Source organism: Lolium perenne, chromosome 4, assembly GCF_019359855.2.
Source record: "Lolium perenne isolate Kyuss_39 chromosome 4, Kyuss_2.0, whole genome shotgun sequence".
Lineage (NCBI taxonomy): Eukaryota > Viridiplantae > Streptophyta > Magnoliopsida > Poales > Poaceae > Lolium > Lolium perenne.
In genome coordinates, this window is record NC_067247.2 from 315,905,268 (window position 1) to 315,977,356 (window position 72,089).

Below are 72,089 nucleotides of genomic sequence, written 5' to 3' on the forward strand. Positions count from 1 at the left end.
GACATGGCTTCATGTATCCCATCACCATGCCTCGGCTTTTCTTGTGAGCACCAGGACTCATGATAGTCGATTTTGCGGGTGCCATCTTTATCCTATTCTGCACTTCAACCAAGAGATACGGAAAGCTCTGCATCAAGCAGATATACTCACCTGATGTTCCAACTATCTTGAAATTGTTAGCATCGGCAGGAAAATCGAGGCACCTAGCTTTGAGTTTGGAGCAGGCGTGGTCTTCTGCCAGCTCCAACATTGAAACCACGCTATCTACCGTGATACCATTCACACTTAGCTTGTCCTCACAATTCTTCTTTAACCTCTCTATCCCGTACCTATCAGCAGCTATAAGTAGATGCTGGTATTCTGCCACAGGAAACATCAGTCAATTCTTGTTTGCCCGACATAATGGCCAGGTCATGACCTAAATCAGGGAGCTCATTCTCCATTGATGAATCTGGAGGTGCACAGGGAGGGATCAACCCGGACACTGAACGGCAGCCGATGTCCACGGAGCACAGCGCCACGAAGTAGTTGTCCACCAAACAGTTGGCCTTGACATGGTCTCTCCTTGCGGACAACACGAACCCACCGTTTGCGACGTTCGAGGATTTCCCTACCCCGATGGAAGGCGCCGGTGTGCCGGTCTTGTCGAGCAAAACCATGTGTGCGGACACCTTGGCAGCGGCGCAATTCGAGACACAGAGAGCGAGCGCGACAATGCCCGTGCGTGCAGGCCAGTAAAACGCATGGCATCTGCATCCAGCAATGACCGTGCTCGCGCTTAGACACCGGGCAGGGTCATCCTTGGGCGGCGAGAGCCTTACCCGGAGACGGAAGATGTTATTGTCTCCTGTAGGGACGATGGTGGCAATCGGATGACTCGCCACCAGCCATGGTTGAACGGAGGTTTTGAAGGGAGTTCCGCGGCGGAACGGAGGCGGCGGCCGGACGGATGTGGAAGAGACGGCGTGGGACTGGGGAGAAAGTTGGGAGCGGAGTGCGTGTAGGCTGGGACTCGGGGAGTAAAAACAGGCCTTGTCACTTGCAAGTGGGCCGTAAAAACAGGCCTTGTCACTTGCAGCGTCCTGATGTCTGGGCTGGAGTTCATTTCCAAGCGGGCCGGAAAAACAGGCCTTGTCACTTGCCGCAGGATTTATCACATGCAATTTCATTTTTCTCAAAACAAATGTAGGATGCAATTTCATCAGAAATTCATTTCCGTACCACCGAAAAAACAATTAAAAATATTAAAAAAATCAAACGAAAACTTCACGCTTACGCATCAACAGTCTATGTGTGCACATCATGTTTTGTGAAAGACATACATTTTTGTGACTTGTGCGAAAAAGAAAAAGCGCCAGGTGGACAACTTTTTTTACACCCAAATTTGTATTTTACACATGACACCAAAAATATCCGTTTTCTGTGGAACAGATTTGTGAGCGTATAAAATTTCGAGATGTACCCATTAAATTTTGTGTCAGAATTTTTTAATATTTTAAAAGTTTATTTAAAACGAAATTGAAAAATTGGGAGCATATGCTCCCAGGTGACAAAACATCACTCCCTAATTCGATAATAAATTATTTAAAAAGTCATCATTCAAACAAAATATCAGAGTAAAGTAAGAATAAGTAGGCACAAGCTGGGTTGTCAAAAAAGTAGACACTAGCTAGGATGTGATTGCACGTACCAATAACCTGACAACAAATTAGAGAAAAAAGGCATCAAATTTATTCACACGCAAAAAATGGACTGATAATAGGGAACGGTGGCCACAAATGTCATATCATGTATAGTTTTTTTTTTGCGGGGGCATATCATGTATAGTTATGTTACTATATTTTCCTTTTGAAATATATTGACCCATTCAACTGAAATAATCATTTGCGTAATACTTTCTCCATTTCTAGATATAAGGTATATAGTTTTTGGCACGAAAATTAAAGAAACACATATGGAGCAAAAATTGCACTAGATTTGGGTGGGATTACCCTCAACAATTGATGTGAGAAAATAGAGGAGTTTGCAAAATATAAGGGAACACAATAGAATATATAAAAAATGGCTAGATAAGTTGTGCGACGCAATTGACCTTATATTCTATTTTTTTCTCAAAAAACTATAATCCTTATATCTAGAAACGAAAGGAGTAGTTAATACCATTATTGGGAAAGTCCTCAGCCATTAGCCCTTTAAGAAGTGATGGCCGCAAAGCCTTTCAATTTTATTTTGCTTGATTCACCGGCTCTTGGTTTCACGTGTGCAAAATATAATTGTTGAAAAATAAGGAAGAAGACTGTACCATACAAAATCAATATTTCTTGATTAGTATGTTACATTTTAGTCTTGAATGACACTAGTTGGCCATGCATCATGAATCTGAAATAGCCAGGGGATAAATGATGGTATATCATTGTATACTACACATTTGAGTTAATGTTGATGGAAAATGTCACACTTCTACCATTCAATCCATGATTTTGATATGAACTTCACGTATGTGTTAGCTGGATGGGAAGGATCAACCCATGACGTAACCAATCTTGCTTACAGCTTGGTTACACCTGATGGCCTCAAAATCGTTGAAGGTAAGTTCTACCTAGCCAATGCTAGATATGCTCGCCGTCCTAATATTCTTTCACCTGTCGGGTCAACAAGGTACCATCTCAATGAGTTTTCTTTCACCTGTCGGGTCAACAAGGTACCTACCCATAGAGGAATACCAAATGACTTTTCAATCTCAGACACTCAAGCCTTAGAGTCACGATCGAGAGGGCATTTGATGCTCTGAAAAATATGTTTAATATCTTTGACCAAAAGGCATCCCATCCTTTCCCACCCAAGTTAGGATAACTTTTTCATGTTGCATTATGCACAACTGGATCTTAGAGTGGGGTATTGATGAGTTATTCCTGGATGAGAATTGAGTTATTCCTGGATGAGAATAACGTAATTTCAGACGAGGTTGATGTTGTCCATGGTGTCTCTTCGAATGACAGTTAGGTTTGGAAGAACAAAACACAACAATTCGTTGCTGAGATGTGGGCTAACACAGACCAGACCATGATCTGAAGATGAAGAAGTGAAGAAAGTGAAGAAGAAGAACATCGTCATGTCGTCCTGTTATAGGAACTACCCCTATTTTGTGTATCACTTCTACTTGTGTGTACCTAGGTAATGTCGTGGTGAACTTCAATTTGATAGTAGCTAGGTAACATGTTGACAAAATTCTATTTGGTAGTAGCTAAGGCTGAACGGCGTTAACTTACTATTGCATGTTGTTCAATATGTTACCCGTTAGTTAGATTTGTGTGTGATAAGGTCACAACTTGTGAGAATGGTTATCACAACACCAAAATCCTATAACCAAACAAGCTGAATTTGCATCCCCCGACCATAATACAACTTTGCTGAGAGTGAAACAAAGTGCACAAATGAGCGAAAAATAAAATGTTGGTAACCGAACTAGATGCAAAACATGACTTTTGACATGGCCTAGTAAAACATGGCTTCGTGGAGCAGAACTCCCCATATACGAACGCATACAATCAAACTTACCCTGTATATTGGATTCATGGGTTCAAATCTACCATACCACCCTTTGTTCAACAAGTTTGCACGTTGTTTGGTAGGGTTAGTTTGCACCAAACTCACAATCATGTCGACGTTCTTGTAGCTCTGGGTGATACCATGGAAGCATGCATCAGAACATCTATCTGGGGCGAGCACTACAAGAAAAGTTGCCATGACCGACGAAGTTGAAGTCGCGCCGTGGTTGCTGGTGTACCATGGCCGACGATTTTGGGTCCCTCCGTGGTGCATGTCAAAACTTTTCTTTTCTCGTTTTTGAGGCCACCTAGCCTGACGAAAGCGGCCAAAACGTCGCGTATGGTGGCCCGGGACGTGGTGCATCTCGAAATCTCGGGTTCGCCGGCCGAGTCAACGCAAATCCGCACCGCCGAGGGATGTAGGGCCCAGATGGCAGCCTCTCTGGCATTGTTTTTTTTCTCGATCGCGCCATCTCGTTCAACGTTCTCCGATCGAGCCGTTTACGATGCAGGATCATGGGTCCCGCATGTCATCCTCTATGAACCAAAATTCTTTCTATTCTTGGATTTTTTTTGACCCCCTGATTTCTGGCTACTTCCTTTTTCTTTTGATCCCTTGCCGCCTTGGAAACGTTGAGACCGCTGCTGCTAAATGGGACCCGCATGTCATCCTCTATGTGCAATCAACTTTCTTTTCTTGGAGTTTTTTTTGGCACCTCATATTTGGTCACTTGCCTTTTTTTTTCGATCCCCTGCCGCCTCTCAAACGGTGATACCGCTGCTGCTAAATGGGACCCGCATGTCATCCTCTATGTACTATAAAACTTTCTTTTCTTGGATTTTTTTGGCACCTCATATTTGGTCACTTGCCTTTTTTTTTCGATCCCCTGCCGCCTCTCAAACGGTGATACCGCTGCTGCTAAATGGGACCCGCATGTCATCCTCTATGTACTATAAAACTTTCTTTTCTTGGATTTTTTTTGGCACCTCATATTTGGTCACTTGCCTTTTTCTTTCGATCCCCTGCCGCCTCTCAAACGGTGATACCGCTGCTGCTAAATGGGACCCGCATGTCATCCTCTATGGACTATAAAACTTTCTTTTCTTGAATTATTTTTGGCTCCTGATATTTGGTCACTTGCCTTTTTCTTTCGATCCCCTGCCGCCTCTCAAACAGTGAGACCGCTGCAGCTAAATGGGACCCGCATGTCATCCTCTATGAGCAATTAACTTTCTTTTCTTGGAGTTTTTTTTGGCACCTCATATTTGGGCACTTGCCTTTTTCTTTCGATCTCATGCCACGTTTGAAACGTTGAGGAACCTGCAGCCTCATGGGACCCGCATGTCATCCTCTATGTACTATAAAAGTTCATTTTCTTGGTTGTTTTCACCCTCTGATTTTTGGCAATTTCTTTTTTCTTTTGAACCCTCGCCGCCTCTCAAACGGTGATACCGCCGTCGCTAAATGGGACCCGCATGTCATCCTCTATGTACTATAAAACTTTCTTTTCTTGAATTATTTTTGGCTCCTCATATTTGGTCACTTGCCTTTTTCTTTCGATCTCATGCCACGTTTGAAATGTTGAGGAACCTGCTGGCTCATGGGACCCGCATGTCATCCTCTATGTGCTATAAAAGTTTCCTTTGTTGGATTTTTTTTCACCCTCTGATTTTTGGCTTGCCTTTTTATTTTGATCCCCTGCCCCCTTTGAAACGTTGAGTAAGCTGTTGGCTCAAGGGACCCGCATGTCATCCTCTATGTCCATCAACTTTCTTTTCTTGGATTTTTTTTCACCCCCTAATTACTAGCTACTTTCTTTTTCTTTTGATCTCAAGCCGCATTACAAACATTGAGACCGATGCTGCAAAATGGGACCCACATGTCATCCTCTATGTACAATAAATCTTGGATTATTTTTGGCTCCTGATATTTTGGTCACTTGCCTTTTTCTTTCGATCTCATGCCACCTTTGAAACGTTGAGTAAGCTGCTGGCTCATGGGTCCCGCATGTCATCCTCTACGAACAATAAAAGTTTCCTTTCTTGGAGTTATTTTTGACCCCTAATTTCTGGCTATTTGCCTTTTTCTTTTGATCCCTTGCCCCCTTTGAAACGATAAGGACGCTGTTGGCAGGTCGGTCCCACCTGTCATCCTCTATGAACAATAAAAGTTTCCTTTGGTGGATTTATTTTTGACCCCTAATTAATTTCTGGCTATTTCCTTTTTTTCTTTTGATCCCCTGCCGCCTTGGAATTGTTGAGAATGCTGCTGCCTCATTTTTCTTTTGGTCATGTGCCGCCTTTGAAACTTTGAGACCACTGCTGCAAAATGGGACCCACATGTCATCCTCTATGTACAATAAAGTTTCGTTTCTTGGATTATTTTTTGCTCATGATATTATGTCACTTGGCTTTTTCTTTCGATCTCATGCCGACTTTGAAACGTTGAGGATGCTGCTGCCTCATGGGTCCCGCGTGTCATCCTCTCAGAACGATAAATGTTTTCTTTTCTTGTATTTTTTTACCAACTGATTTTTGGCTTTTTTTATTTTCGGTCCCTGCCGCCTTTGAAACGTTGACGACGCTGTGGCTCATGGGTCCCCGATGTCGGCCTCCCGTACAAGAAACATGTGATATTTTATTTTGCGGACAATAAACGTTGTATTTCGCTCCGAGCTATTGCAAACGGATAAATTAAATCTTTATATCTACATAAACAAACTTATATGTTGAATCTCCTTGTTTTTTGTTTTTGCGAAGCATAGGACTTTCCTGTTTTTTTTTTGAGAAAAATCCGACCTTTCCTGTTTTGGAGTGGGCTGAAATTCTACGAGTCAAAAGGCCCAGCGGGATAGTTCGAAGGCCCAGATGTCCAGATACAGCCCAATTGAAATCTTTCTTTTCTTGGATTTTTTTCACACCACGATTTACGGCTACTTCATTTTTCTTTCGGTCTGTGCCGCCTTGGAAGCGTTGAGACCTCTGCTTCAAAATGGGACCCGCATGTCATCCTCTATGTACAATAAAGTTTCTTTTCTTGGATTATTTTTGGCTCCTGATATTATGTCACTTGCCTTTTTGTTTCAATCTCATGCCGACTTTGAAACGTTGAGGAAAATTTCTGGCTCATGGGTCCCGCATGTCATCCTCTATGAACAATAAAAGTTTCCTTTGTTGGATTTATTTTTTTCCCTAATTTACGGCTATTTGCCTTTTTCTTTTGATCCCTGCCCCTTTGAAACGATGACGACGCAGCTGGCAAGTCGGTCCCACATGTCATCCTCTATGAACAATAAAAGTTTCCTTTGATGGATTTATTTTTGACCCTAATTAATTTCTGGCTATTTCCTTTTTTCTTTTGATCCCCTGCCGCCTTGAAATAGTTGAGGATGCTGCTGCCTCATGGGTCCCGCATGTCATCCTCTCAGAAAGGTAAATGTTTCTTTTCTTGAATTTGTTTACCAACTGATTTTTGGCTTATTTTTTCTTTCGATCTCCTGCCACCTTTAAAACGTTGACGACGCTGCTGGCTCATGGGTCCCCAATGTCAGCCTCCCCATACTGCAAATCCTCTTTATGCAAAGTTTGTATTTCTAGATAGATAAGGTGGATTCGAATCTGCCATGGTTCTGTGCAGCTCGGGTAAGCCTTCTTGCACTGATTAATGGAAGTAGTGTATAGCAAGGTCAAGATATGTGGCTCGGTGTAATGAATCTATTTGAATCATGTTGTGGGTTCAATCTGATAGTTCTCTAACAGGTCAGCCAAAATAGAAATTAAGTTTTTTTCTAAAACGGAAATGCAAATTAAGATGAACACAAACATTAGTTATCATAATAGCTGATCATACATACATACTTGCTAAGAGCAAAAGCTTGCCGGAGTTTTACCACCCATACAATTAATTAGCAGTTCAGATAAGATAACCTTATATAAGTATAACTACAAATGCATTTGCTAAGGGCTCATGGGGCAACGAGAACTAGACAACCGCGAACTTTATGACCAAAGCATGTCACAGCGGCATCGAAAGATCTTGACCTTCAACTTTGATCCAATGCGAAGTTTGGCACCGTCAATGAACTTTTTCCACCTGGAAGTAACAGCCAAGCGGCCATCTGTGGGACTGACGGAGTACCGTCCCTCCACGGTGAGACCTTCACTCTCCATGACGAGGGATATCTTGCCCCTTCGGCCAGCATTGAGATCCTTGGAGATACTTTTAGGCAATTTCTGATTCAAAGCAAGAGATACCACCAAAAATTAGTCAATGGCACCAATGCACTGAACCATGTGAGACTTTGAGCAGAGAAGACATCAAGATAAGAGCAGTTATGCTGTCATATACTCACGAACATAGCCTTTAGATGCGTCCTGGTCACCACACGGGTGGCCACAGCAATGAGCTGAGACCTCGGTGATCTGGGTGGGGCGGTGCGGGAGCACAGGCTGGTACACGAGCTGGTGCGATGCAGAGACTGCCGGGAAGGTGCGATAAACGGTGCCTCTAGAGGAACCGGTGCTGATGCAGAGAGACTGTTGGGCAGGTGTGCAGAACGGTGCAGCTAGAGGAACCGGTGCTAATGCGAGGAGCCTGTTTGGGCAGGTGTAGTATATGGGGCCCCTACAGGAACCAATGCTGATGTAGGGGACTGCTTGGGTAGATACGATAAACGGAGCTGGTACAGGAACCGGTGCTGATGCAGGAGAGTGGGAAGCCGGTGCCGGTGCTGGTGTGGTTGCCCTTTGTGACATCCGCTCATGTTCCATCAGGGGATCTGCAGCTTTGATCATGTTAAACCCAGCAAGCTAGAACAGAGGGAATGGTTTAGAACAAGCTGCTGGAAACAGTTATCAAAAGATATGAGTAGAAAAAGTTACATATTATATATTTGGAAGTGTCTCCAACTACGCAAGCGATTACGTATATCTGCCCGTTTGAGTTTCTGATCCTCAGCTCGTCGCCCTTCTTCAGACCGTAGTCAAAAGCAAACTTTCTCCAATCATGTCCATACAAATATGTGATGGCCTGCGTCTTGTAGACATACACCTCATAGACCGTGTAGGTGTTCATCAATTTGCCATTGCCATGCATAGTGAAAGACCCTTCATGCGGACACATCTGGTTAATCATTGGACGAAGGTCACAAGGTACGATCTGCATGTGAAAATTGATACAAATGTAAGAAGCAGGAAGACTAAAAACAAGACTTTACTATATGCCAATTCATGCTAAACCACTGAGAATACATACCTGTAACTCTGTGAAGGAGCTACTAGAAAGGTAGATAGAGCCATAGGAGGTGTTATATGCGGGGTATGTACATGGGCCCGCCATATTCCCGCAAGCTCGGCATCAGGATGGTGAAGGAAACATGGGAGGTACTACTGGTGCGTAGCGCTGAATGTAAGTGGAAGAATTAGGTTGTGTAAAGTGCATAGTTCAGAGCAATGCAAATGTTGACAAGCGAGTGCATAACACTATGTTACAAACTGAACAGTGAAAAATTAGTGTATGATGAATATAAGCATGCTAATTTGGTGTTTCCGAATTCCAAAAAGCATTAGACAGAGCCGGTGATAATATCAGACATAAATCATGGCATGTATATGTGGCTTAAGAAAATATACCGAACCCTTGGATGGTTACGGCCCGGCTGGTCCTTGGACTTGAGCTTATATAAGCATCCGAAGGTGGAAATTTGACAGTAACTTGGTGGCAGCCTCTGCAGATGCCTCATCGTGGCAGTTGCAATCCTTTTGACCAATGAAGGGTTAGCAGCTTGATCTGCATATGAAAATTGAAGAGCAACAGACATCAGCAGTGATATATAAAATGAATCTATGAGACACTGATGCATATAGTGCTGGATGTAAGTGTAAGAATAGGTGTGTGTGTTTCTGAACTATTGGTAAGCATTAGACAAAGCCGGCAATAAACAGACAAAAATCAAATCATGTGGAGGATTAAGAAAATATACCTGCTTACTGAAAAGGGTACCACCCAGCTGGCCCGTGGCCTTGTGCTTGAGGAGGTTTTCGAGAAGATGGTGGCGGCACCATCGTCTTCACGGCAGCCTTATCAGGATCATTTTTATCCATTTGAGTAGAGGCACAGAAGTTTCATCCTGCATATGAATAGCAACAGAACTCATCATTGATATTTAATAAATCTATGAGATAGACTGATGCAAATAGTGCGGGTGTAAGTGGAAGAATAGGGTTGTGCATAGAGACCAGTCGACAACAATGAAAATGATTACAAAAGAAGCCAATGGAAATCAACGGTTTATATACTTGGATGAGACAGTGAAAAGTGAAAAAATTAGTGTATGATGATTGTAAGCAAACGCAGTGTTTCTGAACTTTTGGTAAGCATTAGACAAAGCCAACAGTAATTAAATAGATAATAATGAAATCATGTATGTGGATTAAGAAAATATACCAGATTCATTAAAAGGTCACCACCCAGCTGGCCCATGGCCTCGTGCTTGTAGAGGTTTTCGGAAGATGGTGCTGGCACCATCGTCCTCACAACAGCCTCATTTTGCATCCACTTGAGTAAAGGCGCAGCAGTTTCAGCCTGCATAAGAATGGGAACAGATCTCAGCAGTGATATTGAATGACTACGAGACATGATGATGCATATAGTGCTGGATGTAAGTGGAAGGGTATGGCCGTGTATGGACAACAGTTCACAACAATGCAAGGGTGTGTTCGGTTCTGAAACAGCGTGGAATGGAATGGAATGGTTCCATTTCAGAGGAATGGAATGGTTAAATTTTTGTTCGGTTGGGATAAATGGAGAGCAGAAGAGATCGAGGTTAAACTAACCATTTGTCTCAAAATTGTAATTAACAATTGCAAATGACATTTTAATCTCAAAGTCGTAATTAACAGCGCCTAATGGTGCTCTTTTAATCTAAAAATCGTAATTAACATCATTTTTTGTTGGGTTAGGGGAACTGGAGTAGATGAACATTACTGTATGATGATTGTAAGCAAACAAATTTGGTGTTTCTAAACTTTTGGCTTCGAGATCTTATGGGTTTCAACTCTAGCCTACCCCAACTTGTTTGGGACTGAAAGGTTTGGTTGTTGTTGTTGTTGTTGTTGTAAACTTTTGGCAAGCATAGAAAAAACCGACAATAAACAGAGAAAAATCAAGGCATGTTTTGTGGATTAAGAAAACATACCATATTCATTAAAAGATCACCACCCAGCTGGCGCGTGGCCTTGTGCTTGTAGAGGCATTTAGAAGATGGGGCGGCATCAACATACTTGGCACTGATCAGCCGCAGTTTTGATCTTCCTTTTGAGTAAAGGCCCTAAAGTTTCGATCTGCATATGAATAGCAAAACAAAAGGCAGACCTCGTGATGATATTGAATTCTTTGTATGAGATAGACTGATGCATATAGTGGATGCTCTTAGCCTTTTGCAGCGTGAACACTAGCTATGGACAGACAAAAAACTAGTTAACTCAGCTTTGTCTAGATATGAATGTACTACCACCATTCAAAAGCTTAAGCCTTATTTATTTTTGAGAAATCAAAACAAGCAAAGTTTGACCAAAATTTTAGAACATTCTATCAACAAATATAATACTGTGTAGATACCGTAGGAAAATATATTTTATTATCTATTTAATGATATTAATTTTGTATTTTGCATGTTACTGATTTTTGGTAAAAGCTTAGTCAAACATGGTATAGTTTGACTTTCTAAAAATAATATAAGCCCAAAGCTTTGGGATGGAGGCGATAGTATCTAGAGCTAAAACACATCTAGATACATCCGTATCTACGGATAGTTGAGTCAATTAATTTGGATGCGAGGAGTATCAGATTCAGACTACATCATGGTAAGTTGGTTAAAAAAAATTACCCACAGGCGGTCCACGCCCGGCTCGGCGATGGCATTTCGCTTCTTGTCTTGCAGATCGGGCCATGCTCCTGCGATGGGTGGGGCGCTATTCTCGTTCCCCATAGCCTCGGCACGGAACCGGAGGTACCAACCTGATACGAGAGAATATAGAGCATGGTGTCACAGAGACTTTACGCACAAACACACGAAGACATGTGCTACTTTAAGCATATTCCGGAACGAGGAACAGATTGAGGATGCGAGAGAGACACTTAAAAGGTAAAGAGTGGATAAGCAAACGGAGTACACAGCTTCGCGGGGCTGGGGACGCAGCTCAGGCTCAGCCAACTGCCCACATGCGTGGTGGCCTTACGCTCCATTGCCCCCACCGCCGAGGTCTTACCTTTCTGTACAAGGCGACAAAAGATACGGTGAGGATCAGCGAAACTACAAAGGTTGCAAATGTCGACAAATAAAGGAAGAACACCCCAATCCAAGCAAAGGTAGCCCCCGCCCCCACCCCCATCAATCACTCCCAGCTCGAGGGTGACCAGAAAGACACCCCTTCGCCCAGAATAGGAAAGAGATGCGCAAGATATCGAGGAGAGGAAAAAAAAAACGATCTCGAGAAAGGAAAGAACATTACTAGTCCTACCTAATCCGCTTGGTCTAGATGCAGCTTGCCCCTCCAAGCTGGATGCCTGGACGGTGGAGGCGAAAGGAGGGGATCGAGCTAGCGGCTTGCATCCGTCGGCAATCGGCACTCGATCGGGAGAGAAGGGGTGCTACATAAAGGGGAGGGGTAACATATTTTATTACACAGTGAACTTACTGATGTGACTATAGTCATTACATGTCTCACTGAAACTAGGGCCCATAGCGTGGCACCCCAAATTCACTTGAAGCTGCCCGGCGGGACGCATTGGCGCGTCAAGAAACCCCCGAATTTCAAGAAACCCCCGAATTGTAGCGGGGAAATGAAACATTTCACAAAAATTCGAAATTCAAGCACACCACCACGCGCCAAGCACGCGGCTGTTCCTTCCTCTTCCTCGGTTCCTCCTCCCCTATCCGAAAAAACCCCAAATCCCAAGCTCAAACAAAAAAAAACAAATCCCCTGGCCGCCATGCATGTCCTCGTTAACCCGCTGGAGATCGTTCCGGACGATGCGGACCCCCGCCTGAGATCCGAGAATTCCGTCCACCTCGAGGCCTTTGCGTCGTCTCGCAGACGGCTTGAGGCGGCGAAGAGGAAGTTCCGCCGGAAAGTGCTCATGGCAACCGTGCAAGCTCACCGGCGTGCTGCATCCCGAGAGGAACTGGTCAAAGCTTTGCTATTCGCCACACACAAAAAATTGCGGGCCAAGATCTGGTCAAAGCTTCGTCGATGGCTTGCCGCGAGAGGCTTGGAGTCCAGAGTCAATAAACTAGCTGCTCGAGGATTTGGGCGGTTTACAGGATTCATATTAAGCGACTCAAGTTTGTTAGTCTAGTTAACAAATGCATCTAGATACATCCATATCTAGACAGAATTGAGTCAATTAATATGAATCGAGAGGAGTACTGAAAGTGTTTCATGCTACCAACTAATGCGGCGGCAGGAATCGGCTGTAGAAGTAATTGTGCTACTACTCATACGATGAACTGATTGTGTGGGTGTCGAATTTTGCAACGCGATCATCCACTGAATGCTTAATCTAGCGCCAAAGGCGTACAAATCATAACATACTACAGCACCAGAACATAAGAGTACGAATCATAAAGTAGCTCAACATTTTGCATCAGGGCTGGGTGGTCCTGAGACTACCGGGACGCCCCTGATGATCTCCGTGTGCATCCTCTTCAACGCAAAGCTGTGTACTCGGTCCACGGCCTCCTTACGTAGGTTTGGATAATCTCAGGTGTAGGACCTTCGTCTATGAGAGGCTCGTCATCGGTACCATCCCACAGGTGCATCGGGGCTAGGTGGTCTTGAGACTACCGGACGCCCCCGATGATCTCCGGGCGTGCATCCACTTCAACGCAAGGCTGTGTACTCGGTCCACGGCCTCCTTACGTAGGCTGGATAATCTCAAGTGCGGGACCTTCGTCTATGAAAGGCTCGTCATTAGTACCATCCACGGGTGCATCAAACTGAGATTCATCTTCAAATCTCCCATCAAGCGAGAGACCTCTTCAACTCTATGCTTCTGCAATTAGTACATCAACCGATTAGACAAACATCTAAGGGATGCAACCTGAACAAATGCCGTTTTACATATTTACCTTCTCATCTGGCACAGCACATGTCCCAGAGCTGAAACCCGTTTCCTGAAGCAAGCGCTTTTTCTCTCCTTCTTGTCCATCCATCTGCAACAAGTTCAATTTGAGTACAGAACCTTGCACAGCAATGCAAACTATTGATTGAAACAGCGGCAGCATCAATATAAATAATTAACTACATATGCCAGCACACATACAGTGTGAGCAAGATCTGCTTCTCCTGCTAAAGGATCATTATATGGTTCACCATGCTAAACCCGCCTAACATATGTGCGGTCCATCCCAAAAATGTGTAAATGATCTGCCACTACAGGGTGAGGCCTCTTCTCACCATTCATACATGTGCAGCGCGGGCAATACACGTCCAGGTTGTGACCTTCATGAGCTCTAATAAACCCCATAAAGGGTTGAACACCATTTATATATGAAGGGGGACATAAGTGTCCATGCAGTATCCAAGTTCTGTCCATCTGTTTAATTATGAGATACAGTGGTTGGTGATTAATTTAAGGCGAAGTAGGAAATGTATATCCATCGAGTACAAAACTATACTACATGATTATGCATTTCAGCAATCATGTCGAGTACAAAACAAAAAATGCCCATCGACATTTTAGCAAACAGATCGTGTACAAAACTCTGCCATGGCATTTCAGCAAATTAACGGATCGAGTGCGAGCGACTCTATATGCCCATGCAAATGAACAAATTGATCGATGACAAATCGAGCGGAAAACTATAAAGTGCCAATTAGTTCGAGCATACTGACGATTTTTTTAGCAGCATCAAGAAAATATAAATCGTTAGGCCGTCTTGCCCGATACATGATTGAGCTAGAGATAGCAGCCCTACCGTGGATCAACTTGACCGCCGGTGCGTCTCGAGAAGAACGACGGGGAGGGGAAGCTTCTTCTTCGCACGGATGGGACGGGGAGGGGAAGCTTCTTCTTCGCACGGACGGGACGGGGAGGGGAAGCTCTTCGCACGGACGGGTATAAGTTGTGTAGGGGTGGGTGGGGGGTCATGCGGCCGGGCCGCCGGGGTGATAATTAAGGTCGGTAGGTGGCGTTTAATGGAGTTGCGTGTGTAATTTGCCGTGCACAAGGTTGAGGAATAGGCGGTTCCCTTTGCCGCGCGCACAATTCAAACTATCCCGCCATGTAGTTTAAATTCGCCATATTTTCGTTAAATCGACATAAAGTCATGTGAGTGGGGGAAAATTAGCAAAGTTGCTTGAAAAATAGTAAAACTCTGGAATTATCCTTTAAATATGCTCTACTTCGTGTGGAAATCGGGGTGTGGAAGCATGTTGAGCTGTTTTATTTGTACTTTCTTCATTAAAACTCCCATTTTATGCACTTTGGATGGAAAGAAATCATTTGTACATAAATTTTGACAACGCCATTTGCAAACACTAATTGTTTTACATGCCAAGATGCACCCATCCACCAAATATATATGGGGCAAAAGTTTATCACAATCTAGCAGATATGCACAATTAGTGAGGGACCCCTTTTGATTTTGTGCAATTTCCACTAATTAGGTAGAGAGAAGGGGTTAATTAATTAGGCCATGTTAGGGGTTATGTGTTTTAGATTAGGTTGTGTGGATTCAAATACAACTTCTTTATTTGTGTGCTATGATTAATCAAAACTAGATTGATCGACTGCGCACACATTATTAGAGGCGCATGCCTTTGCGCACAAAGTGCATGTGTGTGTTGTTGGCCACCAATTAACGAGAGAGAGAGACACAGAGAGAGAGAGAGAGGTAGAGAGAGATCTACATATGAGAGAGCGATTGAAATCCCCAAATTAAACACATATATATATGCATGGCACATTTAATTTAATTAGAGGACCGCGAGCTAAGGCACCCCTGGCCTGCTTGATGCACAATTAAGTGGCATTGGCCTATATATAGGGATTAATTAGGGTTTAGGGTTTAGGGTTAGGAGGTTAGGGTTTAGGGTCTAGGGTCTAGGGTTTAATGTTTATGGTGTTTAGGGGTTTAGGGATTAGGGATTAGGGTTTATTTAATTAGGGTTTAAGGTTTATGGATCATCGATCGAGTGCGCACACACACATTATTAGAGGCACACGCGCCTTTGCGCATAAAGTGCATGTGTATATGTGTGTGTTTTTTTGGCCAACAACGATATATAGATGATCGAGAGAGAGAGAGATTGAAATCCCCAAGAATATGTTCGATCAAATATATATTAAAATATATGCACGAATGCATGCATGGTAGGCCATGCATGCACACTAATTATATATATATTATGAGGAAACTTAATCAAATGTGTTTTCATTCGAGAGAACTTGTCAAAATTCAAGTTAATTAATTTATCATCGATAATTATATAATTAATTAATGAATCTCAGGGAGATGTTATACAACATATGATCGATATAGGCCATGTCGTATATATTAATTGGTGTTAATCTACCGTTTAATTTGCTAGCTAGCTGCTATATATAGATCGAGCATGTTTTTATTAGATCGGGTTATAGCTAGCTAGTATAGTTTAGGGTTATGTGTTTTAATGAACTAGGGTTTGATTAGCTAGGGGTTAGTTATATATATGGTTTAGGGTTAATGCATGGCACATTTAATTTAACTAGAGGACCGCGAGCTAGGCACCCACGGCTTTGCTTGATGCACAATTAAGTGTCGTTGGCCTATATGTAGGGTTTAATTAGGGTTTAGGGTTAGCTAGGGTTTAGGGTTTAGTGTTTAGGGTGTTTAGCTAGGGTCTAGGGTTTAGTTTAGGGTGTTTAGGGTCTAGGGTTTAGGGTTTAATTAGTGTTTAGGGTGTTTAGGGTTTAGGGTTTAGGGTTTAGTGTTTACGGTGTTTAGGGTCTAGGGTTTAGGGTTTAGTGTTTAGGGTGTTTAGGGTCTAGGTTTAGTGTTTAGGGTGTTTAGGGTTTAGGGGAGTTTTAGGGTTGTTTAAGGTTTAGGGATCATCGATCGAGTGCGCACACTAATTATATATATATTATGAGGAAACTTAATCAAATGTGTTTTCATTCGAGAGAACTTGTCAAAATTCAAGTTAATTAATTTATCATCGATAATTATATAATTAATTAATGAATCTCAGGGAGATGTTATACAACATATGATCGATATAGGCCATGTCGTATATATTAATTGGTGTTAATCTACCGTTTAATTTGCTAGCTAGCTGCTATATATAGATCGAGCATGTTTTTATTAGATCGGGTTATAGCTAGCTAGTACAGTTTAGGGGTATGTGTTTTAATTAAATAGGGTTGATTAGCTAGGGTTAGTTATTACATATATATGGTTTAGGGTTAATGCACGGCACATTTAATTTAATTAGAGGACCGCGAGGCACCCCCTGGCCTGCTCGATGCACAATTAAGTGTCGTTGGCCTATACATAGGGTTTAATTAGGGTTTAGGGTTAGCTAGGGTTTAGGGTTAGGGTTAGGGTTAGGTTAGGGTTTAGGGTCTAGGGTGGTTTAGGGTCTAGGGTTTAGGGTTTAGGGTTAGCTAGGGTTTAGGGTTAGGGTTAGGGTTAGGGTTAGGGTTAGGGTTAGGGTTAGGGTTAGGGTTTAGGGTCTAGGGTTTAGGGTTTAGTGTTTAGGGTGTTTAGGGTTTAGGGATTAGGGATTTAAGGTTTTAGGGGTTGTTAAGTTTAAGGTTTAGGGATCATCGATCGAGTGCGCACACACATTATTAGAGGCACCCGCGCCTTTACGCATAAAGTGCATGCGTATATATGAGTGTTTTTTGGGCCACCAACGATATATAGATGATCGAGAGAGAGAGAGATCGAGACTGAAATCCCCAAGAATATATATGTTCAAATATACATTAAAATATATGCACGAATGCATTGTAGGCCATGCATGCACACTAATTATATATATATTATGAGGCAACTTAATCAAATGTGTTTTCATTCGAGAGAACTTGTCAAAATTCAAGTTAATTAATTTATCACGATAATTATATAATTAATTAATGAATCTCAGGGATATGTTATACAACATGATCGATATAGGCCATGTATATTTTAATTGGTGTTAATCTACGGTTTGCTAGCTAGCTGCTACATATAGAGCATGTTTTTATTAGATCGGGTTATAGCTAGCTAGTATAGTTTAGGGTTATGTGTTTTAATTAAGTAGGGTTGATTAGCTAGCTAGGGTTAGTTACATATATATGGTTTAGGGTTAATGCATGGCACATTTAATTTAATTAGAGGACCGCGAGGCACCCCTGGCCTGCTCGATGCACGTACAATTAAGTGTCGTTGGCCTATACATAGGGTTTAATTAGGGTTTTAGGGGTTAGCTAGGGTTTAGGGTTAATTAGGGTTAGGGTTTAGGGTCTAGGGTTTAGGGTCTAGGGTTTAGGGCTTAGGGTTAGGGTTAGGGTTAGGGTTTAGGGTTTAGGGTTTAGTGTTTAGGGTGTTTAGGGTTTAGGGATTAGGGATTATTAGGGATTAGGGATTTAAGGTTTTAGGGGTTGTTTAAGGTTTAGGGATCATCGATCGAGTGCGCACACACATTATTAGAGGCACCCACGCGCGCCTTTACGCATAAAGTGCATGCGTATATATGTGTGTTTTTTGGGCCACCAACGATATATAGATGATCGAGAGAGAGAGATCGAGATTCAAATCCCCAAGAATATATATGTTCAAATATACATTAAAATATATGCACGAATGCATTGTAGGCCATGCATGCACACTAATTATATATATATATATATATTATGAGGCAACTTAATCAAATGTGTTTTCATTCGAGAGAACTTGTCAAAATTCAAGTTAATTAATTTATCACGATAATTATATAATTAATTAATGAATGTCAGGGATATGTTATACAACATGATCGATATAGGCCATGTATATTTTAATTGGTGTTAATCTACGGTTTGCTAGCTAGCTAGCTGCTATATATAGAGAGCATGTTTTTATTAGATCGGGTTATATCTAGTATAGTTTAGGGTTATGTGTTTTAATTAAGTAGGGTTGATTAGCTAGGGTTAGTTACATATATATGGTTTAGGGTTAATGCATGGCGCATTTAATTAATTTAATTAATTAAGTGTCGTTGGCCTATACATAGGGTTTAATTAGGGTTTAGGGTTAGCTAGGGCAGATGGTTAGGGTTAGGATTAGGGTTAGGGTTTAGGGTCTAGGGTCTAGGGTTTAGTGTTTAGGGTGTTTAGGGTTTAGGGATTAGGGATTAGGGATTTAGGGTTTTAGGGTTGTTTAAGGTTTAGGGATCATCGATCGAGTGCACACACATTATTAGATCGAGGCACCCGCGCCTTTACGCATAAAGTGCATGCGTATATATGTGTGTTTTTTGGGCCACCAACGATATATAGATGATCGAGAGAGATTGAAATCCCCAAGAATATGTTCAAATATACATTAAAATATATGCACGAATGCATTGTAGGCCATGCATGCACACTAATTATATATATATATTATGAGGAAACTTAATCAAATGTGTTTTCATTCGAGAGAACTTGTCAAAATTCAAGTTAATTAATTTATCACGATAATTATATAAGTAATTAATGAATCTCAGGGATATGTTATACAACATGATCGATATAGGCCATGTATATTTTAATTGGTGTTAATCTACGGTTTGCTAGCTAGCTGCTACATATAGAGCATGTTTTTATTAGATCGGGTTATATCTAGTATAGTTTAGGGTTATGTGTTTTAATTAAGTAGGGTTGATTAGCTAGGGTTATTTACATATATATGGTTTAGGGTTAATGCATGGCGCATTTAATTAATTTAATTAGAGGACCGCGAGGCACCCCTGGGCTGCTCGATGCACAATTAAGTGTCGTTGGCCTATACATAGGGTTTAATTACGTTTTAGGGTTAGCTAGGGCAGATGGTTAGGGTTAGGGTTAGGGTTTAGGGTCTAGGGTCTAGGGTTTAGTGTTTAGGGTGTTTAGGGTTTAGGGATTAGGGATTAGGGATTTAGAGTTTTAGGGTTGTTTAAGGTTTAGGGATCATCGATCGAGTGTGCACACACATTATTAGATCGAGGCACCCGCGCCTTTACGCATAAAGTGCATGCGTATATATGTGTGTTTTTTGGGCCACCAACGATATATTGATGATCGAGAGAGAGATTGAAATCTCCAAGAATATGTTCAAATATACATTAAAATATATGCACGAATGCATTGTAGGCCATGCATGCACACTAATTATATATATATTATGAGGTAACTTAATCAAATGTGTTTTCATTCGAGAGAACTTGTCAAAATTCAAGTTAATTAATTTATCACGATAATTATATAATTAATTAATGAATCTCAGGGATATGTTATACAACATGATCGATATAGGCCATGTATATTTTAATTGGTGTTAATCTACGGTTTGCTAGCTAGCTGCTATATATAGAGCATGTTTTTATTAGATCGGGTTATAGCTAGCTAGTATAGTTTAGGGTTATGTGTTTTAATTAAGTAGGGTTGATTAGCTAGGGTTAGTGACATATATATGGTTTAGGGTTAATGCATGGCACATTTAATTTAATCAGAGGACCGCGAGGCACCCCTGGCCTGCTCGATGCACAATTAAAGTGTCGTTGGCCTATACATAGGGTTTAATTAGGGTTTAGGGTTAGCTAGGGTTTAGGGTTAGGGTTAGGGTTAGGGTTTAGGGTCTAGGGTTTAGGGTTTAGTGTTTAGGGTGTTTAGGTTTAGGGATTAGGGATTAGAGATTTAAGGTTTTAGGGTTGTTTAAGGTTTAGGGATCATCGATCGAGTGCGCACACACATTATTAGAGGCACCCGCGCCTTTACACATAAATTGCATGCATATATATGTGTGTTTTTTTGGCCACCAACGATATATAGATGATCGAGAGAGAGAGATTGAAATCCGCAAGAATATGTTCAAATATACATTAAAATATATGCACGAATGCATGGTAGGCCATGCATGCACACTAATTATATATATATTATGAGGCAACTTAATCAAATGTGTTTTCATTCGAGAGAACTTGTCAAAATTAGAGTTAATTAATTTATCACGATAATTATATAATTAATTAATGAATCTCAGGGATATGTTATACAACATGATCGATATAGGCCATGTATATATTAATTGGTGTTAATCTAAGGTTTGCTAGCTAACTGCTATATATAGAGCATGTTTTTATTAGATCGGGTTATAGCTAGTATACTTTAGGGTTATGTGTTTTCATTAAGTAGGGTTGATTAGCTATGGTTAGTTACATATATATGGTTTAGGGTTAATGCATGGCACATTTAATTTAATTAGAGGACCGCGAGGCACCCCTGGCCTGCTTGATGCACAATTAAGTGTCGTTGGCCTATATAATATATAGGGTTTAATTAGGGTTTAGGGTTAGGGTTAGGGTTTAGGGTATAGGGTTTAGTGTTTAGGGTGTTTAGGGTTTAGGGATTAGGGATTAGGGTTTCAGGGTTGTATAAGGTTTAGGGATCATCGATCGAGTGCGCACACACATTATTAGAGGCACCCGCGCCTATGCGCATAAAGTGCATGCGTATAGTTTAGGGTTATTTGTTTTAATTAACTTGGGTTTGATCAGCTAGGGTTAGTTACATATATATGGTTTAGGGTTAATGCATGGCACATTACATATAGTTTAAATCTCAAGAATGTTTATACATGATAGGCCATATGTGCAAAGGAATTTTTTTCCCTGTGAACTTGTCAAAATTCAAGTTTATCAGTGCCAATGGAAACTAGTCCAAAAAATTACATAGAGGACCAAAAGTACTAGACAATAACTAATAGAACCTGCAACTTTACAAAAAGGACCCCAAAACATATAGAAGAAAATCAATCGAGTCCTTCTCGACCGCACATCAGATCTCTGCTCCGCATCCTTTCCAGCAACTCCGTCGCCGGGGACGCACCACTTGGGACGGTGTTGCCGGTAGTCGCCGGGACGAAGGAGAAGAAGGGCCTCAGCAACGGCATATTGGCTCTGAGAAGGGCCGCTGAAAGGCCAAGATGTGCACGGGCAAGACGGATGACGCCGTCGTATGCCCCGAGCTTGTGAACTTTAGCAGCTTGACTTCCCCATTGACCAGATTCAAGCACCGACCAAAGCAAGCCTCACCGTTAGCGCCATCACATTGATGGCACCGGATCGGGGTTTGGCCGGCAAGATCCGCCAGATTCACCATAGGCCAGATCTGAAGCCGATGACGAGATCCCCGACTCCATTGCGCCATTCTCGCTCATGGGAAACACTCGGATCTAAGCTTACAACAACACTAACTCCCTCGGATCCAAATTAGCTGACTCAACTTTGCTTATCTAAATATGGATGTATCCACACATGTTTTTACTCTAGATACATACACGTCTAAGGAAAGTTGAATCAATTAATTTAGTTCGGAGGGTGTACAATATACAGAGAGAAGTCGGCCTCGTCTCCGGCCGGCGAGGCCGCCGGAGAGAAGGGGGAGAGGAGCCGGGGGAGTGGGAGAGACTCGAGAGAGAAAGAGAAGAGGAAGAAATGAGAGCTCCCTGGGGAAGAACATTATTTTTGTCGTTCTGCTCGTAGCTTGAAACTGAAAATTTCGGCCGCGCGCCAAATCATCCCGCCGCATCCATTCGAAAATCCCGTGACCAGTTTTACCCTTTTAACCCTGGTCCGGAAGCTACAACCCACCGACCATGGAGGGATCATTCGGTAACAATGAAATATCTTGCCTAGATCCCGAACCCTCCCCACAGGCCCACACCCACCCACCAACCATTCGCCCCATTAGCTCAAAAATACTCTCACACGCCAAAGCTCTGACTCTCTACAGTACTAGATCTGCTTCGCCGCCGGCATACTCCTCCACGGCGTAGCCTTGATCGTGTTGGCTGTCCACCCACCTGATCCGCTCCCCGCCGCCCTCGTCACCGACGGATCTGCTTCACCGCCGACCTCGCCACCGACGGATCTGCTTCACCGCCGACCTCGCCACCGACGGATCTGCTTCACCGCCGACCTCTCCACCGACTACCTCGGCGCAACGGCTGTATCAACTTCACCGAATCCCTTGCCAGCCAACCAGATCTGCTTCACTAACGCCCGCTTCTACTGAAACAGGGTCGATTCATCGTCTCCCGCGTTCGCCGCCGCTGGAATGCAAGTTGCCGCCCCCGTCCACCCCGCCGCAGCTTGGTTAGTACGCTGGCCCGTTAGATCGCGGTGTTTCTTTAGCCATGTTTTGTGTAGTTATTTGCAGATCTCATATGCCGTTAACTTTCTTGATGTGTTGCTTCGCATGAAGTTTGTTTAAATATTGTACAGTACAAAAGCATTATCCGGTCGCTACCATCCTGTTCATTCTATCGACACTGTGTGCATCCACATATTTATAGCCTTATACCCATTCATTTGCTGCCTCTTGTTTTGTATCTTGCATGCTATTGTCGCGATCGCTTTTATAGTCATGCTATGGGCATTTCCAATCTGCTTGTTCTTATACCACGTCATTAGCTCACCGCTAGCTGCTAGTTGTTTTCTCGTGTCTGCTATTCTCACACTGCTTTTATAATCATGCTATGTGCATTTCCAATCTGCTTGCTCTTATACCTCGTCTTTAGCTTATATAGTTATTGCTGCGTGCATGTCTGGTCTTTGTATTATCGTAGACTGACTTGTCAATGTTATTTTTCCTAGGGATTGATCATGCGAACCACTTATTAGAACATCCAACATTAACAGTGGGGACGCTAGGGAAGGTTGGAATCTGAGTTCTTGGTTGGTAATTTTGGCGATTTACTTCGTTATTATCTATAACCTATATGCATTGTTCCTTATGCAAGAGATTAACACTTGGAACCCTGCCATAGCAATGCCATTCATGCTTTACTATGTTTACGCCTATTTGATATGCTTGTCTTGGAGAAAGCTGCGAAGGTGATTTGAACCTGGCATTTGGTCATTCTTAATGCCAGTTTACTTTATGTGGAAAACCTTGGCATTACCCTACTCTAAATCTGAATGTCTGAAATTCGTATCTCATGCAAAGCAACATCTAGTTGGTTTTAATCTGATATCTGGTAAATATTGGCTTATTCATTTGGCAGCTCAAGTTTTTTGTTATTTGAAACCAGTTGACTTGGTCTTAAATGTGATATCTAAACACAGATTAAGGACAATGGAGCAGGAGGATTAGCATTTCACTTGATGGCTGAACCTAAAATGACAGGCATGTTGACCACGACTAGAGCACGCAAGAGAAGGACTGCGACGAGCCAGTATGTGCTTAGTACATGCATCTTATCTTATCTTGTGCTTATTTATGCTACATGCTGTTATCTGATCTCTACATTGCGTAATACATGTTTGAATAGTTAATTGTTGTAACTATGTTTGCAATGTTACCAGAATGCAGTTTTAATGAAGCAGTCATCATTAGAAGATAGTCGCCAAAAAAGGATCTGTAGCGACCCTGTGCAACATTATGATGTAAGTTTGTGCTTAGTACAAGTTCCATACATTGTCTTATTTATGCAACTTGTTATTATCTTATATCTACATTGCATAATAAATGTTTGCATAGTTCATCGTTTAACTCTTTTTGCATTATTATCAGAATGCAGTTGTGATGAAGCAATCTTCATTAGAAGTGAGGCCCACAAAAAGTTCTGATATTTCTTCTGATGCATCTTCTCATAGCCGTCAACCTAGACCATTGCTTTCATCAAACAGTAAATATCTCAAGGCTGTACTTTATAAAAGACATGGTATTGCTGCTTTAAGATCTGTAGCTGATATGTTGACAAAGAGTACACAAGATTCAATCAAGGCGATTGCCAAATGTCAACGTGTTATTGATGATGCTAATAGAAGTCCTCAATGATTCTATGTAATTTTTTTGTTTGGGCACATTAATTGCCTTGTAATTTTCCTACCTGTTTTATTTGTGTATGTAATTGTGTGTATCATTGATATCAGATTTTAGGCTCATGAAATGTAATGCAAGTTGACTAGTCAAACAAGTAGGGCACTACAACAGATTGGGCCGGCCCACGTACAGTAGTGTGGGACCCACTTTCATTTTGGGCCAGCCCACTTCTTTAGTAGGCCGGCCCGGTTACACGATAGTGGGACCCACTATCTTGTTGGGCCAGCCTATTTGCTATATGGTGGTCCCACATGGTAAATGGGCCGGCCCTTTAACAGGAAGGTGGGACCCACCTGTGTTTTTGGCCCGGCCCACTATCTTGTTGGGCCGGCCCACTTGCTATATGGTGGACCCCACATACTAAATAGGCTGGCCTTTTAACTGGAAAGTGGGACCCACCTGTGTTTTTGGCCCGGCCCACTATCTTGTTGGGCCGGCCCACTTGCTATATGGTGGACCCCACATACTAAATGGGCCGGCCTTTTAACAGGAAGGTGGGACCCACCTGTGCTTTTGGCCCGGCCCACTATCTTGTTGGGCCGGCCCACTTGCTATATGGTGGACCCCACATACTAAATGGGCCGGCCTTTTTACTGGAAAGTGGGACCCACCTGTGTTTTTGGCCCGGCCCACTATCTTGTTGGGCCGGCCCACTTGCTATATGGTGGACCCCACATACTAAATGGGCCGACCCTTTAACTGGAAAGTGGGACCCACCTGTGTTTTTGGCCCGGCCCACTTGCTATATGGTGGACCCCACACACTAAATGGGCCGGCCCTTTAACAGGAAAGTGGGACCCACCTGTGTTTTGGCCCGGCCCACTTGCTTCTTGGGCCGGCCCGATTCTTGTAAGGTGGACCCCACATGTTAAATGGGCGGCCCATTTAAGTTTTGACCGATCAACCTTAGAGGTTAGGCCCGGCCCACGTAACTAATGGACCAGCCCAGCTATATAGTTGACCGGTCAAACTATGTCACAGCCCGGCCCGCTTAAGACGTGGCAGGCCTCGTGTGGGCCTACCATCTACCACGGGGTTTCAGTAGGTTAACGCCGTGCTAATCGCGATTAACGGCGCACGCGTACGTGTCAGTTTGCATGACGTCAGCAGTCAACGGGCTCCCGGAAACACTTGGGCAACGGTCCGATTTTCCGTGGCGGAAGGGCGCCCAAGCGCGACGGACCGAAAAAATCGTCGTAGGACTTTGCCTGACGCAGTTTCCACAATAGAACCCATATCGTCGGGTTAGGCCCATAGGCGACGAAAAATACCCCTTAGCGGACGATTTTGAGACGTTGTCTATCAGAACTTTTCTTGTAGTGGAGTTTGGTAGCTCGTAGATTTTTGCTGCATCCAGGGAACTTGGCTCCATAAAAGTTGTAGGAGGTCATGCAACCTAAAATTCACGTTGGGCAAGTAGATTGGTTGCCAACAAGTCATTTTGAGCATCGTAACAGAAGCCCCGACCCCATCGTTTGGTTCGGCTCTTTTTCGTTTCACGTTTTCTGGCTGTGTTTTGTTACGCATCATTTCCCACATACGGTTGCCACATACGCTTTGTTGGGAGCTTACCAAAGCGTCAGTACTGCACAAAAGGTGTTCAACATAATAACACTTCAGGTAGGGCTAAATACATAGAACATAAACATAAATGGTAACACAAACATAGTTCTCGCAGTGGATTAGATTGTTGCATCACAGGTTCACGAACAACTGCTTGTGATGCAACACAAATTCATCAACCGAGGGGTTATATACACCTCCTCGTCATACCTAGCTACCACAAAAAATATCCAGAGTTGGAACTAGTGTTCATTAAACCTAGCTACTTCCAAAATATATATCATCTTCATGATATTCATTACCGTCATCAACACGAGAACGGGCACCACGACAAGAACCCAATACTCGGGCTCCTCAAAGGTAATACTTCTTCAAGAAGGCAGTAAACCAGAACATCCTACACTTGGGGCCCATCGCAAGGTACTTGGTGGCATGTGCCTTGTGCTCCATGAGGTGGTTAAGAGCACGGTGGATCGCAGGGGGAGAGATGGGTGCTTGTGGAACACACCCGGCGTAGATCATCTTCATGTGATCATAGTTCTCTATGGGCTGTTGAGGAGATCACCGTCCCTCGGGTGAGTCTACAAACAAGAAGATAATTAGTTAGTCATCTTTTCATACCTTACTATTGAGTTCACACAAGCAAAAATAGGTGCATTGATCAAACTATGATGTGTGCAAAGTAGGCATCATCGTCCATCATGGTTCTGTTGTCTCTTCCACCCAGCGCACATCCTCAAGCCTTGACCCTACTCACATGAACCCACCATGTTCTCAGTGCCTATGATGGTTATAGATCTACTCCAGGTCAACAACACGGCCACATTACTTGAGAACGGAATCTTCAACATCCTTGAGGTACTTCACTCTGAATTCAAGGTCCACTCGAACCCCTTTCTTGATGAGGTCACACACCCAGTTTAGAATGAACATGGACAGAGCAGGTGGCCATGTCATGATGTTCTTCTTCGTCACCGGGTAGTACTTATCAGGCACCGGCCTGTACCGAAGCGGCATCGCTGCCTCCACCTGCATCACTGAGTTTGCAGAGAGACCTGGTGAGTTTTCCTTGTCTTGCAGCACAGACGAAAGTACCATAGTACAAAAACAATTATAAGGAAGCAAACTAACAAGCACTTAACATAGCGCGCATCGAATACTTTGCAAGCAAGCATAACAAGCACTACAACATAGCACACATCAAACACCTTGCAGGTAAGAACAGTACAACACACTTAGAACATAGCACATATCAAACACCTTGTAAGCAAGCATACTAACAAGCACTTAAAATTTAGCACACATCGAACACCTTGTAGGAAAGAACAATAACAAGCACGTAGAACATAGCACGCACAAAACACCTTGCACGCGACATGTATAAGTCCAAAGCTGGTACAAGGAGAGAACATACTTGTTGTAGAAGCAATCCACGTACCAACTATTGGACTTATACATGGCCTACACACAAGTGAAGATCACACTTCGACGAAGCAAAAGTCATAGATCTATCTCTACGAGACGGTACATCAAGAAACTACAGATCTAGAATGAACTTACAACCTCCAGATCTAAGCAAACAAGCCTTGAAAAATGGATCTAAGATAGGGTTCTATGTTACTACATCGATCTGATAGACGGACGACGTGGATGAAGTCGACATGCCGGCGAGGACGAGGAAGATGACTTGCCGTGGTGGGGCTACACCGGTCGAAGAAGATTAAGTCGCTTACCTGCTTGTCATTGAGAAGCTGCCCTAGCCGGAGAACTCGAAAGGGGGGAGGATGGTGGCGGGGGATTTTCTGGTGAGGCGTGATGGTGTAAATAGGGGGCGAGTATTGACGAGAGGTGAGCGAATTTCTCCAGCCAGGTTTTCTCGGACGCGCGCAAGCTCCGCCATCTCTCGTGGCATAAGCTGAGCGCAAATTCCCCTCACGAGCGCGAGAAGAGCTTGGCTCGCCAGAAATGCTCGGATCAGACGTGCCTCCTCATACAAACTCTACGCTGCTTTAGGAATCATGCGAAGCAAGGAAGCGGAAACGCCTGGGCATCCAAACTACCATTTCTTGCATCAACGGATTTGGATAAAAACTATCCGAGCAACCAAACTCACCCCTGGCGCATCTGGATTCTAGAGCGAGCGTACAGAGGTGTAGTGCGACGTGAAACCACCTGATTGCTTGCCAAGTGGAGAGCGCGTTCATCACCATGGAAGTATGAGCTGATTGCTGGTGGGACGGACTATTCTTTAACAATTTTTTTTGTTATTACTTGACTTGGGATGAAGACGGTTCTTAGGGGCCACTGAAAGTTTCGAACAAATATGCGTCCCCTTAAGAATTTTGGCTCGACATCAACAGACAATAACAGTCCGGTCCAAAAGTGATGAAGCTCAGAGAGCCCATCGGGCAGTTAAATGTGCATGTACCCATTGTTGGAACTAATCTTGTTAGTTCCTAGTTCATTATGTTTATTTCTTTGAGTTGTTCATGTAATCGAGTTGTCCAGCCGGAAAGCTGCGTAGTAAGCTTAATGGTCGGGATTAGAAAGGAATAAGTCTAAGTAGAGCTAGCTAAATGTGCGCTGCCTTGGCCTGGTCGTGTGTAATCATTGAGGAAAGGCTGTGTGATGACCCACAAGTATAGGGGGTGTATCGTAGTATTTTCGATAAGTAAGAATGTCGATCCCAACGAGGAGCAGAAGGTGTTGACAAGCAGTTTCGATGAAGGATTCACTGTAAATGCTCACAGACAAGTATTCAGGGGGTTTTGATGTATGATGTCTACGGGAGCTTCTATTCTTGTAGACAGTGTTGGGCCTCCAAGAGCAGAGGGTCGTAGAACAGCAGCAAGTTTCCCTTAAGTGGATCACCCAAGGTTTATCGATCTCAGGGAGGAAGAGGTCAAAGATATCCCTCTCAAGCAACCCTGCAACCACAAAGCAAGAAGTCTCTTGTGTCCCCAACACACCTAATACACTTGTCAGATGTATAGGTGCACTATTTCGGCGAAGAGATAGTGAGATGCAAGTAATATGGATGAGTATGAGTGGTAATAGCAATCTGAATAAAATATGGCAGCGAGTAAACATGCAACAAAACAGTAAACAAACGGAGATTCGATGCTTGGAAGCAAGGCCCAGGGATCCTGCTTTCACTAGTGGACACTCTCAACAATGATCACATAATAGGACTACTCTACACCCTCTTGTTGGATGATGAACACCACTAATTGTGTAGGATTACACGAACCCTCAATGCCGGAGTTAACAAGCTCCACAATATTCAATGTTCATATTTAAATAACCTTAGAGTGCAAGATAGATCAACACAATTACACCGAGAACTAACATAGCATGCACACTGTCACCATCACACTATGAAGGAGGCATATATCACATCAATACTATCATAGCAATAGTTAACTTCATAATCTACAAGAGATCACAATCATAGCCTTACGCCAAGTACTACACGATGCACACACTGTCACCATTACACCGTGGAGGAGGAATAGACTACTTTAATAACATCACTAGAGTAGCACATAGATGATATTCAACTAGATCACATAAAGAGAGAGATGAACCACATAGCTACAGCGGAGCCCTCAGCCCCGGGGGTGAATTACTCCCTCCTCATCATGGAGACAACGATGGCGGTGAAGATGGCGGTGGAGACGGCGGTGGAGATGACTCCGGGGGCAATTCCCCGTCCCGGCGACGTGCCGGAACAGAGACTTCTGTCCCCCGAATTGGAGTTTCGCGATGGCGGCGGCTCTGGATGGTTTTCTCTGGTTTCGTCGAACTGAGTCGAGGTTTTAGGTCACGGACGACTAAATAGGCGAAGAGTCGGAGTCGGAGGGGCCACAGGGGGCCCACACACTAGGGGGGCGCGGCCCCCCCTTGGCCGCGCCGCCCTGTGGGGTGGGGCCCTCCTGGTTCCCCTCTGGCCTTTCTCCGGTGCTCTGGAAGCTTCCGGGAATTTTAAGATCTTCGGTGTTGATTTCGTCCGATTCCGAAAATATTTCCTTACTAGGATTTCTGAAACCAAAAACAGCAGAAAACAGCAACTGGCCTTTCGGCATCTCGTCAATAGGTTAGTTCCGGAAAACGCATAAAAATGATATAAAGTGTGCATAAAACATGTAGATATCATCAATAATGTGGCATGGAACATAAGAAATTATCGATACGTCGGAGACGTATCAGCATCCCCAAGCTTAGTTTCTGCTCGTCCCGAGCAGGTAAACGATAACAAAGATAATTTCTGGAGTGACATGCCATCATAATCTTGATCATACTATTGTAAACACATGTAATGAATGCAGCGATCAAAACAATGGTAAATGACATGAGTAAACAAATGAATCATATAGCAAAGACTTTTCATGAATAGTACTTTCAAGACAAGCATCAATAAGTCTTGCATAAGAGTTAACTCATAAAGCAATAATTCAATGTAAAGGCATTGAAGCAACACAACGGAAGATTAAGTTTCAGCGGTTGCTTTCAACTTGTAACATGTATATCTCATGGATAGTTGTCAATGCAAAGTAATATAATAAGTGCAATATGCAAGTATGTAGGAATCAATGCACAGTTCACACAAGTGTTTGCTTCTTGAGATGGAGAGAAATAGGTAAAATGACTCAACATAAAAGTAAAAGAATGGCCCTTCGCAGAGGGAAGCATTGATTGCTATATTTGTGCTAGAGCTTTGGTTTTGAAAACATATAGAGAGCATAAAAGTAAAATTTTGAGAGGTGTTTGTTGTTGTCAACGAATGGCAGTGGGCACACTAACCCCCTTGCCAAACCTTCAAAGAGCGGCTCCCATTTTATTTTTATTTTTGTGTGGCACTCCTTCCAACCTTTCTTTCACAAACCATGGCTAACCGAATCCTTCAGGTGCCTGCCAACAATCTCATACCATGAAGGAGTGCCTTTTTATTTTAGTTTTATTATGATGACACTCCTCCCCACCTTTGCTTTCTCAAGCCATGGCTAACCGAATCCTTCGGGTGCCGTCCAATAATCACATACCATGGAGGAGTGTCTATTTAGGTTAATTAATTTGGGACTGGGAATCCCATTGCCAGCTCTTTTTGCAAAGTTATTGGATAAGCGGATGAAGCCACTAGTCCATTGGTGAAAGTTGCCCAACAAGATTGAAAGATAAACACCACATACTTCCTCATGAGCTATAAAACATTGACACAAATCAGAGGTGATAAATTTTGAATTGTTTAAAGGTAGCACTCAAGCAATTTACTTTGGAATGGCGAAGAAATACCATGTAGTAGGTAGGTATGGTGGACACAAATGGCATAGTGGTTGGCTCAAGGATTTTGGATGCATGAGAAGTATTCCCTCTCGATACAAGGCTTAGGCTAGCAAGGTTATTTGAAACAAACACAAGGATGAACCGGTGCAGCAAAACTCACATAAAAGACATATTGTAAACATTATAAGACTCTAAACCGTCTTCCTTGTTGTTCAAACTCGATACTAGAAATTATCTAGACCTTAGAGAGACCAATTATGCAAACCAAATTTTAGCAAGCTCTATGTATTTCTTCATTAATGGGTGAAAAGTATATGATGCAAGAGCTTAAACATAAGCACAACAATTGCCAAGTATCACATTGTTCAAGACATTATACCAATTACCACATGTAGCATTTCCCGTTTCCAACCATACAACAATTAACGAAGCAGTTTCGACCTTCGCCATGAAAATTGAAAACTAAGAACACATGTGTTCATATGAACCAGCGGAGCGTGTCTCTCTCCCACACAAGAATTTATTCAAACAAAAACAAAAACAAAAACACACAGACGCTCCAAGTAAAGTACATAAGATGTGACCGAATAAAAATATAGTTTCAAGAGAAGGAACCTGATAATTTGTCGATGAAGAAGGGGATGCCTTGGGCATCCCCAAGCTTAGATGCTTGAGTCTTCTTGAAATATGCAGGGATGAACCACCGGGGCATCCCCAAGCTTAGAGCTTTCACTCTCCTTGATCACCTTGTATCATTCTCCTCTCTTGACGCTTGAAAACTTCCTCCACACCAAACTCGAAACAAACTCATTAGAGGGTTAGTGCATAATCAAAAACTCACATGTTCAGAGGTGACACAATCATTCTTAACACTTCTGGACATTGCTCAAAGCTACTGGAAGTTAATGGAACAAAGAAATCCATCCCACATAGCAAAAGAAGCAATGCGAAATAAAAGGCAGAATCTGTCAAAACAGAACAGTCCGTAAAGACGAATTTTAAAGAGGCGCCAGACTTGCTCAAATGAAAATGCTCAAATTGAATGAAAGTTGCGTACATATCTGAGGATCACTCACGTAAATTGGCATAATTTTCTGAGTTACCTACAGAGAATTAGGCCCAGATTCGTGACAGCAAGAAATCTGTTTCTGTGCAGTAATCCAAATCTAGTATGAACCTTACTATCAAAGACTTTACTTGGCACAACAATGCAATAAAGTAAGATAAGGAGAGGTTGCTACAGTAGTAACAACTTCCAAAACACAAATATAAAACAAAATTACTGTAGTAAAATAAACACATGGGTTATCTCCCAAGAAGTTCTTTCTTTATAGCCATTAAGATGGGCTCAGTAGTTTTAATGATGCACTCACAAGAAATAGCATTTGAAGCAAAAATAGAGCATCAAGAGGAAAATTCAAAACACATTTAAGTCTAACCCACTTCCTATGCAAAGGAATCTTGTACACAGATGAATTCATGAAGAACAAAGTGACAAGCATAAGAGGATAAAACACGAGTAACTTCAAGATTCTCAACATAAAGAGGGGAAACTTAATATTATTAAGATGCATATAACCATGTTTCCCCCTCTCATAATAACTTTCAGTAGCATCATTGATGAAATCCACAATATACCCATCACTTAAAACATTCTTATCATGGTTCATATGCATAGAAGTATCATTAATTTTGGCATAAGAAGAGTTCTTCTCATTAATAGTAATTGGAGCAAGATTATTATCAAGAATTTGAACATGGTAAACAAGTTGCATATTAAGGGAATTGTTTTTGGTAATCCAATTATGACTATGACAAGTTTCATAAGGATAGTTATAACCTATATCATAGCATTCTTTATAATAATCATCAAAGGTCGGAGGCACAGTGTCATCATAAGAAATAGAATAGTTATCTTTCACAGTCGGTTTATCTGTGACCATACCATCATTGTTATTAGAAGGAGATTTATCAAACACATAATGATCAGTAGCAAAAGGATTTTCAAACACCTCTTCCCCAAGGTTAGATATTTCTATATCATTATGGGAGGAAGCATGGATAGCACTGATACTATGGCAATTATTATCATCATCACTTTTAGAATTAGTTTCCCAGAGATTTGCAATATCAAAAGTAGTGTGCTCATTCAAATCATGATCACTAATGTATGTAAAGGGCATAGGAAGATCATTGTATTCAGATTCATTGTCATAATAATCATTAGGAGCAACATACTTACAGTTACCTAGCGTTATCTCATTCACGCGGGGATATGCCGTTACCTCTTTCTCTTTATTCTCCTTCTTCTTCTTCTTCTTCTTCTTCTTCTTCTTCTTCTTCTTCTTCTTCTTCTTCTTCTTCTTCTTCTTCTTCTTCTTCTTCTCTTCCCTCTCCTCATTCCCTTCTTTAGGAGGAAGAGGCTTGAAGGGTGGCTTGTCCGCATAACCTGATTTACTTTCAGAAACAATAGAAGAAACTTGGGAGGATTCCTCCTTTTCATTAATTAGTTCAAAACACACAGCGGTCCTATCATATTTTGGCAAGGTGTCATCTTCTAAAATATTTTGTATGTAAGTATTTGTATGGCTATTATCAATGCAATAAGAAAAACACCCACGCAGGACATCATCAATATCAAGATCACTCATATGTAACAAAGAGATTTTTCTTGAGAGCTCTTCACACCACAAAAATAAAGTAAGTTCATCATGCTGATTAGGAGTAATTTCATCATCACAATACCAATTTGTAGCACTCATGGGGTTCAAATTATCATTGGAGGAGCATTGAAAATTAAAATGACCCACTCCATGGCAAAGTTCACAAATAAAAGGATAGAGGGCACACACTTTTTTACCAAGATCATCTAGAGCCCTAAACCACTTTCTAGTTTTTTCATTAATATGATGGATACAATATTCATCTTTGATTTGATTAATTCCACAAGGTCTATGCATTCCACAAAAATTAACATGCTTATAGGAAATGGCATTCTTAGGAGTTTGAGCATGCTTATTGCAATCATTAACAACAATTTCATCCTTCATGCAAGCATCTTTAAAAGGTTCATGATACTTATCAAAAATTTTCTTAGGCAATTCAAAATGAGAAGCAAAGGCTTTATAAAGATTTGCAGCAACTTGAGAGTCAAGACCATAAGTAGCACTCATATTTCGAAATTTATCAGTATCCATAAAAGCTTCAATGCATTCATAATTGTAATTTATACCTGACTCTTTACCTTTGTTGTTCTCCCATCCTTCAGCGTTCTCCTCAATCCGATCAAGAAGATCCCACCTAGCTTCAACCTCCTTGCTTGTGAAAGATCCCTCCGAACAGGCATCCAGATAGTCCTTGTGTTGTCCTGAAAGCCTTGCATAAAAATTATTAATAATAACATTACGGGGGAGCTCATGAATGGGACATTTGAGCATTAGTGACTTCAATCTCCCCCACGCTTGAGAGATACTCTCTCCATCACGAGGATAAAAGTTATAAATGTAATTCCTATCAATATGCACTTCATGAGGAGGATAAAATTTAGAGTAAAAGAGAGATACAATTTCCTCCCAACCAAGAGAATGACTATTCTTCAACAATTTATACCAATGTGCCGCTTTACCAGACAGCGAAACAGAGAATAGCTTCTTCCTCACTTCATCCATAGAGATACCTGCACACTTGAATAACCCGCATAATTCATGCAAAAACAATAAATGATCTCCAGGATGGACAGTTCCATCCCCTTCATAGCGGTTATCCATAACACGTTCAATAATTTTCATGGGTATCTTGAAAGCAGTACTTGAAGTAGGTGGATTTAAAATATCACAAGCATCATTAGAGTTATCGCATATGGGAGATAAAGCATTATCATAGCAAAATATTTCTTCCAAAGCTGAAGAGCAAAAAAGATTATTTTTATATAAACTAGCTTCCCCAAGCTTAGACTTATCCATAGCATTAGCAGTGATTGCGTTCATACTAATAACATTGCTATTAGCATGCAATTGAGGCTCCATAGGTTCTTTAATTTTCGCATCACACAATTCATGTCTTAACTTAGGAAATAAATTAAAAAGCTCATAGTTGTATTCCATTATGCCTTACTAGTGTAAAACAAGAAACAAAAAGATGCAATTGCAGGATCTAAAGGAAATAGCTTCGAGCACACACACAATGGCGCCAGAAAAGTACTGTTACCTGGAACCGGAGTATGAGTGCCTTTTACCTTTCCTCCCCGGCAACGGCGCCAGAAAAGTGCTTGATGTCTACGGGAGCTTCTATTCTTGTAGACAGTGTTGGGCCTCCAAGAGCAGAGGGTCGTAGAATAGCAGCAAGTTTCCCTTAAGTGGATCACCCAAGGTTTATCGATCTCAGGGAGGAAGAGGTCAAAGATATCCCTCTCAAGCAACCCTGCAACCACAAAGCAAGAAGTCTCTTGTGTCCCCAACACACCTAATACACTTGTCAGATGTATAGGTGCACTAGTTCAGCGAAGAGATAGTGAGATGCAAGTAATATGGATGAGTATGAGTGGTAATAGCAATCTGAATAAAATATGGCAGCGAGTAAACATGCAACAAAACAGTAAACAAACGGAGATTCGATGCTTGGAAGCAAGGCCCAGGGATCCTGCTTTCACTAGTGGACACTCTCAACAATGATCACATAATAGGACTACTCTACACCCTCTTGTTGGATGATGAACACCACTAATTGTGTAGGATTACACGAACCCTCAATGCCGGAGTTAACAAGCTCCACAATATTCAATGTTCATATTTAAATAACCTTAGAGTGCAAGATAGATCAACACAATTACACCGAGAACTAACATAGCATGCACACTGTCACCATCACACTATGAAGGAGGCATAGATCACATCAATACTATCATAGCAATAGTTAACTTCATAATCTACCAGAGATCACAATCATAGCCTTACGCCAAGTACTACACGATGCACACACTGTCACCATTACACCGTGGAGGAGGAATAGACTACTTTAATAACATCACTAGAGTAGCACATAGATGATATTCAACTAGATCACATAAAGAGAGAGATGAACCACATAGCTACAACGGAGCCCTCAGCCCCGGGGGTGAATTACTCCCTCCTCATCATTGAGACAACGATGGCGGTGAAGATGGCGGTGGAGACGGCGGTGGAGATGACTCCGGGGGCAATTCCCCGTCCCGGCGGCGTGCCGGAACAGAGACTTCTGTCCCCCGAATTGGAGTTTCGCGATGGCGGCGGCTCTGGATGGTTTTCTCTGGTTTCGTCGAACTGAGTCGAGGTTTTAGGTCAGGGATGACTAAATAGGCGAAGAGTCGGAGTCGAAGGGGCCACAGGGGGCCCACACACTAGGGGGGCGCGGCCCCCCCTTGGCCGCGCCGCCCTGTGGGGTGGGGCCCTCCTGGCTCCCCTCTGGCCTTTCTCCGGTGCTCTGGAAGCTTCCGGGAATTTTAAGATCTTCGGTGTTGATTTCGTCCGATTCCGAAAATATTTCCTTACTAGGATTTCTGAAACCAAAAACAGCAGAAAACAGCAACTGGCCTTTCGGCATCTCGTCAATAGGTTAGTTCCGGAAAAAGCATAAAAATGATATAAAGTGTGCATAAAACATGTAGATATCATCAATAATGTGGCATGGAACATAAGAAATTATCGATACGTCGGAGACGTATCAATGTAGCAGATGAATAAAGTACGGGTAAGTAAAGTGCGAGAGAAATAATTGCAGCGAGTGGCCCAATCCTTTTTAGCACAAAGGACAAGCCGGTTTGTTTACTTATAATGACCAAACGTTCTTGAGGACACACGGGAATTTAGTCTAGTGCTTTCGCTTCATACAGCTAATTAATCTTCATTGTTTTGATAAGTGTTGTGTGGGTGAACCTATGCTAATGCACCGCCCTTCCTAGGACTAATACATACTTGTGATTATACCCCTTGCAAGCATCCGCAACTACAAGAAAGTAATTAAGATAAATCTAACCACATCCTTAAACTCTGAGATCCTGCTATCCCTCCTGCATCGATATACCAACTGGGGTTTAGGTTTCTGTCACTCCGGCAACCCCGCAATTGGCAAACGAGTACAAGATGTATTCCCCTAGGCCCATAAAGGTGAAGTATCATGTAGTCGACGTTCACATGACACCAGTAGAAGAATAGCACCACAACTTAAATATCATAACATTGAATATTACTCAACCATAATTCACTACTAACATTTAGACTTCACCCATGTCCTCAAGAACTAAACGAACTACTCACAAGACATCATATGGAACATGATCAGAGGTGATATGATGATGAATAACAATCTGAACATAAACCTTGGTTCAATGGTTTCACTCAATAGCATCAATAACAAGTAGAAATCAATACCAGGAGAGTTTCCCCTATCAAACAATCAAGATCCAACCCAAATTGTTACAGCGGTGACGAGGTGCAGCGGTGGAGACGGCGGTGATGATGATGGAGATGATGGTGATGATGATGGAGATGATGTCCAGCTCGATGACGGTGACGATGGCGTCGATTTCCCCCTCCGGGAGGGAATTTCCCCGGCAGATTTCAGCCTGCCGGAGAGCTCTTTTCTCTCTGGTGTTTTCCGCCCCGCAGCGGCTATGACTCTTCGCGACCATTCTCTGGAGCTTAGGTTTTTGGGACGAAGATGTACGCGAAGGAGAGGAGGCCAGAGGGGGTTGTGGGCCCCCTCCTCACATGGCGGCGCAGCCAGGCCTTGGCGCGCGCCGGCCTATGAGGTGGGCCCATGGCGGCCCTCCTCGGCTCCCCCTTCTGGCTCCCTTCGTCTTCTGGAAAAATAGGATTTTTCATATAATTTCCGTCAATTGTCGATCTTCCGAAATATTGCATTCTGACGGCGCTTTTTCCAGCAGAATCCTGACCCCGGTGCGCGATCCTCCAATAATCATGAAATATGCAAAATAGATGAAATAACATAAGTATCACCTCTAAATATAAAATATATCAATAAATAACAGCAAATTATGATACAAAATAGTGATGCAAAATGGACGTATCACTGTGCAGGTTGTTTAATTGTGCTTGTGCATGCAGGTAGCCAGTAGAATGATTAGTGGATCAAATAGATTAGGAGTTTGCATGGAGTCAGGGAAGTAGCTACGTACGTTCTGGACGTGAGCATATGAAGCGGATCAGAGCGTTGGCCCCTGACCATGTTAGCTGCTATATTTATACCTTCCATTGAGTAATGAAAGTGGCTTGTGGGCAGAGAAACAGTGTAGTCTTTGTGTGCGCCAAGGAAGAGAGCATCGGCAAATACTTCGTGTTCTTCCTTGGTACCTACGTGCGTGTGTTGGGTTTTGGTGTGTGTTCATGAGATATCGTGAGGGAGAAGAGGGGCTGCAAAGTGCAGCTCTTACATTTGGTATCAGAGCCTAGTGCGGCGAGGTCCGATCTCCATCATCGTCGAGCAGCGTCACGAGCGAAGGAGAAAGGTGTGTTGCCCGGTAAGTTGCGCCACCGGTGGCAAGGAGGTGATGGAAAAAGTGCGGAGGCCATTGCCATGAAGAGTTCATCGTCCATGTGCGAGTCGTCGACAAGGTGCGTCATCGGCGACAACATGGAGGAGAGTCACCGGCGAGGCGCGGCACCGATGTCGAACAAGAAGGCGAGTCGCCGGTGAGATGTGGCACCGGAGGCAAGCATAAGGCAGAGAGCGTGTCACGATGACACGCTCATGGTGAAGGCGTAGGAGGTGCGTATCTCGGCGAGGCCAGCGGCGACGGCGGCAATCGGCTTGACAAGATGGTATTGGCGACCGTCTGCAAGGTGCACCGACGACATCGACGTCCATGGGCTTCAAGAGAGAAATGAACAACAAGGTTAGAGAGGTGATTGTTGGAACTAATCTTGTTAGTTCCTAGTTCATTATGTTTACTTGTTTGAGTTGTTCATGTAATCGAGTTGTCTGGGCGGAAAGCTGCGTAGTATACACACATGGAGGTGTGATCAGTGTGTATGCAAGCTTAATGGTCTAGATTAGAAAGGAATAAGTCTAAGTAGAGCTAGCTAAATGTGCGCTGCCTTGGTCTGGTCGTGTGTAACTGTTGAGGAAAGGCTGCACAAGTTGTTTAATCGTGCGTGTGCATGCAGGTAGCCAGTAGAGTGATTAGTGGATCAAATAGATTAGAAGTTTGCATGGAGTTAGGGAAGTAGCTGCGCACGTTCTGGACATGAGCATACGAAGCGGATCAGAGCGTTGGCCCCTGACCATGTTAGCTGCTATATTTATACCTTCCATTGAGTAATGAAAGTGGCATGTGGGCAGAGAAAAATGTAGTCTTTGTGTGCGCCAAGGAAGAGAGCATCGACAAAGACTTTGTGTTCTTTCTTTGATAGGGCGAAGGTGACCGATCTTTCGATGAGACGATGATAAATCAATTTGTTGGTGGAGTTCATGCTTGACGATCCGACTACACATGTAAAGCTCGTGCGCCAATGCAATCGCTTGGACAATCTCCGGGAGTTACTGATCTTGCGGATGCACGATCAGCCTGACCAGCGAGGGTCTTAATTCCTACCTGAAATCGAGAACAAGTAAGAACTAATGATGCAATCAGAATATTGGCTTAATAGATGAAAGCTTTATTGAATAAGGTGGGGTTCCGAATAGTCGGTCTTGTTCTGGGCGTTGGCCTCAAAAGAAGTACACGAGAGTTGCAGCAATGGATAACTTTTAGTCTAATCAAAATCCGAGTCTAAACGTGACGGCTATGAGGGCATTTAAAGAAGGAAAAGGTGGGGTTTCAGCCAGCCATACATATGGTGGCCGAACCAAAACCTAGAAGGCCTTTCCCCCTTCAATACAAACTCTAAAAAGTGGCTGACTTAATTCCCGCGAAAATGACATGGGCCTGGCCCAAAACTAAAGGTGACGCAACACCATATTATGCTATGGACGAAATTATGAAGTGGAAAACTCTATATTTCGTCCATATCTTCATCTCTTCTTATGGTGGCTTCAAAGTTCTGAAATCTCCACTTGTGGCGTCATCTTCAATCCTCAAATGCTTGCTGGCATCTCCTCCATGTGTGATCATGCTCCAATGCTTGTGCTCCTCATTCATGCTAGGTCCACCATTCCTAAGAGTAACAAACATATCTGATTTAGGCATCATCATATTCTCATGTATGTGAGAAATAGTTCCAAGAAACAAAAGTACCTGCTTGTTAAGTTCTTTGGCACGAGTTCGAGTGATTGGTCCTTGTATTTGTGTAGCTGTAGGTACAACGGTTGTATCAATAGATGTGATGTCCTCATTATCCTTGGTACATGCGTGCATGTGTTGGGTTTTGGTGTGTGTTCATGAGAGATCGTGAGGGAGAAGAGAGTCTGCAAAAGTGCAGCTCTTACACCCATGTCTAGGGCATGCAGCACTTGGCACCGCCAGGAGGCACCAACCCCACATTTTAATGTAACCAACGCACCAGTATCACTATCACCTGAAGAGCCAGTAACGCAGCCTGGCTAGACTTCATGCCAAGGTTTGAGCAGGAAGAAGGATTGGGGACAGGGGACATAGGACCACCAGCAGAACTAGCTAGCATCAGCACGAAGAGCTCAACTAGCTTCACAGTGGCGGTGAAAGGTAGACGATGATTGCTTGGTGACTTTGTGAGGAGCCACCCACCCCACACAGCTAGCTCATGCACCAACACATACATCCACCACCGCCCATGCAGGCATGCAGTTTCCAGGCACCTAGCATGGTAGCGAGAAGGCAAGAGGAGGTGGGTATCGTACGCACATGCATGCACGGCTTCGTACAGGCGCACCGACGCTGGGCAGAGCCCCTAGAGGATACCACTAGCTATCCTAGATCAGGAGAGAGCGCGTGTGAGCAAGGAGACAAAATAGGACAGCGAGGCGATTAGGGGAGCAACGGGCCGGAGCGTCACGATGTTCCACTTCCACCCAGGACAGGGTACCATAGCCTGCTCAAAAAGATGCAATACCCTGCGTGTATCCTAATGAGATATGGTCGGTCGTGTACTACTGTCCCGCCACACTTGGAGCAAGTTTAGTAGTATAGCCAACTGCTGGCTATAAATCAAGTGTCGTGTCATCTATAGTCAATTTAGAGCCAACATATACAATAGTGGACTATAAAAATGTAGTATTTTATAATTGTATAACCCACCTTTCACTCTAGGAGCACGTGCTAGAGATGGCTCTTGCATAAGAGCCCACTCCTCTTCTCTCTCCTCCTCTCTCTCCAACTAAGCAATAATATACTATTTTAATCCTTATAGCCAGCTGACTAGAACTTATTGTACTTGCTCTTAGTACCTACAGCCTCTCCGGACCCAACCTGCCAGACTGGTATAGATTTCTGTTACCGATACCGCATAATGTGCTTGCATGATGCATCCTGCATGTACTCTTTTTTGAATCCTTTTGCATGTACTCTCTAGTCATAACACTTAATGTGCTTAAATTTTGTATTTGTTAGACTAATATATCACGGTATTATGACATTATAATCTACACCTACTAATAAAGGAAGTAAGATTGCAAACAGAGCTTGGCTCTGGTGGTTAGGTCCCTTGTGGTGGAACCAGCCCACCCAGGTTCAAGTCCTAGACTTGACATGGGTGTTTGCATTTACCTGGATTTATTCCAGGATTTAACCGGCGCTATGCTTTCAGTGGTAGGTGATGTGCCCGTCAACAGCGAGGCGCCAGTGGTGACTTCGTCAACCTCAAGATATGCCGGCTCAGTCCCTCGGAGGTGCTCATAGGGGTAGGGTGTGCGTGCGTTCATAGGGGTGTTTGTACGTGCGTGTTTGTGAGCGTCTGCGTTGTACTGTGTTCTCAAAAAAAACATAAAGGAAGTAAGATTTCTCTCCAAAGTTTCGTCCGTTTTTGATCGTTTAGTTACGAAAACGTATCACGGGAATGGTGTTTTGGCACCCGGGAGCATATGCTCCCGGTTGTTAAACTTCATTTTAAATACACTTTCAAAATGTTGAAAAATTCAAACACAAAATTTGGTGGGTACATTTCAAAATTCTACACGTTCACAAAGTGGTTTCACAGAAAACCGACATTTTAAGTGTCATTTGTAAAAAAGACAAATTTTGATGTAGGAAAAGGTTGTATACGAGACGTTTTGTTTCTCTTTTTCATACAAGTCACAAAAAATGTCGTTTTTTCGTAAAACTTGATGTGCGCACGTAAAATGTCGATACGTAAGCGAGAAATTTTTTGTACGAATTTTTTCGACATTTCAAAATTGTTTTTCGGGTGGCAGGAGCATATGCTCCCATGTGCCGAATTGAATTTCATCGTCCCGTCGTTCCGTGCGTGCTCGTTCCGTGCATACGTTCATGCGCGCACATTCCCGTGCTAACCTTGGTCCCTCCGGTTGCAGGCCCATTAGGCCCACGCACGCGAGGAATCCCGGTCCCTGGCCGCACGCTAGCATCACGGACTCGTAGGGCCTCCGGTCAGCGTATTTGACATGGAATTCCTTGGGTACCACTAGGCAGAGACCAACCTTCGCGAAGAAAAGTATCCTTCCGTGTTTTGTACGACAGCTCAACACGTGTCACAAGTTCGCGACGAGCGAAACTCGCGCGGCCCTCGAGCGAGTACGCCCCGCGACCGAGTACACCCGACCGATCGAGTACGCTCCGCCCCACGAGCGATAACGCGCCCCGCAACATGCACGCCCGCGCGGCCAAACAACCTAGCTAACGAGCGCATGCGGCAAATACCCGCGCACATGCAACAAGTACATCAGTCGCATGCCTAGATCAATTCACGCGCGCGTACTAAACTAGCTAGGCTCGCATGCAATGCAAAAGCGCGCGTGCAAGAATCAATTAGCTTCGTGTACAGTAGCAAAATACAGGTATAGTTAGGAATCACACGCGAGTACAGTTACATACAACACACGAGTACAGTTACGTGTACCACACGAGTACAGTCACGCACACGAATGAGTACAAGTACAGTCGCGCACACGAGTGAGTACATGTACAATCGTCCACATAACACAGGTACAGTCGCGCACACAAACGAGTACAGATACAGTTGCTCACACAAGTAAAGAGAAAAATGCACCATATACATTCAAAACAGAAGTACTTATCAGTTGATGCACGAATACAGTTAGATACACAAGACGAGTACAACCATAGTAGTATAGGAAGTACGAAAAAAAAGTATCTCCAAACCTATTAATATGAGATCTAGTTTTAAAGATCTCGACGAGAGGATCTCAAAAGTGAAAACGATTCATCACTTGGCGAGCAGGGAGACTACTTCCCAAGAATTTTCTAGCACCACAGCGCGCCACTTGTTGCATGCGAAGCGCGGGGTGAGCACGGGATGGGCCGTATGAGGCTAAGGTGGGCTGCTAGGGCAGCTTTGCGCATTAGCTATCGTGGTTCATGGCACATGAGACCGGCCCAGCCGAGGATGAGTTTTCGTAACCCAAACGTAGAAGTGTCGTTCCTCTTTTTTATCGGCCGCCGCCGCCCGTTGTTTCCCTTCCCCTCCACCCACCAATCCACCATCTTGTTCATCGTCCGTCTCCCAACTGACCCGCCCCGGCGATCGTCAAGATCCATCCGAGAAAATCCACTCCAATTAAATCTAATACAGACGAAGCTAGCTAGGATGGATCCGGCTCATGCTTCTAGTGCGGAAATTTCGCTACGTTCGATTGTTCCGTCCGGCGTCGACGCCACCGCCGACTCCCCCATGAGCGTCCTCCTCGCTGGCAAGCCCTTGGTCGCGAAATCTACCAACGCCACCACCGCCTTCTACCGCATCAAGGCCACGGATGACTCTCCCGAGATGTCCATTCAGGTCAGCTTGTTCGTCGCCCGCCCACCTCTCGTCTCTCACGTCGTCGTCTGGCCCAAGGGCGGCTATTTCACCGATGAGCCCTTCATCCACTCCACTCACGGCGGGCTCATCCTCCTTAGCATGGCCATGCGCACAAAGACATGCCCGTTCCCCGAATACTACATCTACCAGCCCGGCTGCGGCCACGGCGGCGCCGACGCTCCCTCGCTCGAACTGGTCCCACAATTCTTGGGCAGCAGCTTGGTCGACGAACCCCGTGTGGTCGGCCTCCTGTCACATGGCGACCGCGGAGGCTACTATGTCGCGGTCCTAAGCAAGCTGGGGAAAGGAGAGTTCGAGCTCTACCTCTTCTGCTCCAAGATGGCAACTTGGACCATCAAGAAGCCCCTCTTTTTACTGGAGGACGGACGAGAGTTATTGGAGGACGGAGACGTGGACTTTATGCCGAACAACAAGGTTATCACAGTTGGCGGCGGTGTCCTGGCATTCGTCGACTTGACCAAAGGCATCCTCATCGGCGATGTCCTCGAAGATAGCCCTGAGTTCTACTACATCCCGCTGCCATCTGAGTTCTGCCAACCGTGGACCAATTACCCCTCGCAAACTCGTGACGTTAGCATCAACGTGTCCCTTGACGGCACCATCCGCATCAAGTTCATTGAGCTATTTTGTCCTATCACCTTGGGGGCTTGGGCTGCTACCACGTGGATTACTGCCGCTGCAGCTACCAGTCCTTGGCAACGACTTTATGAGTGGGACGAGCACTGCAGGCTCGAGGCTAGAGAACTTATCTTGGGTGATGGTGTTAGCACTGCTGAGCTACTGCCTGAGGGTTTGGAGTTTAACGGTGAATTAAATTTTGGGTTTCTCTTCGTTGACATGCCAATGCTAAGCTTAGATGAAGACAACATTGTCTGCTTCTTGGCCAAGCACCATTACTTGGGTTGGCAAGTGTGGGTGATTGCTGTTGACATGGTGACTAAGAAGCTGCTAGGAGTCCATCATCTTCAGATGGGAAGATTTCCAATACTGTTCTACAGCACCATCTCCAGCCATCTCAATATGAGTGACACAGCTTCAGGTAATGGGCATGCATTGTTGGGTCTTAATAATTTCCTATCAGCTTAATCAATTTATCGAGCCTGCCAAGTCCCCTTGATTTGCTGTATTGTAACTAATCCCTCTGTTCACTAATATTAGATGCTTTGGCAAACTAACTTACTCCAGAGCAAAAATGCACAAACCAAGATAATTAAGTTAAATATTATCAAAGCCTATGGCTGTGATGCAAACTTGCAAATGTTAACATGGAGCGTTAATTGTGATCGATCTCTACCATTTTATGGAATGGAGATATTGATTCTTTTATTACTATTCTGTAAATGGAATTTTCTGATAGATTGGATACATATTTACTGGTGCAGGTGTGGAGGGAGACCTGGAACAGCTAAAAACGCACCCACAGTCAAATCCTTCAAATGAAGCATCAGCAGCAGCAGCATCTACTCATGCTGTTGTCCGCCGTCGGTGAACAGGGGCATTTTCTCATGATCGGGATGATAAGGAGCTGGAACATGTGTAAAGCTATGTCTGATTTAGTAAATTGATGAATGCCTATGTCGACTTGCATTGTGTTTGTCAAAGTTTGATAGTAAGAGTTTTATTATCATATTGGAGTGCATCAATCCAGGATTGTTGGTTGTATGGAAGATAAGCACTGACATTGTGTTTGTCAAAGTTTGATGTATGAAGAGTTTAGTACTTCATATTATTACTGTTGCTGTTTCTCTCGTTTTAAGATAAGATAACACATTGTTGTGATTGACTCTGCAAATGTGTAAAATCTTAAGTGTTATGGATATTGTTTCCTGATATAGCTTTACACATGATACCATTTTTCTGTACAGAATTGAAGTCTGCTACTGCTACCTGGTAGTAATGATTGTAATCACTATGGGAGCCCGCCAAGGGGCCGACGGCCGCCGTCGGCACAGAACCCCACGCCGTCAGCCCAGTGAAGTCGCCATCGGCACAGCCTCGCCGTCGGCACAAGACCATCAGGGCCGACGGCAGCCGTCGGCACCGCCTGGCCGTCGGCACATGCCCAGTCTGTGCCGACGGCTACACATAGGCAACTGGTAGGGCCACCGACAGCCACCGACAACGGCGTCAGCGAGGGCAAACGATGTCTATCTGTGCCGACGGCCAGGCCGTCGGCACAACTTCCCTCTATGTGGGCCGACGGCCAAGCCGTCGGCACAACTTCCCTGCAATCTTTTCCCTCCGGCCAATCCCGCCATTTTTCCCCGCTCCTTCCCTCCCGCCCTTTTTTCCCGCCATTCTTCTCGCGCCCATTCTCTCCCGCCAAGTATTCCCGCTGTTTCAGACGTCGTCGTCCTATATATAGCCATGTCTTCTCCACTAACATCACCAGCAACATTTCTCTCCTCATTAACTCTCTCATCCAAAAACACCACAGAATCCTCTGAGCTCAGCTGCCGTCGAGATGGCTCCTCGTCGCCGTAGCAACACGGGCTTCACCGGCGTTCTCCAGCGGGCTGCGGGCCATTTCACGGCTGAAATCACCGCCGGTGGTGTGCGTGTGTGGCTCGGCACCTTCTACACGAAGGAGGCTGCTACCCGCGCATACGACGTTGCGGCTTGGAGGTTTGGCCGGCCGCGCCACGAATTGAACTTCCCGGAGGTCAGTTCTCTGATGAAAGCCCAGAGTCTCTCTACTGAGCCGCTACTTCGCTCAGAGGGTGAAGCGCGATGGTTCAGAGATGGCCAGCGGCGGATTAATACCACTGAGGTGGATGAGAAGTTCATGGCACAGTGGCGCAGAGACCATCCCGGAGACGTCGCGGCCACGCGCACATTCTGGACGGATCACGCTGGAGGTGATGTTCGGGAAGCCGGATCACTTCCGCACCGAGAAGATCGAGTTCGAGGTGGTGGACCTCGTGAGTCCCTACCACGCGCTCCTGGGCAGGCCGGCCCTGACCAAGTTCATGGCGGTGCCCCACTACGGGTACCTGAAGATGAAGCTGCCTGGCCCCAAGGGGGTCATCACCATAGCCGGCGACTATCGCCGCTCCATGGACTGCGCCACGCAGAGCTCCAAGATGGCCCAGACGCTGGTCATCGCCACCGAGAAGCAGCTCATCCACGACGCCGTCGCCCTCGCCAAGGCCGCGCAGACAGACATGCCGGCTGCAGGCAACCCGGCTGGGACGACTCACTTCCAACCGGCCGACAACACCAAGAAGATCCTGCTGGACCCGGCGCAGCCGGACAAGTACGTCACCATCGGTGCCAGCTTGAGCAGGAAATAGGAAAGCGAGCTCACCAGCTTCCTCCGTGAGAATCGGGACATCTTCGCATGGACTCCAAGAGACATGCCGGGTGTGCCGAGGGAGTTGGCTGAGCATCACCTCCACGTCCGGCCTGAAGCCAAGCCGGTGATGCAGCCTCTCAGGCGCTTCGCCGAAGAAAGAAGGAAGGCCATCGGTGAAGAAATCGCCCGGCTGCTCGCAGCCGGCTTCATCATGGAACTGCTGCACCCGGACTGGTTGGCGAACCCGGTCCTGGTTTTGAAGAAGAACGGCTCCTGGCGCATGTGTATCGACTACACCAGCCTGAACAAGGCGTGCCCAAAGGACCCCTTCCCCCTGCCGCGCATAGATCAAGTCATAGACTCGACTGCCGGCTGTGAACTGTTGTCTTTTCTAGATGCCTATTCAGGCTACCACCAGATTCCTTTGAATCCGGATGATCAAATAAAGACTTCGTTCATTACCCCGTACGGGGCTTATTGCTACACGACTATGCCCTTCGGCTTGAAAAATGCAGGCGCCACCTACCAAAGGTGCATGCAAAAATGCTTGCAGGATCAAATCGGCAGAAACGTTCACGCATATGTGGATGATGTCGTTGTAAAGACCAAGGAGACGACTACCCTCCTTGATGACCTGAGAGAAACCTTCACCAATCTGAGAAGATTCCGGATGAAGCTCAACCCGGCCAAGTGCACATTCGGCGTGCCGTCTGGCCAGCTCCTTGGCTACCTCGTCTCTCAGCGAGGGATCGAAGCCAACCCGGAGAAGATCAGTGCCCTGGAGAAGATGGAACTGCCGCAGTGCCTCAAGGACGTCCAGAAGTTCGCTGGCTGCCTGGCCTCCTTGAGCCGCTTCGTCAGCCGGCTGGGGGAGAAGGCACTGCCCCCGTATCAATTGATGAAGAAGGCGGACAAGTTCGTCTGGTCACCGCAGGCGAATGAAGCCTTCCGTGACTTGAAGCACGTGCTCTCAACCGCGCCAATCCTTGCAACGCTGGCTTCAATGGAGCCGATGCTGTTATACATCGCGGCCACCAATCGAGTGGTTAGCGTTGTCCTGGTGGTGGAGCGCAAAGAAGCCGGCAGGGAGCAGCTGGTCCAGCGCCCAGTCTACTACCTCAGCGAAGTGCTCTCCCAGTCGAAGCAAAACTACCCCCACTACCAGAAGGTCACCTACGGCGTATACATGGCGGCCAAGAAGCTCAAGCATTACTTCCAAGAGCACCCCATCAAGGTGGTTGCCACAGCACCCTTGGCGAAAATCATTGGCAGCAAAGACGCCAACGGCCGGGTTGCCAAGTGGGCTCTGGAGCTAGCCGCCCACACCATCCTCTACGAGCCGTGCACAGCCATCAAGTCGCAGATCCTCGCGGACTTCTTCGTCGACTGGGCCGAGATGCAGTACCTGCCGCCTGTGCCGGATTCCACACATTGGAAGATGCACTTTGACGGCTCGAAGATGCGCAACGGCTTGGGAGCCGGCATCGTCATCACCTCTCCCAAGGGAGACCGGCTGGACTACGTCCTGCAGATCCACTTCGCCGCATCCAACAATGTGGTGGAGTATGAAGCGCTCATTCATGGGCTGAAGCTGGCCAAGGAGATTGGCGTGCGTCGCATACTCTGCTTCGGCGACTCCGACTTGGTCATACAGCAAGCATCGGGCGACTGGGAAGCGAAGGACGCCAACATGGCCTCGTACCGCTTCCACGTCCAGCAGCTATCCGGCTTCTTCGACGGCTGCGAATTCCACCATGTGCCACGAGCAAACAACGAGGCGGCTGACGCCTTGTCCAAGATTGGCTCAACCCGGCAAGCCATTCCGCCGGGTGTCGCCTTGGCGGTTCTCAAGAAGCCGTCCATCATACCGTCACCGGACTCGGATTCAATATTCGTGCCGGCTGACCCGGGGGCTGCTCAACCGAACCCGGGGGCTTCATCGCCCAAGTCGGGGGCTAACAAGCCGAACCCGCCGGCTACCATGCCGAACCCGGGGACTTCTCAGTCCAACCCGGGGGCTTCATCGCCAAACTCGGGGGCTAGCAAGCCGAACCCGCCGGCTAGCAAGCCGAACCCGGCGACCATGCAGTCGAATCCGGAAGCTCCCACGCAGGAGGCCCTGTTGGTTAGCGTATTCGAGATAAGATGCGTACCTTCATGGGCACAAGAATTCCTCTCCTACCTCACCGACGGTGTGCTGCCTGATGATAGAGTCCAGGCCAGGCAGATTGAGAGAAGGGCCAAGGCCTATACAATCATCAACCACCAGCTGTACAAACGCAGCGTAAGTGGGGTGTTCCAGCGGTGCGTCGAGCCGGCTGAAGGGATTGAACTCCTACGGGAAATCCATGAAGGAGAGTGCGGACATCACGCCTCATCCAGAGCCATAGTGGCCAAAGCTTTCCGGCACGGTTTTTACTGGCCGACTGCGCTCAGAGACGCAGAAGAACTAGTGAAGAAGTGCAACGGCTGTCAGCGCTTCGCAAAGAAGAGACACCAGCCGGCTTCCGCCTTGAAAACCATCCCCATCACATGGCCGTTTGCCATATGGGGCTTGGATATGGTGGGCCCGTTCAGAACAGCGCGAGGCGGCATGACACATCTCTTAGTAATGATTGACAAATTCACTAAGTGGATAGAAGCCAAGCCAATCAAGAAGCTGGACGGCTCCACAGCCGTCACATTCCTCAAGGAAATCATCGTGAGGTTCGGCTACCCCCAAAGCATCATCACCGACAACGGCAGCAACTTCTCCCAAGGCATCTTCTCTCGCTATTGCGGGGAAATGGGGATCCGGATGGCCCTAGCCTCTGTGGCGCACCCGGAATCCAACGGACAAGTGGAGAAGGCTAACGGCTTGGTCCTTGCCAGCATCCGGCCCCGGCTGGTGGAGCCGCTCGAGCGAGCAGCCGGCTGCTGGATTGAAGAGCTGCCCAATGTGCTGTGGAGCCTACGCACAACGACAAACCGCTCAGTCGGCTTCACACCCTTCTTCCTCGTATACGGAGCCGAAGCCGTCCTGCCCACTGATATCGAGCACGACGCGCCAAGGATCAAGCTCTACACAGAAGCCGAAGCCAAAGAAGCTCGCGAAGATGGAGTCGACTTGGTCGAAGAAGCCCGGCTGCTGGCTGCGTCCAGATCTACTATCTACCAGCAGAGCCTCCGACGCTATCACAGCCGGAAGGTCCAGCCCTTAGCATTCCGAGAAGGAGACCTAGTGCTTCGGCTGATCCAGCGGACAGCCGGACAGCATAAACTGTCATCCCCATGGGAGGGTCCCTTCATCGTGAGCAAGGCAGTAGGCAATGATTCCTACTATCTCGTAGATGCCCAAGAGGCTAGAGAAAACAAGCCGGACAAGGCTGACGAGGAGACTAAATGTCCCTGGAATGTCAACTTGCTCCGCCCATTTTACACGTGAGAGCAGGAATGTATGTATCCCTTGTATCCCTTTTGTAAGCTATGAAAAAGCATGCGCCAAGAGCGCCGTTTCCGATAAGTTTTTCGCGTACTTTACTTTGTTCCGCCAATTGGCTTAAACCCTCTCACGCGGCCGGCTCAGTAACGTGATCCGGTTTCCGACAGCCGGCTTCCGATCCAGCTACAGACCGCAACCCGGCTGTCCGCTAGCGGGAGTAAGGCCTAGGGAGCCGGCACGCGAAGGACGACTAAGGGAAAGAGTAAAAGCGAATTGACTTGCAACTTTTCACAAAAGTGCCGGATTGCCAAACTCGGCTCGTTCGACTGAAATACTGTCGGCCTCACCCAGCGGCCCGCTCTTGATCCGGCAACGGATCGCAAGTCGGACGTACGACCGGCAAGAGCAAAGCCAAAGAGTGGGGCGGATGGGAAAAAGCGAACAAATCGAAAGAAAGCAAGTCGGCACACAAATGATTAACAAACACATTAAAGTGTGACATAATAAAAGGACGATAATATTCATACATATGCACCCGGCATCCCGGGGATTTAAAAAATTGTCTTGGCAAAAGCAACAACTAAGAGACAGGTAAATTAAGCACCGGCTGGAGGAGGACCAGCCGGAGGAGCATCAGCGGAGCCGGCTGCCGGGTCGTCCCTAGGCGCATCTTCCGCCTCCTCGTCTTGCATCTCCTCATCCTCGTCGTCAGACGGCGGGTTCGGGTCCGCAACGAAGAGGCCCTTGTCGACGAAGTCGGCGATGGCGCTGGCTCGGGCAAGCCGGGCAGTCTTGTATTCGGCCGGAAGCTTGTCCTCCACGCCGGCTCGCCGGTACTCGAGCTGCCCAAGGTCCACCTCGTTGTACCAGGAGAGGACAAAGGACAGCGCCATGTCGGCTCCAGCGCGCGTGGCAGACTCCTTCCAGTCGAGGAAGCGATCCGGCGCCCGCTCCATCCAGGAGATGAGGTTGGAGATATCTTGCGGCACCGCCTCCGCGGGCCACAGCATCGGGAACCGCTCCTCAGCCGCCTTCCGGAGCTCCCAGCCAAGCTTGGTGATGGGCTCGACGCGGGCGGCCATGGATGCCATGTAATCCTCCATGGTGAAGTACTCCGAGCTGCCCTCGCCAGTTGCCCGCCTCCTAGTCTCGCGCGCAACGCCAACGGCTGCTAATGCCGCATCCTGCGTTTCCGGGAAGGCCGCTGCAAGAAGAAGCACGTCAGAAATCGTCAAAGCCGAAATAAGCTGAAAAATGCAAATTTTCGAAGTCCTAAAGTAGGCCAGGCGGCAGCCGGCAAGAGCTGACTGCCCCCAGTCCGAAGATGGAAATTCCGAAGGATAAAAGGAAAAGCCTGGCGGCAGCCGGCAAGAACCGACTGCCCCCAGCCCAAAGATGGAGATAGCGAAAAAATCAGAGTTTCTGCCGCCGGCTGCCAACCTAAGCCGGCAGCCGACAGCCGAAAGCCGGCAAAGGGAAAGGAACAAAGAAGAAATGCACTCACCCGACAAGCCACGGTCGAGCGCGCCAATATCGTCCACCTAGCGCTTGGCGGTGGCCGACAGCTCCGTGGTCTTGGAGGTGACCTCCTCCTGAAGCGCAAGCCGCTGCTTCTCCTCCTCGGTCAGACGCATGCTCAGGTCCTCCACCTTCTCCTTCTCAGCCGTCCTGAGGAGGGCAAGCTCCTTGAGGTGGTTCTCCTCAAGCCGGCACAGCCGCGTTAGCTCCAGCTCAGCCACCTTGAGCTTGGCGGCAGCAGATCGGGCCGCCTCCTCGCTCTCGGCGCACTGAGCGCAAGCAGCCCGAAGATCCGCCTCCAGCCGCGGGACCTTGGCGGATTCAGCTGCAAGGCAGCCGGAAAGAAGCGTCAGCCAACCGAGACTAAAGAAAGAAGACATCAAGTCGGAAGGAGAAAGATCTTACCCTTGACGGCCTCCAGCTCGCGAGCCAAGTCGGCCCGGTCGAGCTTGGCCTTGTGGTAGTGGGTCACGACGCGGTTGTACAAGATGGTGCGCCGCTCTGCCACAGCCTAAGGAGAAAGAAAATCAGTCAACTAGACGAAACCCGGACCAGCTCCGAGCAGCCGGCCCATGCCTCGGAGGGCTACCAGGATAATAACCAAATTGAAAAACAAATGAAGCGCTTACCTTGCTGGCTTCCTCCACCTTGGCGACGTTGGCCGGGGTCTCGGCAGCCCTGGCCTTGAGGTTGGCCTGCAAGCCGGAGAATAACATCTTCACCGACGCTAGGCCTGGGTTCCCCTCCCGGCTGGTTACCTCGTAGGAGTCAGCGCTGAGCCACGCTTGCTCCATAGTGCCAGCCGAGCCAAGGCTGGAGTCGGAGGCGGACGGCACGTGCAGCAGCCGGGCTCCCTTGGCCACGTGCAGGCTCCCCAACGGCGCCGACGGGGCTTCCGTCCTCACCAGCGCGCGTGAGTCGGCGTCCTCCATGCGCGCCGGCTCATCCCTTGCCGGCTCCCGCCTGGCCGGCTCCTTCCTTGTCGGCTCCGGCGGTGGCGGCGCTCCGGGCGAAGCAGTTGGCCCAGTCGGCGCAGCCATCTCCAGCGCCTGAGGCTCCCCCTCCGGGCTCACCACCAACACCACCACGCTTGGTCCGGCTCCGGCTTCGGTCGCGGGTGGCGCAGCCCTGCTAGCCCCGGCTCCGCTCGAAGGCGGCACGCCCCGGCCGGCCCCAGCGGCTGGGTCCAGAAGATGCGCACGGCGCGGGAACATGTCGTCCGGCGTCGGGCGGCGCGTCGGCTCGGCCGCGTGCCGCGGCCAGGCGCTGAGGCAAGTGGCACGGCGAAGGAAGGCGCCCCTGCGGGAGGCGGAGTACCCGCAGGCGGCAGCGGCGTAGGCGCGCACGACGGAAGCTGTGGCGTCGACTCCCTCCTCTGTCGCGGAAGCGGCGACACGACACGCGGGGCTTGCCGGGAGCCGCCGCCCTGCGCGAACTTGATGGGGGCCCTAGCCGAACAAATAAGAAAAAGATAAGCATAAAGAGTAAGGAAAGAAAAGGAATCAAACAAGAGAAAAAGAGAGCTCACCCGGCCTGCTCCGGAACCTTCTTCGGCTGCTGCCGGCGGAGCTTCTTCGCCTTCGCCTCCAAGGCGACGGTGGAGCGGGGGTCGCCGACCCGCTTCTTCCCCTTGGGCGCCGAAGTCGCCGTGGTGCTTGGCGGCCTCGCGCGCAGAGGCACGGCGGGGATTGGCCCCGTGGCGGACGTCGCCGGTTCTTCGTCCACCTGCTGCTCCGGTGAAGGGGGCGGATTGTGCTCCCCCTGGCCGCCTAGGTCAGGCGCCTGCAGCAGGTCGTCATCGCCGGCCTGGTCGCCGGCTTGGTCAGCCGGATCGGCGTGATCCGGCGTCCACCTCCTTGTCGCCAGGTCGCCGTCCTCGACGTTCTGGCGGTCGAAGAGCTAGAAAAACAGAAGACATGAGCAAACAGCAAGCCGGAAGTCGGTAGAAAGAAAGAGAAGTCGGCCTCGCAGCCGCAAGCCGGAAGTCGGCCTAAAACAGTAAAGCTTACCAGCTCGGGCGGCAGGTCCCTGTTGCGGGGCGCGAGCCCGTAGTTCCACTCGTCCGGCATGTTCGCCTTGGTGATGTTATTCACCCGGCGGGCCACCTGGGCCTTGGAGAGCGGCGCCTTGGACGTCCGGGTCGGGTCGAACCGGCCGGACATGTGCCCGATCTTGTGGGTGCGCATTTGGAGCGGCAGCACCCGACGCTCGGCGATGGTGCAGAGGAGGTCCTCGGCGGTCAGCCCGTTCTCGACGGCCGCCCCCAGGAAATCCCAGAGTTGGCTCACCTCCGCGTCCGGGTCCGTCGTGCGGGCGTTGTAGCCCCAGTTGGTCCAGCCGACTGGAGGAGCCGGGTTGAACTCCGGCAGATTGATCCGGTCGACGAGCTGGCCCTCGTTGCGCACGTAGAAGAATGACATCTGCCAATTCTTCACCGAGTCAACGGTTGGAATCTTGGGGAAGGGCGTACCCGGCCGAGTGTAGATCGAGGCGGCGCCGCAGGTCCGCAGGTGGCCGTCAGTGGTCTGCGCCTTGAGGTAGAAGAGCCGGCTCCAGAAATCTATGTCTGGCCACAAGCCGGCGTACGCCTCCATGAAGGCCACGTAGCAGCCGAGGAGGACGCAGGCGTTGGCTGGCAGGTGGTGCAGCTGCAAGCCGAAGTAGTCGAGGAATTGGCGGAAGAAGTTGGACGCCGGCAGGCCCAACCCACGGTCGAGGTGCGCGCCGAAGACGACGCGCTCGCCAGGCTCCGGCTTGGGCTCCACCTCCGCGCCGGGCGCCCTCGTGGCCACCGTCGACGGGATCCGGCTGGGGTGCACCAAGCGCTCGATATCGTCGGCCCTCATGTAGGATCCCCTCCAAGATCCGCTGGCGGAGGCCATGGACGAAGAAGACGAGGAAGAGGACCACGAAAGGCGAAATGGGGAAGAAGAACCTCGCGAGGCCGGCGGCGACGGCGGCGGCGAAGGACGCACGGTTGAAACTCGGGGCCCCGTGGCGCCGGCTCGACGGAGTGGCGGCGGTGGCTTGACGGAGATGCGCTCGCCGGAGTTCGCCAGTGAGAGATGTTCGCCGGGGCAGCGAGGAGCCCGAGCGCGAGGAAGAGCGGAGCAAGAGCACGAGCGGAGCGGAGACGCGAGGAAGAAGAAGAAGTGCGGGAGTGCCGCCTCGATCCCCCCCGCGCGGCATTTATAGCAGCCCGGGGCGGACGGTTGGGCTCCAAGTGGCGTACGTGGCCACGTCGCCCGGATCTTCTGCGCAATAACTCCCCTCACGATCGCTGCGGTTACCGGAAACTGCCACACCACGTCGCCCACAACCGCACCGGATCCGGAGGAGACAGTGATGTGACCAGACGAACCGGCGGCAGAGCCCTGACGTCAGACCGGTCAAGTCGGGTGCAAGACCCGAGGCGGCGGAGACTCCGGCGCACCGCAAGCCGGAGCCGGACATTAAGTTCACCTCAGCCCAAAATTTGTCCAGCAAGGCGGAGACATCGCCAAAACTTGCGAGAAAGCAAAAGCTGCATAAGTGTAGATAGTGGCCGGCTAGGAGCAGCCGGCCGAGACGAGCCGGAAGAGGGCGCAGCCGGCTGAATGGAAATTCTCAGTCGGCCCCTCCGAGTGCCGTCAAATATACTCAAGAGATCAAAAGCCAGGAAAACCTGCCTAGGTCCTTCTTAACGCAGGACCTTGCCAGCTTCGGAGGCTAATGTCGGGGGGAAGACCCCGGGTAGGGCAATGGACGCGGAGCAGCCGGCTGGCCACTGGCCGGCTGGCGCCGTGGCCGGCTGGTCCGGAAGCCGGCTGGCTCTAGGTCCTAGTCGGCTTGGCTACGGCCGCCAATGCTGTAGCTGGGCCGGCTTCTACAAGCCATGTCCGACTGGGGGTTTGTACCTCAGACCGACTCGAGGCTGGCGAGTCTTGCACTAGAAGGAACCGGGTTGGTGATCCGGGTTCCCAAAGTCCACGCTGACTTCATCTTCCGTAAAGCGCGGGGCACTGTGGAGCAATAGTGCCACGCGCCAGACAGGCCATCATGGTCCACGTCGATCCGTACTGGCTACAGTGGCTGATGGCGATAGGGACACCTCCTCTCCATACCGCTGACCTCAGCAGCCGGATGGGACAGGCCATGAGGCCTCAACGGCTCCTGACGTCATTGCCTCGGGAAGGAGCGGAAGCCGGAGCCGGCCAAGCCGGCCCGTAGACTATAGGGTCTTATATGTAAAGTGCCGGTGCCTATATAAGCCGCACTACCCCCTCTCGTGCAGGGGATCGATCATTCTCACTTCATTTCCACCCATAGCGCTGCCCTGTGAGAGAGACTCTAGTCTTCCTTAACCTCCCAGGAGCAGCCGGACACAGCTCAAGGAGCAACCTTGTATTGTGTGATCATCATATACACTCTAGCAGGAGTAGAGGTGTTACCTCCATTGGAGGGCCTCGAACCTGGGTACGTCGCCGTGTCGCTCGTCCCCATACCCGCATCCGGATACCGCCTTGAGATCTCCTAGGAACCACCTTCGTTAGCCACCCTATGGCATATGCCGTGACGATACCACGACAGGTGGAGGACGAGGTGGAGGTGGAGGACGAGGTGGAGGTGGAGGACGAGGTGGAGGTGGAGGACGAGGCGGAGGTGGAGGTGGAGGATGAGGCGGATGTGGAGGACGTGGACGAGGTGGAGGTGGACCTTTCCTTGGTGACATACCCTCTGCTTCTGGCGACGTGGCTTCCCAGTCCGCTCACACACAGTCTACTGAGGGGGAGATGGAGGTGGAGATGGAGGTGGAGGGGCAGGACGAGGAGGCGGAGAGGGAGATGGCGCCGAAGAAGTTGCGCGTTCGTGGTGAAGCGCAAGTCCCTGATGAGAGGAGGGAGCCTACTAGCCATGAAGCGAAAGCCCTCATCATCCCGAACGACAAAGAGTAATTTTAATTTTGAACATGTAGATTCATTTTGCTATGTACTAATGTTTTCATTATTGTGCATAACTGATTGGCATACTAATGTTTTGATTATTGTGCAACAATTGGACATATGACAAGGGGGTTCGCCAGCCGTCGAGCATGCTTGGAGCTCTTATTAGGCAGTATTGGCCGGGCTTTTACACTCCGGTCCCCGGCGGTGAGAAGAAGCTAGCCGAGACTTGGGCGGACTATGAGGCAGCTCCTTGCCCGGGCTTTGGGAAAGCTTCTGACGACGTGTACACCAAGTTTTGGGTAAAGCATGCTTCTCGAGTTTACTTCATAGTTGATAACCACACTATGCTAACTCATGTCTCTCTCACAATTATTATTATGCATGATTGCAGACCCATTATAAGGTGCCTGATGATATGGTTGAGCAAGGGAAGGCGGTACTGACTAGGGCTTGTCAGAGGTTGACAAGGCAACAATGGTACAATCAGAAGCATACCTGCATCGGGCACTTCAGGGCTGAGCAGGGCACGAGGGTCAAGAAAGCTGACAATATCAGGGACGATACTCAGCTGATGAAGGAAGATTACTTGAAGGTAAGTAAATATTCATTGAGACTCTATGTTGCTGCATAGTTGGGATTGCATTATGTGTTCTTCAAATGAGTTTTGGTTTTTCAGGTTATGCCCCTATGGTGCGAGAATCAGGAAGACGCATTTGAGGCCTTGGTAGCGAGGTGGGTTGGCGAAGACGCCGACTTCAACGCCAAGAGCGCTCGCAACAAGGAAAACCGGGGCACTGGAGGAACACACAGTGCGGGAAGCCGCAACACTGAGCGCTACAGGAAGCACAAGGTACATATATACATGGAACAACTTGCATTTATTTCCCCTCATATTACTACTTGATACACATAACATTTCTCTTGCTGTGCAGGAGGTGGAACTTGGGGAGCCTCTCACCGAGGTGGGAGGGTGGCAGAAGATGAAGCTGAAGCAAGCCGATCTGAGCCAGCCTCAGCCCTCGCTGCCCGAGTACTTCGGCTACGCCGAAGAGGAGTTGGATATGTACCGCTCGGTGTTCAAGGGTCTTCATCCGGAGGTGGATGATCCTATTCAGCAGGAGACCGACTTGACGGCGATTATGGTGGTGGGGAGCGGCGCGGAGCATGGCCGCACGAAGCTTCTTAGTGGGGTGATCAAGCCGCAGAGGACCCTCACGCAGATAAGGTCTACCCTTACCACCGGCGACCCACCGATCGCGCCTCCTTGACACCATCATATGGATGTAAGTTTTCTCAATTCCATCTTCTTTTCAACATTCATTCCTGAATGGCTAAATTGACATGACTCCTTTTCTTGGAAATTGTAGGCTAACTTTGAGGCCGCCTACGCGGCCACTTATGAGAAGTATTTGACGGTTGTAGCAGACTAGGACCTCAAGAGAGCGGCTTGGGAAGAGTACCAGGAGGCGACGAGTCGTGTAAGTTCCAATCTTTTATGGTTCAAAGACATGACAAGTCCCACCTCCCCTTCATTTTATTTCTGCAGTACTTGACATCTAAACTATCTTGCAGGCGCTCAGGACGTTCTTCCAGACTGGAGAGAGGATCGCACTTCCGGAAGAGGAGCCAACTAGGCCGGGGCCGACTCTAGTGTGCCCATCGAGGGAAGCTTTCGCGGCCACATACTATGCACGGACTCCGGTAAGTCCTGTGCCTAACCAGTTGTCACCGCTTTTCTTTCCCATGTCTAAGATGCTAACTCTTGTCAAACCTGTAGGGCACGGGAAGTTCGCGAAACCGACCCTCTCCTGGTTCGTCGCGCGAGGGCACACCGATGCACCCCAGCCACCATTCTCCTGGTGCTTCAGGGTTTTCACCTACTGGCGATGGTTCAGGCCATGGTTCTACCTCGGCCCACCTCGACAAAAGCCGGACGCATGAATGGACGAGTACATAACTTTGTTGGTTCCCCTGATCTTAGTTTCCCTTAGCTAGGTGTCTAGCGGGTGTGCGTTGATCGTGTGTGCCATGTGTCGACGATGATGATGATCGTGTGTGCTACATGCCACATATTTGTATCACGATGATGTTGTTGCTACATTTGATATGATGACGATGATGTTGTTGCTACATTTGATATGATGATGATGATGATTATGTGCTGTGCAACATTTGTGATGAATTTCAATGTATATTACTGCTATTTTTGTTGTGCTTGTTGTGCTGTGCCAGAAAATAACGCGGAAAACCAAATGGCATAGTCTGTGCCGACGGCAGCCCCTCGACGTGCCAAATGGCAGGAGCTATGCCGATGGCTATGGTGGTGCCCAGCAGCCGGCCGGAGCGGGCGGCGACGCGTCTGGGCCGATGAGCCGTCGGCGCAACAACAGGGGCGTGGATGCGTGGCAGCCTCTGGCCGTCCGAGCACAGCTTCTGGGCCGACGGCTTGGCCGTCGGCACAGCAGCAGGGCGTGGACGCGTGGCAGCCACTGGCCGTCGGCACAACACCCTTCCTGGCCTAACGGCCGTTAGCCGCTCCGCGGGCCCCACGCGGACTGTGCCGATGGCGTCGTCTGACCGTCGGGCTGGCATCTGTGCCGACGGCGACAGGGTCTGTGTCGAGGCAATATTGTGCCGACGGCGTTGTGCCGACGGTAGTGGATCCTGTGCCGACGGCTGCCGGCCATCGACAGCTTGGCTGGTTCCTGTAGTGAATTGCCAAATTGGCATGTTGATGATTGTGAGATTATCATTGTACAAAACTTCACCGTCGTCCTGGGGTGGGGAGGCGCAGGAGGGGATCTCCATGATCTGGAAGTGCAGTAAAGATAGGTTGTGAAGGAGATATGCCCTAGAGGCAATAATAAAGTGGTTATTATTTATATCTTTATGTTTATGATAAATGTTTATATATCATGCTAGAATTGTATTAACCGAAACATTAGTACATGTGTGATATGTAGACAAACAAGAAGTCCCTAGTATGCCTCTTAAACTAGCTTGTTGATTAATGGATGATTAGTTTCATAATCATGAACATTGGATGTTATTAATAACAAGGTTATGTCATTGTGTGAATGATATAATGGACACACCCAATTAAGCGTAGCATAAGATCTCGTCATTAAGTTATTTGCTATAAGCTTTCGATACATAGTTACCTAGTCCTTATGACCATGAGATCATGTAAATCACTTATACCGGAAAGGTACTTTGATTACACCAAACACCACTGCGTAAATGGGTGGCTATAAAGGTGGGATTAAGTATCCGGAAAGTATGAGTTGAGGCATATGGATCAACAGTGGGATTTGTCCATCCCGATGACGGATAGATATACTCTGGGCCCTCTCGGTGGAATGTCGTCTAATGTCTTGCAAGCATATGAATGAGTTCATAAGAGACCACATACCACGGTACGAGTAAAGAGTACTTGTCAGGAGACGAGGTTGAACAAGGTATAGAGTGATACTGAAGATCAAACCTCGGACAAGTAAAATATCGCGAGACAAAGGGAATTGGTAATGTATGTGAATGGTTCATTCGATCACTAAAGTCATCGTTGAATATGTGGGAGCCATTATGGATCTCCAGATCCCGCTATTGGTTATTGGTCGGAGTGAGTACTCAACCATGTCCACATAGTTCTCGAACCGTAGGGTGACACACTTAAAGTTGGATGTTGAAATGGTAGTACTTGAATTATGGAATGGAGTTCGAATATTTGTTCGGAGTCCCGGATGAGATCCCGGACATCACGAGGAGTTCCGGAATGGTCCGGAGAATAAGATTCATATATAGGATGTCATTTTATGTGAAATAAAATGTCGCGGAAGGTTCTATGGAAGGTTCTAGAAGGTTCTAGAAAAGTCCGGAAGAAACCACCAAGGAAGGTGGAGTCCACAAGGGACTCCACCTCCATGGCCGGCCAGCCCTAGTGGGGGTGGAGTCCCAAGTGGACTCCACCATAGGGGGCCGGCCACCCCCCACATGGGAGGTGGGAATCCCACCTTTGGGTGGGAGTCCTAGTTGGGCTAGGTTTCCCCCTCCTATGGAAGGTTTTGGTTTCGGGTCTTATTCGAAGACTTGGACACCAACACTTGGGATCCACCTATATAATGAGGGGCCAAGGGAGGGGGCCGGCCACCCTAAGACCATAGCTTGGCCGCCCCCCTTGAGTGGCCGGCCACCCCCTCCCAAACCCTAGCTTTGCTCCTCCACTTCATATTTCCCGCGTAGCTTAGCGAAGCTCCGCCGGACTTCTACACCGCCACTGACACCACGCCGTCGTGTTGTCGGATTCAAGAGGAGCTACTACTTCCGCTGCCCGCTGGAACGGGGAGGTGGACGTCGTCTTCATCAACAACCGAACGTGTGACCGAGTACGGAGGTGCTGCCCGTTCGTGGCGCCGGAACCGATCGTGATCAAGATCTTCTACGCGCTTTTGCAAGCGGCAAGTGATCGTCTACCGCAGCAACAAGAGCCTCATCTTGTAGGCTTTGGAATCTCTTCAAGGGTGAGACTCGATACCCCCTCGTTGCTACCGTCTTCTAGATTGCATCTTGGCTTGGATTGCGTGTTCGCCGTAGGAAAATTTTTGTTTTCCATGCAACGTTATCCTACAGTGGTATCAGAGCCGTGTCTATGCATAGATGGTTGCACGAGTAGAACACAATGGTTTGTGGGCGTTGATGCTCTTGTTATCTTTAGTTTGAGTACTTTGCATCTTTATGGCATAGTGGGATGAAGCGGCTCGGACTAACTTTACATGACCGCGTTCATGAGACTTGTTCCTCGTTCGACATGCAACTTGTATTGCATAAGAGGCTTTGCGGGTGTCTGTCTCTCCTACTATAGTAAAGATTCAATTTACTCTTCTATTGAAAACATTAGTATCAACGTTGTGGTTCATGTTCGTAGGTAGATTAGATCTCTCTCGAAAACCCTAAACCACGTAAAATATGCAAACCAAATTAGAGACGTCTAACTTGTTTTTGCAGGGTTTGGTGATGTGATATGGCCATAATGTGATGATGAATATGTATGAGATGATCATTATTGTATTGTGGCAACCGGCAGGAGCCTTATGGTTGTCTTTAAATTTCATGTTGAGTAGTATTTCAAAGTAGTTGTAATAGTTGCTACATGGAGGACAATCATGAAGACGGCGCCATTGACCTTGACGCTACGCCGACGATGATGGAGATCATGCCCGAAGATGATGGAGATCATATCCGTGCTTTGGAGATGAAGATCAAAGGCGCAAGAACAAAAGGGCCATATCATATCACATATGAACTGCATATGATGTTAATCCTTTTTATGCATCTTTTTTTGCTTAGATCGCGACGGTAGCATTATAAGATGATCCCTCACTAAAATCTCAAGATAATAAAGTGTTCATCCTTAGTAGCACCGTTGCCAAGTCTTGTCGTTTCGAAGCACCTCGTGATGATCGGGTGTGATAGATTCAATAAGTACATATAACGGGTGCAAGACAGTTTTGCACATGCGGATACTAAGGTGGCCTTGACGAGCCTAGCATGTACAGACATGGTCTCGGAACACATGATACCGAAAGGTAGAGCATGAATCATATGGTTGATATGATGAACACTTTGAGTGTTCGCCATTGAAATCACACCTTTTCTCGTGATGATCGGGTTTAGGTGCGGTGGATTTGGTTCGTGTGATCACTAAGACAATGCGAGGGATATTGTTTTGAGTGGGAGTTCACTTAGGTTTTTAATTATGTTGAATTAAAATTTGAACTCAATTTGTCATAAACTTAGTCTAAACTATTGCAAATATATGTTGTAGAGATGGCGTCCCCAATCAATTTTAATCAGTTCCTAGAGAAAGAGAAACTTAAGAGCAACGGTAGCAACTTCACCGACTGGTTCCGTCATGTGAGGATCTTCCTCTCTGGCGGAAATCTGCAATTTGTGCTTGATGCACCGCTAGGTGACCCTCCTGCAGAAGATGAATCCGATGAAGTAAAAGCTGTTTACGCGACTCGGAAAACTCGGTACTCTCAAGTTCAGTGTGCCATCCCGTGCGACTGAATCCGATCTTCAAAAACGTTTTGAGCACCATGATCCTCATGAGTTGATGAATGAGCTGAAAGCTATATTCGAGACTCATGCGGCCGTGGAATGCTATGAAGCATCGAAACATTTCTTCAGCTGTATGATGGAAGAAGGCAGCTCCGTTAGTGAGCACATGCTCGCCATGACCGGGCATGCGAAGAAACTCAGTGACTTGGGAATAGTGATTCCTAACAGACTGGGGATTAATCGTGTCCTTCAATCACTGCCACCAAGTTACAAGAACTTTGTGATGAACTACAATATGCAGAACATGAACAAGGAGTTACCTGAACTTTTTGGCATGCTAAAAGCTGCTGAGATTGAGATCAAGAAAGAGCACCAAGTGTTGATGGTCAACAAGACCACCGGTTTCAAGAAACAGGGCAAGTCTAAGGGAAAATTCAAGAAGGGTGGCAAGAAAGCTGCCACGCCTCCTATGAAACCTAAGAACGGCCCTAAGCCTGATGCTGAGTGCTATTACTGCAAGGAGAAGGGACACTGGAAGCGTAATTGCTCCAAGTATCTGGCTGATCTGAAGAGCGGCCTTGTCAAGAAGAAGAAAGAAGGTATATTTGATATACATGTTATAGATGTTCATTTCACTGGTTCTCGTTCTAGTACCTGGGTATTTGATACTGGTTCGGTTGCTCATATTTGTAACTCGAAACAGGAACTAAAGAATAAACGACAACTGCTGAAAGATGAAGTGATGATGCGCGTTGGAAACGGATCCAAGGTCAATGTGATCGCAGTCGGCACACTTCCTCTACATCTACCTTCGGGATTAGTTTTAAGCCTAAATAATTGCTATTATGTACCTGCGTTGAGCATGAACATTATATCTGGATCTTGCTTAATGCAAGACGGTTATTCATTCAAGTCTGAGAATAATGGTTGTTCTATTTTTATGAATAATATCTTTTATGGTCGAGCACCACAAAAGAATGGCTTATTTCTGTTAGATCTCGATAGTAGTGATACGCACATACATAACATTGATGCTAAGCGAATTAAACTTAATGATAATTCTACTTATATGTGGCACTGCTGCCTTGGTCATATTGGAGTGAAACGCATGAAGAAACTCCATACCGATGGATTACTTGAATCACTTGACTTTGAGTCACTTGATAGATGCGAAGCATGTCTAATGGGAAAAATGACAAAGACTCCATTTTCTCAGTATGATGGAGCGAGCCATCGACTTATTGGAAATCATACATACCGATGTATGTGGACCAATGAGCGTAGCATCGCGCGGTGGTTATCGTTATGTTCTAACCTTCACAGATGATCTGAGTAGATATGGGTATATCTATTTCATGAAACATAAATCCGAAACTTTCGAGAAGTTTAAGGAATTTCAAAGTGAAGTAGAAAATCAACGTAACAAGAAGATCAAATTTCTACGATCTGATCGGGGAGGTGAATATCTGAGTTATGAGTTTGGCATGCATTTAAAGAAATGCGGAATACTTTCACAATTGACACCGCCGGGAACACCTCAACGAAACGGTGTGTCCGAACGTCGTAATCGAACTCTCTTAGATATGGTTCGTAGTATGATGTCTCTTACTGATTTGCCGTTATCATTTTGGAGTTATGCATTAGAGACAGCCGCATTCACTTTAAATAGAGCACCATCAAAATCCGTAGAAACGACACCGTATGAATTGTGGTTTAATAAGAAACCTAAGCTGTCGTTCCTGAAAGTTTGGGGTTGCGAAGCCTATGTAAAGAAGTTACAACCGGACAAGCTAGAACCCAAAGCGAAGAAATGCGTCTTCATAGGTTACCCTAAGGAAACTATAGGGTACACTTTCTATCACAGATCCGAAGGCAAAATCTTTGTTGCTAAGAACGGAACCTTTCTTGAGAAAGAATTTCTCACTAAAGAAGTGACTGGAAGAAAAGTAGAACTCGATGAGATTGATGAATCTATACTCGTTGATCGAGTAGCGCAAAGATCGAAGTTGTACTGCACCGCCTACACCGGCAACAGAGAGGAAGCTAATGATAATGATCATGAAACTTCGAACGAGGAAACTACTGAACCTCGCAGATCGACAAGGGAACGTGCCACTCCTGATTGGTATGATCCTTGTCTAAATGTCATGATTGTAGATAACAATGATGAGGACCCTGCGACGTATGAAGAAGCGATGATGAGCCCAGATTCCAACAAATGGCAAGAAGCCATGAAATCCGAAATGGGATCCATGTATGATAACAAAGTATGGACTTTGGTAGACTTACCTGATAGCCGAAAGGCTGTCGAGAATAAATGGATCTTCAAGAGAAAAACAGATGCTGATGGTAATATTTCTGTCTATAAAGCTCGACTTGTCGCAAAGGGTTTCCGACAAATTCAAGGAGTTGACTACGATGAGACTTTCTCACCTGTAGCGAAGCTAAAATCTGTAAGGATTTTGTTAGCAATAGCTGCATTTTTCGATTATGAGATTTGGCAGATGGATGTCAAAACGGCGTTCCTTAATGGAGACATTGAGGAAGAGTTGTATATGGTACAACCCAAAGGTTTTGTCGATCCTAAAAATGCTGACAAAGTATGCAAACTTCAGCGTTCAATCTATGGACTGAAGCAAGCATCAAGAAGTTGGAACCGACGCTTTGATAAGGTGATCAAAGACTTCGGGTTTATACAGTGTCATGGAGAGGCCTGTATTTACAAGAAAGCGAGTGGGAGCTCTGTAGCATTCCTGATATTATATGTAGATGACATATTATTGATCGGGAATGATATAGAACTATTAAGCAGTGTTAAGGGTTATTTGAATAATAGTTTTTCAATGAAAGACCTTGGTGAAGCATCGTATATATTAGGCATCAAGATTTATAGAGATAGATCAAGACGCCTAATAGGGCTATCACAGAGTACATATCTGGACAAGATTCTAAAGAAGTTTAGAATGGACGAAAGTAAGAAAGGGTTCTTACCTATGTTACTGTGCAAGGTATTGAGTAAAACTCAAGGACCGGCTACGGCAGAAGAAAGAGAAAGGATGTGTAACATCCCCTATGCCTCGGCAGAGGATCTATCATGTATGCCATGCTATGTACTAGACCGGATATAGCACATGTCGTTAGTTTGACTAGCAGATATCAAAGTGATCCAGGAATGGAACACTCGGACAGCGGTCAAGAATATCCTGAAGTACTTGAAAAGAACTAAGGATATGTTTCTTTGTTATGGAGGTGACCAAGAGCTCGTTGTAAACGGTTACACCGATGCAAGTTGGAACACCGATCCCGATGACTCTAAGTCACAACTGGGTACGTGTTTATATTGAATGGTGCTGCATGAAGCTGGGCAAGCTCAAGCGGTGCACGGTGGCGAAGTCTTCAACAGAATCAGAGTACATAGCGGCTTCAGAGGCTTCATCAGAAGCGGTATGGATGAAGAGGTTCATTGTAGAGCTCGGTGTGGTTCCTAGTGCATTGGACCCATTAATCATTTATTGTGATAACATGGGTGCCATCGCCAATGCACAAGAGCCAAGGTCACACAAGAGGCTGAAGCATATCAAGCTGCGTTACCACTCGATTCGCGAGTACATCGAAGATGGAGAAGTAAAGATTTGCAAAGTACACCGATCTGAATGTAGCAGATCCGTTGACTAAAGCTCTCCCTAGGGCAAAGCATGACCAACACCAGAATGCCATGGGTGTTAGGTATATTACAATGTAATCTAGATTATTGACTCTAGTGCAAGTGGGAGACTCAAGGAGATATGCCCTAGAGGCAATAATAAAGTGGTTATTATTTATATCTTTATGTTTATGATAAATGTTTATATATCATGCTAGAATTGTATTAACCGAAACATTAGTACATGTGTGATATGTAGACAAACAAGAAGTCCCTAGTATGCCTCTTAAACTAGCTTGTTGATTAATGGATGATTAGTTTCATAATCATGAACATTGGATGTTATTAATAACAAGGTTATGTCATTGTGTGAATGATATAATGGACACACCCAATTAAGCGTAGCATAAGATCTCGTCATTAAGTTATTTGCTATAAGCTTTCGATACATAGTTACCTAGTCCTTATGACCATGAGATCATGTAAATCACTTATACCGGAAAGGTACTTTGATTACACCAAACACCACCGCGTAAATGGGTGGCTATAAAGGTGGGATTAAGTATCCGGAAAGTATGAGTTGAGGCATATGGATCAACAAAGTGGGATTTGTCCATCCCGATGACGGATAGATATACTCCGGGGCCCTCTCGGTGGAATGTCGTCTAATGTCTTGCAAGCATATGAATGAGTTCATAAGAGACCACATACCACGGTACGAGTAAAGAGTACTTGTCGAGACGAGGTTGAACAAGGTATAGAGTGATACCGAAGATCAAACCTCGGACAAGTAAAATATCGCGAGACAAAGGGAATTGGTAATGTATGTGAATGGTTCATTCGATCACTAAAGTCATCGTTGAATATGTGGGAGCCATTATGGATCTCCAGATCCCGCTATTGGTTATTGGTCGGAGTGAGTACTCAACCATGTCCACATAGTTCTCGAACCGTAGGGTGACACACTTAAAGTTGGATGTTGAAATGGTAGTACTTGAATTATGGAATGGAGTTCGAATATTTGTTCGGAGTCCCGGATGAGATCCCGGACATCACGAGGAGTTCCGGAATGGTCCGGAGAATAAGATTCATATATAGGATGTCATTTTATGTGAAATAAAATGTCGCGGAAGGTTCTATGGAAGGTTCTAGAAGGTTCTAGAAAAGTCCGGAAGAAACCACCAAGGAAGGTGGAGTCCACAAGGGACTCCACCTCCATGGCCGGCCAGCCCTAGTGGGGGTGGAGTCCCAAGTGGACTCCACCATAGGGGGCCGGCCACCCCCCACATGGGAGGTGGGAATCCCACCTTTGGGTGGGAGTCCTAGTTGGGCTAGGTTTCCCCCTCCTATGGAAGGTTTTGGTTTCGGGTCTTATTCGAAGACTTGGACACCAACACTTGGGATCCACCTATATAATGAGGGGCCAAGGGAGGGGGCCGGCCACCCTAAGACCATAGCTTGGCCGCCCCCCTTGAGTGGCCGGCCACCCCCTCCCAAACCCTAGCTTTGCTCCTCCACTTCATATTTCCCGCGTAGCTTAGCGAAGCTCCGCCGGACTTCTACACCGCCACCGACACCACGCCGTCGTGTTGTCGGATTCAAGAGGAGCTACTACTTCCGCTGCCCGCTGGAACGGGGAGGTGGACGTCGTCTTCATCAACAACCGAACGTGTGACCGAGTACGGAGGTGCTGCCCGTTCGTGGCGCCGGAACCGATCGTGATCAAGATCTTCTACGCGCTTTTGCAAGCGGCAAGTGATCGTCTACCGCAGCAACAAGAGCCTCATCTTGTAGGCTTTGGAATCTCTTCAAGGGTGAGACTCGATACCCCCTCGTTGCTACCGTCTTCTAGATTGCATCTTGGCTTGGATTGCGTGTTCGCCGTAGGAAAATTTTTGTTTTCCATGCAACGTTATCCTACAGGTTGCACCTCTCATCAGACCACCGAGAGCACGCAGCTACATATCCTCGAGAGCCATTACTACCTTTCAACAACTATATCGATTAGTTAGAGCCTTTCCGCAATTACATCGATTAGTTAAGAGTTAGGATGCCTCCTCAATGTGAGTTTCAATTTTTTTACTAAGGTAGCTACCATTCGAATCTCTCAGATAATTCACAAGGTGGTTAGGCCAACACAGACGGCTTTCATGCCGGGACGCCATATCCTTGAGGGAGTATATGTCCTACATGAAGCTCTTCATGAAATTAATCGGAAAATATTAGACGGAGTTCTTTTCAAAATTGACTTTGAGAAGACTTACGACAAAGTTAAATGGCCATTCCTCCAACAAGTACTAAGGATGAAAGGCTTTGATCCCAAATGGTGTGATTTGATTAAAAACTTTGTCCAGGGAGGTAGTGTCGGAATTAAGGTTAATGACGATGTTGGACACCATTTCCAAACTAGGAAAGGATTGAGACAAGGTGGCCCTTTTTCTCCAATTCTTTTCAACATTGTCGTCGATGTTCTTGCCATCTTAATTGCTCGTGCGAAAGAAGAGGGTCATGTAGGGAGTCTCATTCCTCATTTGGTTGATGGGGGAGTATGGATACTCCAATATGCAGATGACACAATATTATTCTTGGAACATGATGTTGAAAAGGCCGTAAATATGAAATTAATACTTTCTATGTTTGAGCAATTGTCTGGATTGAAAATTAACTTTCATAAAAGTGAGCTATTCTATTTTGGGAAGGCTAAATAAAAGGAATAGGATTACAGACAAATTTTTGGGTGTGAGGCTACGTTTGCGCATTCGGATCTCCAACCGATCGGCGCCCTTCATCTCTACGATTGAGCAACCTCTCCTCTCTGACCATGAGCAACCCCTCTTTGCCATCGTACTCCAATAGCGAGGGGAAGCTGCCGGGATGGCGCTATTGGTGGGAAAGAACTGCCACGCCTAGCTCCCCGCCGATGGACGGCCAGGAGGAGGAGGGGGAGGCCGTCACCGACGACGGCCAGGAGGAGGAAGAGGAAGAGGAGGAAGATTCCAGGTGGAGACAGCTGGAGGCGGAGAAGGCGGATGAGGAGGCGGTGGCGGCAAAGAAGGCTAGGGCCCGGGCGAAGGCGAAGACGGAGGTGCAGCCGGCGTGCACCGACGACGACGAGGACACCAAGGACTACTCGTCGGAGGGAGGCACAAGCTCCTCGGATGCGTCGAACGCTACTACCTCTTCGGAAGAGGTGACGAGCAGGAAGCGCCTCCGTGAGGATGACGAGGCGGGGCCATCAAAGAAGAAGTAGCTTACTTTTAAAACTAGTTTGAACATATTTTTCATGTCTTTATGTTTAATTCGTTTGAACATGCTCAAAATCTCAATTCTACCTACAAATTGTTCTCTCTATTGAAATGAAAATGCAAAAAAGAGAAAAAAGAGTTATTTTAATGTTTGAGGGCCGTGGCTGGTGAGCGACACGCCCCAAACGCAACACGAAGCGGAGACATCGCCAAATCCGGCGCGATTTGTGGAACATTTTGGAGGACACAACTGGAGATGCTCTTAACCTCTAAACCTCTAGTAGGCAACATACCCGGCACAATATGGCACTCTGAGAACATATCTAGTGATACCGCACTCCGAGCACCATGATACCACTCTTCAAAATTTAAGTTTTAAATGTCAAAAATATTAAAACCAAAATTTTGCGTCTTTGCAAGATGCGTGTCTATGTGCCCCGTTACTTCCATAACCAAATTCAAGATACCCTAAGAGAAAAAAATGAGAATTCAAACATGAATAGTGTCACATAAAGACAAAAACACAAAATGGTACTATTCACATAGTATCTGTCTTTTTTTTGTTTCTCTTGGTGTATTTTAAATTTGGCTGTGAAAAATCTAGAGAATGTTAACACACATCTTGTGAACTGCCAGAAATTTATTTCGAATTTTTTGATACATAGAATTCAAATTTTGTGAAATGGTATCATGGTATCATGTAAGGTATGGTATCACTAGATATATTCCCGTGGCACTCTGGCGAGACATCTATGGACCATTTATCCAGAGAAAGCAACATGATCTAACATGTGGCTAAATTAGGAAATAGGCGCTGGATAGTACGGGCGTGTTTGGTTGTCTGGGCCGAAAACCTGCATGCCTGCGCCAGCGAGATGGGAGGCATTGCGCGTCGTGAAAGGGCCATGGGCCACTTTTGGCGGGTCGTTTGGTAGCTTCTGCGCCCTTTTGCGCGCCGGAGAAGGAACCCAGACCTCATCGTTTGGTTGCTCATTTCCAGCCCATCTTGCACGCAGGAAAACATGAATCTGCTGTTTGGTTGCTCAAATAACAAGTCCATATCCTTACCACAATTCAAATAGGGTGAGATTACCATGCCATGGCATCTTACATACGATCAGAGATCACTCAGAAGAACAAGATCCTAACGATCACCACGATGAGGAAGGCGATGATGTAATCTTTCACCCGGCTGGGATGTACCTCCGGCGGTGCTCCTTGTAGAGCATGTACTTCCTCCAGCGGCAGCTGTGCTAATGGCACTGCCTCATCGATGGCATGATCTTCCTGCAGCTCCTCTTCCAGGAAGCTGAGGTACTCTTGTTGTGCCTCCTCCAATGTTGCATATCATCGGTAGCTGTTGTTGGAGTAGCCATTGACCTGATCTTGATAGACTCTCCATGATCTATAGATTCCTCGAACCCGCCCGTGAAACACCACATACCACTAGCATGCAAAAAGAAGAAGTTAGCAATCACAACAATGAAGCAATTCAGAAATAAGCAATAGAACAAGAAAAGTGTTGACAGTAAATCTGAAACTAACAGGGGCATGCATATCATTCCAAAAGTCAATCAGAAGTTTATCCTACA

The 72,089-nt window shown here is 46.5% G+C and overlaps 2 protein-coding genes across 2 annotated transcripts; one reads left to right on the forward strand and one right to left on the reverse strand.

The window, feature by feature from the left end:
• Nucleotides 1-332: 332 nt before the first annotated feature.
• Nucleotides 333-27,201, reverse strand: LOC127347819 (uncharacterized). The gene is made up of 3 exons (XM_051373967.1): nucleotides 27,014-27,201; nucleotides 1,691-1,697; nucleotides 333-971 (listed from the first exon to the last, which is right to left on the reverse strand). Exons 1-3 carry the CDS (start codon nucleotides 27,199-27,201, stop codon nucleotides 333-335), a joined length of 834 nt encoding a protein of 277 aa, XP_051229927.1.
• Nucleotides 27,202-44,023: 16,822 nt separating this feature from the next.
• Nucleotides 44,024-46,134, forward strand: LOC127349046 (uncharacterized). Its single transcript, XM_051374855.2, has 2 exons — nucleotides 44,024-45,432; nucleotides 45,776-46,134. Exons 1-2 carry the CDS (start codon nucleotides 44,160-44,162, stop codon nucleotides 45,880-45,882), a joined length of 1,380 nt encoding a protein of 459 aa, XP_051230815.1. The 5' UTR covers nucleotides 44,024-44,159; the 3' UTR covers nucleotides 45,883-46,134.
• Nucleotides 46,135-72,089: the final 25,955 nt, after the last annotated feature.

Bases quoted from the DNA above. Each gene is read 5' to 3' on its own strand.
- LOC127347819 (XM_051373967.1), bottom strand. From the start codon at position 27,201: ATGCCGCTTCGGTACAGGCCGGTGCCTGATAAGTACTACCCGGTGACG.
- LOC127349046 (XM_051374855.2), top strand. From the start codon at position 44,160: ATGGATCCGGCTCATGCTTCTAGTGCGGAAATTTCGCTACGTTCGATT. The intron at 45,433-45,775 runs GTAATGGGCATG...TTACTGGTGCAG, and splicing joins TATGAGTGACACAGCTTCAG to GTGTGGAGGGAGACCTGGAA.